This window comes from Salmo trutta, chromosome 9 (assembly GCF_901001165.1).
Source record: "Salmo trutta chromosome 9, fSalTru1.1, whole genome shotgun sequence".
In the NCBI taxonomy this organism is placed as follows: domain Eukaryota; kingdom Metazoa; phylum Chordata; class Actinopteri; order Salmoniformes; family Salmonidae; genus Salmo; species Salmo trutta.
The window spans coordinates 333,592-405,680 of record NC_042965.1 but is presented as its reverse complement, the minus strand read 5'-3'; the positions used below and the strand labels follow the sequence as shown (position 1 = coordinate 405,680).

The 72,089-nt window shown below is 43.5% G+C and overlaps 2 protein-coding genes and 1 long non-coding RNA gene across 8 annotated transcripts in view; 1 reads left to right on the top strand and 2 right to left on the bottom strand.

Annotated features, from left to right (window-relative positions):
- Positions 1-3,662, bottom strand: part of LOC115199698 (bromodomain-containing protein 3) — a 19,155-nt gene extending 15,493 nt beyond the window's left edge. Inside the window, exons 1-6 of one of the 5 annotated variants that reach the window (XM_029762013.1) lie at positions 3,472-3,662; positions 2,222-2,551; positions 1,439-1,576; positions 955-1,102; positions 673-863; positions 80-451 (exon numbers count right to left, since the gene is read on the bottom strand). In XM_029762013.1, coding sequence (XP_029617873.1) covers positions 80-451; positions 673-863; positions 955-1,102; positions 1,439-1,576; positions 2,222-2,413 — 1,041 coding nt within the window. In that variant the 5' untranslated portion in view covers positions 2,414-2,551; positions 3,472-3,662. Of the gene's footprint in view, positions 1-79; positions 452-672; positions 864-954; positions 1,103-1,438; positions 1,577-2,221; positions 2,552-3,463 lie in introns of all 5 variants that reach the window. The other 4 variants (XM_029762009.1, XM_029762011.1, XM_029762008.1 and 1 more) reach the window with 4 other exon arrangements.
- A 34,578-nt stretch (positions 3,663-38,240) lies between these two features.
- LOC115199708 (uncharacterized) lies at positions 38,241-47,164 on the top strand. 2 transcript variants are annotated; one of them, XR_003879402.1, is made up of 3 exons: positions 38,241-38,546; positions 45,731-45,910; positions 46,083-47,164. It is a non-coding gene; the product is annotated as an uncharacterized LOC115199708 (long non-coding RNA). The 2 variants fall into 2 exon arrangements; XR_003879401.1 differs by lacking the exon at positions 38,241-38,546 and adding an exon at positions 45,347-45,531.
- serpind1 (serpin peptidase inhibitor, clade D (heparin cofactor), member 1) lies at positions 39,975-46,031 on the bottom strand. The gene is made up of 8 exons (XM_029762018.1): positions 45,970-46,031; positions 45,243-45,296; positions 44,520-44,807; positions 42,204-42,847; positions 41,840-41,988; positions 41,489-41,613; positions 40,984-41,128; positions 39,975-40,791 (listed from the first exon to the last, which is right to left on the bottom strand). Exons 1-8 carry the CDS (start codon positions 46,017-46,019, stop codon positions 40,600-40,602), a joined length of 1,647 nt encoding a protein of 548 aa, XP_029617878.1. The 5' UTR covers positions 46,020-46,031; the 3' UTR covers positions 39,975-40,599.
- Positions 47,165-72,089: the final 24,925 nt, after the last annotated feature.

The following is a 72,089-nucleotide window of genomic DNA, read 5'->3' as shown; positions in this document are numbered from 1 at the left end:
CCACCAAGTAAACAGCCAGGCTTTGGAGGTTAATTTATAAGAGTTAGTAGTGAGTCGAGGGAGTGAATAGGGAACCTACTTTGACAGTGCTCAGGTCCATGGGGTGTTTGATGATCTCATGGTAGTCATGTAGTTCTAGCGCTGCTGCGTCTACAGGCTTGTAGAAAGGCCAAGCGTGGGCCGTGTACTTCTTGGACAGCATCTCCTTCAGGATGACTTCGCAGTGCTTCAGCTGCTCGCCGAGCTTGCCTTTCTTGCCACTGAGCAGTGGCGCCTCTCCATCCTCTGTGTCCTTTTTGGGGGGCTTGACGGACCGCACTGTGCTCTCCCGCCTGGACAAGACATTCTCCTGTTTGGATTCTAGGAGCTGGGTAGGGGAGTCACTTCTACTGGCCGAGATTGCTGAGGTGGTGGGAGTTGTTGTGTCTGCTTTCCGCTTGACCCCCTTTTTCTGTGGAAATGACAATGGCCAAACGCAAATATATAAGTAGCCTGATTCTCTTCATCAAGATATGGCATATTAGAAATTCTCTCAGATTTCTAATAACTTATATCCTAAGACAACATTTTGACGAGTAAAACTGTAAAATGCGCTCCCCACAAGAATCCACCATTAGACTGTAGAGCTAAATGAAAAGACCCCCTAGAGCGGCCTGTCTCTCTGGGACTTACTTTGATGACTGGCTGTGCCGTTGGAACCACAGCCATCATGGAGGCAGCGGTAGGCACAGCTCGGACAGGGGTAACAGATGTAATGGTTGGCACTGGGGTGGCTGCTATGACAGGAGTCTGAGACAGAAGTGGAGGGGAGCTGGGGTAAGAAGATGGGGGTGAATCCGTCGACTCACCCTGTGCTTGGCTCTCTGCAAGAAAGATGATGGAAGCAAAAATGTGTAAATGACAGACATTTCCTCAGCGCATGAGTCCCTATCAACTGTGAAAGGCTGGACTTGCCTGCACTAACGGGCCCTCCTGGTTTGCGGGCTGCTTTGACTTTGGGCGCCGGTGGTAGCAGCTCCACCTCCTCCTGAGGCATTTGGGCCACTTTCTGTAAGAATATCTTCTCTAGAGCTTGGGCCATCAGCACAATGTCATCTGTAGGCTGTGGGAACACAAGAAAGGATGAGTTATGGGTCAAGATTAAGGTGAACAAGGTCAGATGGTTTGCTTGATCAAAATCATCACAGCTATCAAAAATGCCTACGGGGCACCTCTAGACTGACTAGAGGAAGTGTAAATACATCCTCCTCGTAATGAGTCAAAATACAGTTCAAAAGCCTTCATCAATGTCACTGAAAAACCATCTGTGTGTGTAAACATCTGTATATGATCCAGTGAAAAAACTGCTAAAGGAAATAAGCTCTTTGAACTACCTGTTGAGTGTGGACCTTGTTGTTTTTCACATCTATATTTTTATGAATGGCAAAGGAGAATTTACCTTGTTGTAGATATAACAGTTGGTAAACATTGTATTGAAGTCCTGCATACACTCGCTGGCACTCCAGTAGTAGTTATTCTCTAGCCTCTTCTTTATTGTTCCCATGTCCATTGGGCTCTTGATAACTTTATGATAGTCCTGTATGACAGCATCAAGAGGGAAGTAGAATTCACTATGAATGAGCAATAACATAACAGCCAGGAAATAAAGAAAACATTTAAAGATTATGATTGTTCAACAATGAGGGGTTAGGGTTAGTTAGGAACCACACCAAAATGTACACACATCCACACAGTGTATATATTAAAGTGCAACAGCTTACTTTTACCCAGAGCAAAATATTGTTCAAGCTAGAATCCTTTGTTACTACATACATTTTAGACTTAGACATTAATGACATATACCCACTGATTCTTGGAGAATATAACTTAGGAATGTCTCATGAGCATTGTTCAACTGTCATACCCCATCAGAACCCAATATATAAGCCTGTTTCACGACAATGTTTGTTAAACGTAAACAAACATTGTAGCCTCAAAACATGGTTAAAACTATGCATTTGATATTATGGATGGTCAGTCCTTGAATCCATAGCTCCATCTATGAATTTGAGAGTGGTTACATTTCTCCAGGTCCATCCCTCAGCTTTTTACCAAAACAGAGGCGGGGTCCACACTTTGTTATTGTTTCAATTAAGGATTCTAGCATTAAGGCTCTGCTTTTAGTACCCCATACTGACTACCAATAACAGAGAGAAAACTACTGAGTGTGGAATTGACTTACGGCGAGACATAATTTGATGGCATCCACAGGTGTGTAAAAGGGCCACGCAAACTGATGCTTCCATAGAGTCTTCACCACAACGTTCTGCATGTACTGTAGTTGGTTTGTTTTCCGGCCAGGCTTGTTGGGGTTGGTGAACTCTGGTGGCGAGGGATTGACAAGTGCCGGGGCGGACGCAGGAACAGCCGACATACTGGCAACAGGAGAGCACTTCTTCCCTGTTCTACAAAACGTCTGAGTCTAGTGTTTTCAATGGATACTTTGCTCCTCTTTCAGCTCATTATTCCTCCAGCAGTACACACATCCCATCACCACCTGAGTGTATGTGCCCTGCCAAACAAAATAGTCAAATATTGGAGTTAGAAAATTAAAGTGCTGTTCAGAAAATATGAGACCTTCAGATGCCATCCTCACAGACAGTGGTCAAATCTCGAGTCAATTGGGCTAATATTTTATGAGAATGACTGAGCTATGGAGTGGTGGCTAAATTCTAATAAACTAAAAGTCAAATGAATCTAAAATGTGAGTACACATACATGTAGCCAAAGTAATATAGCCTACACAGACCACTTAGAATTGCTAACAGGGGCAAAGAAGTGAGCATTTCGCTGGGCAACAGCAATGATGCAGAGATCAACAGTCACAAAAGTACACATTGTAGGATAATGAACTACGCCAAAATCTGGCACGTTTAGCAATCACAAATCCATATGGCTAAATGTAGACAGATTAGCTAGTTACTCGACTGGGCGTACACCCTTTATTTCACAAAATAGTAGCCATTTACAATTTAGCGACCGGGTGCATATGATTGTGCATCACATCTATTCCTTTAAAAAGATGGCGGGCAGGGGGATGCTATAGCTGTTTGCTACAGTAACTAGCCTTTCAATAGGCAAAATGCTAAATGTGCACGCAATGCAAATAGCTAACTTACACACTAGTTCATGTGAAGTACAACTAAAATGCTGACCAGTGCGTTGTAGAAGCGCTGAAAATAATATGAAACGATAACTAGGTTACCCTTTCAACTTTGCATACGACAAATGTAGCGTTAGCTAAGGTTAACTACTAGCCTAACAAATCCTCGCTAACTAAGCTTTGTATGCATTGTTTCAATCAAGGCGCCGAGCGGGCAGGCTGACTCAGAAAGCAACCTATGGATTGAGTGTATTTGATAAACACTTCGATATGCATCCCATCCCTTAAATTACACAAATCAGGAAAAAGTACATATTTTACTTTATTACTTTCTCAAGTGGCTCCAATGGATGTTCGCTCGCAGTTTTCTGGTACCTTTTTATTTCAGCGAAGTAGCATAATAGACGAGTTATCGGCTGTCTGATATCCCATGCGCAATTTCGAGCAGCATCATGGTCCTTGTTGTGTTTTGATGGGTAAAGCGTTTGGAATTGGAGTTATGTCGCTAAATGACTGACTACATATCCCGGGATGCAGCTCCTTTAAGCGCAAGCCATGTTTGGCACAGGGAGCGTTTGAGGGGTAAAGGCCAGAGATATCACAGAAAAGAAGAGATAGAAATCCCATTGGACATTGAACAAAGACTGTCGACCAATCGCGTTTACGTTGCCATGTTGCGTCACGTGGTTGTTACGGTATCGTCACGTGGTTGTTACGGTATCGTCACGCAACACTCCGAGTCTATATTTGTATTTAGGCTATTCGGAGTCGATAATCACGTAATAATAAGTAATTCCCTCCACCGCGCCCACATATTGGGGAAAGCAAACATTCTTTCCAATGGACCACCATTGTAAAAGTCTATTTTGTTATACAGGATAACAAAACATGCCAAAGCTGCTGTGTAACCAGGTCAAAAATCTTCAGGCTATTTGGCATGGGAGTAGAAATGTGGGGACACGGTGGCCAAGTAGGCTACAAGTAGTTATTTGTGTGGAAAACATTTTATCACCAATAATCCATTTAACTTGTTAGTATACTCCACTCACTACTTGTATCTGTGTAGTCTATTTGTTTTGTTGTTGGTCTTGGCTAGCTTAATGTTCCTGTCGGTAGCTAGCACTCACCCAAGTTTCTGCTTGCCCTGTCATGAAAAGGGGCATGAGGGAAGCCCTACAATATTACGTTTTTCTAAGGAGTGAGAACGCTTTGGAGCAGTAATCTTTAGACATGTGCTTTTCTTAAATGTAGTTTTGTAATTGATTAAAACAAGCAGACAACAAGAAAACTGCATTTGAATGGGGTCATGTTTTTGCTCTGAGCCAATGGGGTTACTTAGGGAACCACCGGTTGTTTTCCCCACTAGTAGGCATTCTATCTAATACCAACAAGGACTATAAAATGAGTCCCAAGACAATTGTGGGGGTCGTAGAGCAAAATGGAGAACACCATTGTGTTCATGGGAGCCTCATCTTTCCACAGGTGGGTCATAATAGTTTGGATGCTACAGATGATTTTGTGAGAAGACCGATTTTCAGGATGTCTCATGGTCTGACAAACAGCGCTCTAGCTCTATCACATTTTCACTGCAGATGTGCGACATCACCAGATGCGGTGGATTGAGATGCATCCAATGCAAAAAAAAAAAAACATAGACTAGGGGTATTATTAAAAAGGCCAGCCCTTTGTTAGCAGTTTCAGCAGCCCTGAACTATTAGTTAGTTGTATTTGCCCAACACCCCTTATTTTCTTATTAGCGGTACCTGCACGTCAACCCACTTGATTTGTACATAATGTTGCTGCTGCCGTCTCTTATGACCGAAAAGAGTTTCTGGATATCAGAACCGTGAATACTCACCTCGAACTGGACAAAGATTTTTTCTTTAATGAAGCAAAGGATATACTGTTTCTCCGAAACCAGGGCCAAATCCCAGTTATTCGCATGAAGAAAAGACGGAGGTACAGGAGTCGGAGATCGGGGTGCCTTGTGAGAATTAATCGGTGAGTGGGTAACCCGTCTCTACCATCCGTTCTATTGGCCAATGTGCAATCACAGGAGAATAAACTGAATGAGCTCCGTTCGAGACTATCCTACCAATGGGACATTAAAACTGTAATAGCTTAAGTTTCACTGAGCCGTTGCTGAACGACGACACAGAAAATATACAGTTGACTGGGTTTTCCATGCATCTGCAGGAAAGAACAACTACGTCCGGTAAGACGAGGAGTGGTGGTGTGTGTCTATTTGTCAATAACAGCTGGTGCACAATGTCTAATATTAAGGAAGTCTCGAGGTATTACTCGTCTGAGGTAGAGTACCGCATGATAAGCTGTGGACCACACTATCTACCATTACCACAAACCGATGCTGGCACTAAGACCACACTCAAAGAGGCAATAAGTTAACCTGTTAGGGCTAGGGGGCAGTATTTACACCGCCGGATAAAAAACGTACCCGATTTAATCTGGTTACCACTCCTACCCAGTAACTAGAATATGCATATACTTATTAGATATGGATAGCAAACACCCTAAAGTTTCTAAAACTGTTTGAATGGTGTCTGTGAGTATAACAGAACTCATATGGCAGGCAGAAAACTGAGAGATTCCTTTACAGGAAGTGGCCTGTCTGACCATTTATTGGCTTTCTTTGACATCTCTTTCCAAAATAAAGGATCTTTGCTGTAACGTGACACTTCCCACGGCTCCCATAGGCTCTCAGAGCCCGGGAAAATGCTGAATGTCGTCATTGCAGCCCCAGGCTGAAGCACATTATCGCCTTTGTCAAGTGGCCGATCAGTAGACAAAGGGCTTAGGCTCGTGCACTGGCCGCCCCCGTCTTTCTTTTTTCCCCTCTATTTACCGAAACGCAGATTCCCGGTCGGAATATTATCGCTTTTTTACGAGATAAATTGCATAAAAATTGATTTTAAACAGCGGTTGACATGCTTCGAAGTACGGTAATGGAATATTTAGAATTTCTTTGTCACGAAATGCGCCATGCTCGTAACCCTGATTTACCATTTCGGATAGTGTCTAGAACGCACGAACAAAACGCCGCTGTTTGGATATAACAATGGATTATTTGGGACCAAACCAACATTTGTAATTGAAGTAGAAGTCCTGGGAGTGCATTCTGACGAAGAACAGGAAAGGTAATAACATTTTTGTTATAGTAGATCTGATTTTGGTGAAGGCTAAACTTGCTGGGTGTTTAAATAGCTAGTCCGTGATGGCTGGGCTATGTACTTAGAATATTGCAAAATGTGCTTTCACCAAAAAGCTATTTTAAAATCGGACATATCGAGTGCATAGAGGAGTTCTGTATCTATAATTCTTAAAATAATTGTTATGCTTTTTGTGAACGTTTATCGTGAGTAATTTAGTAAATTGTTAGTAAATTCCCCGGAAGTTTGGGGGGGGGGTATGCTAGTTCTGAACGTCACATGCTAATGTAAAAAGCTATTTTTTGATATAAATATAAACTTGATTGAACAAAACATGCATGTATTGTATAACATAATGTCCTAGGTGTGTCATCTGATGAAGATCATCAAAGGTTAGTGCTGCATTTAGCTGTCTTCTGGGTTTTTGTGACATTATATGCTAGCTTGAAAAATGGGTGTCTGATTATTTCTGGCTGGGTACTCTGCTGACATAATCTAATGTTTTGCTTTCGTTGTAAAGCCTTTTTGAAATCGGACAGTGTGGTTAGATTAACAAGAGTCTTGTCTTTAAATAGCTGTAAAATAGTCATATGTTTGAGAAATTGTAGTAATAGCATTTCTAAGGTATTTGAATAACGCGCCACGGGATTCCACTGGCTGTTGAGTAGGCAAGCGTCCCACTGGCCCAGAGAGGTTAAGTTTGCAGACGACACAACAGTGGTAGGCCTGATCACCGACAACGATGAGACGGCCTATAGGGAGGAGGTCAGAGACCTGGCCGTGTGGTGCCAGGACAACAACCTCTCTCTCAACGTGAGCGAGACAAAGGAGCTGATCGTAGACTACAGAAAAAGGAGGCCTGAGCATGCCCCCATTCTCATCGCAGTGGAGCGTGTTGAAAACTTCAAGTTCCTTGCTGTCCACATCACCAACAAACTATCAATGCACTACAGAGGGTAGTATGTACGGCCCAGTACATCACTGGGGCCAAGCTGCCTGCCATCCAGGACCTTTACACCAGGCGGTGTCAGAGGAAGGCCTTAAAAATTGTCAGACACCTTCCACCATAGTCATAGACTGTTCTCTCTACTATCACACGGCAAGCGGTACCGGAGTACCAAGTCTAGGTCCAAAATGCTTCTGAACAGCTTCTACGCCCAAGACTCCTGAAAAGCTTATCAAATGGCTACCCAGACCCCTCTTTTGCGCTGCTGCAACTCTCTGTTTATTATCTACTCTCTGTTTATTATCTTTGCATGGTCACTTTAACTCTACCTACATGTACATATTACCTCAATTACCTCGACTTACCGATGCCCCTGCATATTGACTCTGTACCGGTACCCCCTGTGTATAGCCTCGCTATTGTTATTTTACTGTTGCTGTTTAATAGTTTGTTACTTTTATTTAAAACATTTTACCTATGTATTTTTTACTGAACACGTTTTTCTTTTTAACTTCTTAAAGCATTGTTGGTTAAGGGGTTGTAAGTAAGCATTTCACTGTAATGTCTACACCTGTTGTATTCATTGCGTGCGACAAATAAAATTAGATTTGATTACTGACCACAACTACTAATTAAAATTACTCACCACACAATTACTGACCATGATTACTGGACCACACAACTAATTACAGACACTACTGACCACTACTGACCACAACAACACAACTACTGTTGAAAACTACTGACCACACAACTACTGACCACACAACTACTGAACCACACAACTACTGAACCACAACAACACAACTCCTGACCACTACTGACCACAACCAAACAACATCTAACCATAACTACTGACCACACATTTACTGAACCACACAAACAATGAGCATAAGGACACAACTATTTACCACAAACACAATACTTCTATGACCACAACTGCTGACCACAACTACTGATGAAAACTACTGACCACATAACTACTCAACCACAACACAACTACTAACCACAAGTACTGAACCACAACTACTAACAACAAATGAACTACATAATTACTGAACCACTCAACTAATGACAACAACCACATAACTACTGACAATAACTATTGACCACAACCACAAAACTACTGAACACAAGTACTGACCACAACCACACAACTACTGACCAAAATCACACAACTACAGACTGATACCACTCACCATTACTGACCATAACTACGGACCACAACCACATAACTACTGACCCTGACTACTGGACCATACACCTACTTACAGACACTACTGACCACTACTGACAACAACTACTCACCACAACTACTGACCAAAACTACTGCCCACAGCATTCCGTGGCACGTCATTTAATTCTCAGCCATACCAGAGAATTTAAAACATTTTTTGTAATAACATAGTATATGGGATTGATTTTAAGAAATTTGGCTTAATTAATTTCATTAATATTATGGTGTTTCCATTCAGAGAAAAATTGTCAGTTTGTAAATTCAGTCCGTTTCGCTTTCGGAGCGCACACTGGACGTTCGGGCTGATTTGAGCGTTATGGCCTTACAACGGCAGTAAAGCACCCAAGCTAACGTTGGAAAGCTTGCTAGCTACTTCCAGACACAAATGAGACCACTCTGACCATTTTACTCGCCCTAGCAGAGCTGGTAAGGCAGTTTTCGTGTTAACCAGAACATTGGTGACTGTAAACGTACTGCTGTAAACAACTGAATTACGCTTTTTTCTGACGTTTACTGACACCGGCCATATTCAACGGGTGTTGAGCGCTCATTAAGTAATTATTCTGCGCTCTGGTACACTCAGTTGAGAGTGCTCTGAAATCCGTGTAGATAGTAGGCTGGACACATTACATTTTTAACAACGTTCTTTTCTGATAAAAACTAGTTCATTGCATCCGCTGTGGAACCCAGTTTTATAATATGACCATATTTCCCAGCTTCTTGCCATCGTTTTGAAGTAATCGAGAAAAAACAGACCTTATTTTAGTGCATTTTTCACCCTGCCAGCTCCTATTAGTTCTATCGAGCACCGTGGCACCAACTTGCCTTCCGAAGGTTCTATTCCCAGCTTATTGTTCAACGTCACAATGCCTGCTTCGCTATTGTTGGCAATGAGACCTCCTCACAAATGTTTTAATGTTAAAATGTAAACAACAAAAATAATATTGGAACTCTGTGGTCTTCAAATTGTTTCCTATGGGGAAATATAGGCATGTCTGTCTATTTCGCCAAATATCTCGCAATGTGTATATTTTTATTTTTTTCAAGTCGGGTGTAACCGGTGTGAAATGGCTAGCTAGTTAGCGGGGTGTGCGCTAATAGCATTTCAATCAGTGACGTCACTCGCTCTGAGGGTTGTTCCCCTTGCTCTGCAAGGGCCGCGACATTTGTGGAGCGATGGGTAAGGAGGCTTCGAGGGTTTCTGTTGTCTATGTGTGCAGAGGGTCCCTGGTTTGAGCCCAAGTATGGGCGAGAAGGGGGACGCAAGCAAAACTGTTACACGGGCACCATTTTAATCATGAGAATCTCCTCTTTGTAATTATGTAAGTCTAGGCTGTGAGCTTGTTTGTCATCGATCGCTAGTATTTTTTCCCCCCCTACTTTTTCATTACAGTTGACACCATTGATGTGCAGATGATTACTTTCTACACAAGTAGTTTTTTTCCAGTTTCGTCCAATGAACAGATTTTAGTGGTAAAATAAAAAGGGATACATTTTTAAATAGAATTCAAAGCATCACTCCAGTCAAAATAGACTCTGCGAATGTTAGATTCCATAAATGTTCTGTGGGCTCGTGCTAGTGTTCCAGTTTAGCCAATGTTCTTAAGCCATTTTTCAGCCTTGGGTGAATTGACTCATTCTATTGTCCAGCCAATAGATAGCCAGAGCGAATTTACGAAAGCACCTGAATGTCCATTGAGAAAGCATAACGACTATACCATTTAGCTAAGCTAAGATTGACAAGAATAATCAAGTCAATAAATGTTGGGTAGTTAGCCTATAGTTAATATACTGGCAAGTTTGATGTATAACTACTAACCGTTTGGTAGCTAGCTAACATACCAGTACATACTGCTGTAATGATTTGCTATGTGGGCCTTAAGGACAGCGTAGCTAATAAATTGTGAGCCAACATAACGTGTAAGGTAACTTATTTGAAAAGTCATTACTTTATTACATTGAGTAGCAAGCTACCCCTTGGTCGTTAGGGCAAATCTGGTCTGTTATAGGAGGGGGGGGGGGGGGGGGGGGGGTTCACACCTAGCTTGGCTATTAGACTATTCTTTAGTAAAGGTTAAATAGTCTATTGTTCAGCTATTAGCCCTCCTCCCCAACTTGCAACAAATTGCTGTTCCCATCTCATTCCTTTCCCTCTTCCACGCGTCATCATTCTGCTGCTGAGTGGCTCGCTTGTTGGCGTGATGGCAGGATATGCTGGCAGCATCTTCGGTTGTGCGTTTGTGTATTTTTGTCGAGAGCAAAACCTTTTTTTATTTTCAATCAAAAATAATTGTTCTGAAAGCAACTTTTTCCGACACAAAGGAAGTCAAAGCGGACACCTACAAAGATCTCAGGTAAGCAGCACTGGGCTGTATTGACATATCCTAAAAATGACATATGCTGCTTTAGATTGAACGGTCATATCTCAGCTATTGTTTTCATATCTATAAAAAACAAGCTGTTTTCTTTACTTTCAAAGAACGAGCTGATCGAGGGGTCAAAAATGTAGATATTGCCAGGTGTTCACTGTCTGAGGAAAAGGCTGTGGAAGCTTTATTGCTGGCAAAAGTGCCCATAACCAAAGGTAATTAAACTGTTCTGTGTTCTTTTTCTCCATCTCTGCCTGTCTTGTTGTACATGGAACCTGTCTCACATGCATTAATTTAAAAAACCCAGTTGCTATGTCAAAATGTCAGCTGCTAATTTTCAGATTTACATCACATAAACACAGCCATTTTCACTGGACTATCTGTTGCTGCCAAGTCATGATTTCCCTGGGAGTTAGCCTTGCAATAACCAAGTGGTGAGACACATAGCCCTCTATATTTAAATGTTTCAGGTACACTCCGATAGGTGTCAGCGTCACATACTACTATTGACATTATCTTCTATTGTTTGTCCTCATGTGTCTGTTTTTCAGCATTAAGCATAAAGTACTCTGTAGCCACTTAGTATGGACACCAGGTGAGACCACACACAATAAAACAGTCTCTCTTCTTCACTTCATCCCTCTCCCCCTTCTCCCTAAATCCTCTAGGTTATATCAGCTGTTTTGGTGAACCCCTTCTGCATCTGAACTGGCTGACACAGAGGGCACAGCATGATCATAGGTGAGATGTCACTTGGTCGGGTCAACAGGAAGTATTATTAAAGAGATGCTTTACATTGAAATACAGACAGAGATGTAGTAGTCCCAGAGTTAATGATCCAAGGTCAGTTTTGCATTTCACCTCCTGATTTAAGATGACTGACCGTGTTAGAATAAAAAAAAAACAAGGCTTAATCATGCTCTCTCTCTCTCTATCCATCTATCACTCGTCTGCAGGTATGTTTTGATGTGAGAGAGGAAGCTAGTCCCGTCATCGCCACCTCACCCGCTCTTAAGATAACCTTCCGGCCAACTGGGGCCCAAGGCTGGTTAGGAGCCACCGCAATTGTGATGAACTGAGAGAATATTAGGGTAGCACTGTAATTCATGAATCATATGCTGTCTGCCGCTGTTATTACCTCTTTCAATCAAATTCAATCAATCAAATTTATTTTAAAAAGCCCTTCTTACATCAGCTGATGTCAAAGTGCTGTACAGAAACCCAACCTAAAACCCCACGGTGGCTAGGAAAAACTCCCTAGAAAGGCCAGAACCTAGGAAGAAACCTAGAGGTACCAGGCTATGAGGGGTGGCCAGTCCTCTTCTGGCTGTGCCGGGTGGAGATTATAACAGATCATGCCAAGATGTTCAAATGTTCATAAATGACCAGCAGGGTCAAATAATAATAATCACAGTGGTTGTCGAGGGTCCAACAGGTCAGCACCTCAGGAGTTAATGTCAGTTGGCTTTTCATGCTGTGCTTTTCAGAGTATCTCTACCGCTCCTTCTGTCTCTAGAGAGTTGAAAACAGCAGGTCTGGGACAGGTAGCACGTCCGGTGAACAGGTCAGGGTTCCATAGCCGCAGGCAGAACAGTTGAAACTAGAGCAGCAGCACGGCCAGGTGGACTGGGGACAGCAAGGAGTCATCAGGCCAGGTAGTCCTGAGGCATGGTCCTAGGGCTCAGGTCCCCTGAGAGAGAGAAAGAAAGAAAGAATGAAAGAAAGAGAGAGAATTAGAGAGCGCATACCTAAATTCACACAGTACACCGGATAAGACAGGAGAAATACTCCAGATATAACAGACTGACCCAACCCCCCCGACACAAACGACTGCAACATAAATACTGGAGGCTGAGACAGGCGGGGTCGGGAGACACTGTGGCCCCATCCGACAATACCCCCGGACAGGGCCAAACAGGCAGGATATAACCCCACCCACTTTGCCAAAGAACAGCCCCCACACCACTAGAGGGAAAACTTCAACCACCAACTTACCATCCTGAGACAAGGCCGATTATAGCCCACAAAGATCTCCGCCACGGCACAACCCAAAATCACATCAGTGACTCCACCCACTCAAGTGACGCACCCCTCCTAGGGACGGCATGGAAGAGCACCAGTAAGCCAGTGACTCAGCCCCTGTAATAGGGTTAGAGGCAGAGAATCCCAGTGGAGAGGGGGAACGGGCCAGGCAGAGACAGCAAGGGCAGTTCGTTGCTCCAGTGCCTTTCCATTCACCTTCCCACTCCTGGGCCAGACTACACTCAATCATAGGACCTACTGAAGAGATGAGTCTTCAATAAAGACTTAAAGGTTGAGACAGAGTCTGCGTCTCTCACATGGGCAGGCAGACCATTCCATAAAAAGGGAGCTCTATAGGAGAAAGCCTCCAGCTGTTTGCTTAGAAATTCTAGGGACAGAAAGGAGGCCTGCGTCTTGTGACCGTAGCGTACGTGTAGGTATGTACGGAAGGACCAAATCGGAAAGATGGGTAGGAGCAAGCCCATGTAATGCTTTGTTGGTTAGCAGTAAAACCTTGAAATCAGCCCTTGCCTTAACAGGAAGCCAGTGTAGAGAGACTAGCACTGGAATAATATGATACATTTTTTTGGTTCTAGTCAAGATTCTAGCAGCCGTGTTCAGCACTAACTGAAGTTTATTTAGTGCTTTGTCCGGGTAGCCGGAAAGTAGAGCATTGCAATAGTCTAACCTAGAAGTGACAAAAGCATGGATGAATTTTTCTGCATCATTTTTGGACAGAAAGTTTCTGATTTTTTGCAATGTTACGTAGATGGAAAAAAGCTGTCCTTGAAACAGTCTTGATATGTTCGTCAAAAGAGAGATCAGGGTTCAGAGTAACGCCGAGGTCCATATGCCTATGTATGTTTCCCTTTCTGTCTTCTACACCTCTCTCCCCACCTCGTCTTTCTTCCTCATTTTATAATGCACACCATATGTGTATTTGCGTATTTATAACACCTGGATAATGAACTTCTTTCAATAAAGCGTTTCACATTCTCCACTGGTTGAAATTAAGTTTCTCATTGAAATACTATCCTCTGTCCTCAGATTAATGCAGATGAAGGGAGTTAGATATGCATAGTTTTTTTCTGTATATATGAATTACAAATCAATCATGTTTCTAGTCTATTGCATAGTTACAATGTGTAATCATTGATGTCCCAGGAGCAGGAGTGGTAAACACTGTTGAAGTGTATAATTGTAATACATACATGCAGAAACAGCATCATTCAAGTAATGGAGTTTGATATGACTGAAAAAGAATGTCTCAGAGATTCATACCTGAACCGCACCTTTATTTACCAAGGAAGAGTATATGATCAGTGAATACGGGCTACAATGTGGGAATCTCATGCGCGGTAATAACTACAGTACATGTGGATATAGGACTTGCATCCTTGGCACAATAAAGTTATTATATTCTACTCTATCCATAGGCTTCATTAATGCCATTCAGACTTGAAGTTGATACATCTATGATAGCTGAGGTTCATAGATTGGTGTGAATATTAGTTCAGAACCTAACGTTTTAGGGTCCATGCACAGATAACTAGCTACACATCCATAGGCATACAGTTATTTTTATCCTCCACTACACAATAAGCAAGTAAATAGTTAGCTAGTTATGTTATTTCAGCTGCATTGCAAGGCAAGCTTACACAATTGTACATTCAATTTGCAGTAAATGCTTTAGCTAGCTAGATTCTTTACATCCACTGTTTCACAAGACGACAGTCTGGTTTGCTGGTTTTCTCAGGAGTCCCTAAAACATTAAACAACACGAATTACAAATGAATTCTCCTAACACTAGCTAGCTGACTAATGTTAGCTAGTCAGATAACTTGCTAAATAGCGATTTTCATAAATTAACTTTATGACAAAAAAATATGCACAAATGTTTGTCTCTACATTAACTGTCTCAATTGTAAAAAAATTTCTTGACTCGTTATGACGTTATAACAACTTACATTTGGTTCCGCCGTAATGTTTTGTCAGCCATCTTTGTTGAAGAACGCAACAAGACAAGGGTGGCTCATGTCAAAATGTGTCATTGGAACCACTTGATATGATTGGTCAAATAAAAACCTTGGGACCCAAATGCATAATGAGTGCTCTAACTCCCCCTTGTGGTGGTCTGGAGCAATGAAGCCGTGACGCTGGGTACCTCTAAGTCCCACGGTGCAAGCTCTCAACTTTTAAAGGAGGAACCACTGTACTGCACCACAACTACCGGCCAGAACCACAGAATTACTTACCACTACTACTGACAACAACTACTGACCAGAGAACTACAGAACCACAAAACTAATGACCACAACCACACAACTACTATCCAAAACTACTGAACTACATAATTACTCAACTACACAACTACTGAAAGAAATACAAAACATTTGACCACAAATACTGACCGCTACTGAACAACCACACAACTACTAAATCACAATTACTGACCAAAAGCACAGAACTGCTACTGACCAAAAGTATTGACCACAACCAAACAACTACTGACCATAACTACTGACCACAACTACTGACCACACAACTACTGAACCAGACAAATAATGAGCACAAACACAAAACTATTGACCACAAACACAACACTTCTGACCACACAGCTACTGACCACAACTCCTGAACACAACTACCAACAAAACTACTGACAACAACCACAGAACTACTCACCACAACTACACAACTACTGACCACAATCACACAACTTATGACCAATACTACTCACCATTAATGACCACAACTACAGAAGAAAACTACTCACCACAACTGACCGAAACTACGGACCACAACCACACATTTACTGACCATGACTACTAGACCACATCTACTTACATACACTACTGACTACAACTACTTACCACAACTACTGATCACAACGACTCACCACAACTTTTGACCACACAACTACTGAACCACAAAAACACAACTACTCACCACAAGTACTGAACAACAACTTTTGACCACAACTACACAACTACTAAAAACAAATTCTGAACTACACAATTACTGAACCACACAACTAATGACAACAACTACTGACCACAACTACTAAACCACAACTACTGACCACAACCACATAATTACTTACCAGAACTACTGACAACTACTGAAAAAAATACGAAACTACAGATCACAACTACTGACCATAACCACACAACTACTAAACCACAATTACTGACCAAAAGCACAGAAATACTTTATTAAGAACAAAGTCTTATTTACAATGACAGCCGACTGGGGAACAGTGGGGTAACTGCCTTGTTCAGGGGCAGAACAACATATTTTTACCTTGTCAGCTCAGGGACTCAATCCAGCAACCTTTTGGTGACTGGCCCAACACTCTAACCACTAGGCCACCTGCTGCCCCACTAGGTTACCTGCCGCCCACAACTACTTACCGCAACTACTGACCACAAGTATTGACCACAACCAAACAACTATTGACCATAACTACTGACCACAACTACTGACAACACAACTACTGAACCAGACAAATAATGAGCACAAACGCAACACGTCTGACCACACAACTGCTGACCACAACTCCTGAACACAACTACCAACAAAACTACTGACCACAACCACACAACTACTCACCACAAGTACACAACATCTGACCACAACCACAAAACTACTGACCTATACTACTCACCTGTACTGACCACTACTACCGAAGAAAATTAATCACCACAACTGACCACAACTATGGACCACAAGCACACAAATACTTAGAGACACTACTGACTACAACTATTCACCACAACTACACAACTACTGACCACAACTACTGACCATGACAAATCACAACAACTATTGACCAAATAACTAGTGACCATACAACTACTGGACCACTACAACACAACTACTCACCACAAGTACTGAACCACAACTACTGACCACAACCACACAACTACTAAGCACAACTTCTGAACTACACAATTACTGAACCTCACAACTAATAACAACTACTGACCACAACCACAAAAGTACTGACCACAACTACTGACCACTACCGACCACAACTACTGATCACAGCTAATGACCACAACCACAAACCTACTGACCACAACTGCTAAACCACAACTACTAACCACAACGACAGAACTACTGGACCACACCCTCACTTACAGACACAACTGACAAATACTAACCACAACTACTTGCCACAACTACTGGCCACGACAAATCACAACAACTATTGACCAAATAACTAGTGACCATACAACTACTGACCACAACCACACAACTACTAAGCACAACTTCTGAACTACACAATTACTGAACCTCACAACTAATAACAACTACTGACCACAACCACAAAAGTACTGACCACAACTACTGACCACTACCGACCACAACTACTGATCACAGCTAATGACCACAACCACAAACCTACTGACCACAACTGCTAAACCACAACTACTAACCACAACGACAGAACTACTGGACCACACCCTCACTTACAGACACAACTGACAAATACTAACCACAACTACTTGCCACAACTACTGGCCACAACCACACAACTACTGATCACACCTACTGACCACAACCACACAAATACTGACCACAACTACTTACAACAACTACTGACACTACTGACCACAACCACACAGCTACTGGCCACACAACTACTGAACCACACAACTACTGACCACAACCACACAACTACTAACCACACAACTACTGACAGCTACTAACCACACAACTACTGAACCACACAAATAATGAGCACGAAGACACAAATATTGACCCAAAACACAAGACTTCTAACCACACAAATATTAACCACAACTACTGCCGCCCCAGGTAGCCTATATAACAGTATTCTTTCAAACACACAGTCACGCTATACAACGTGACTGTGTGTTTGAAAGAATACTGTCCAGTAAGCAACAATTTGTTCACCTTCATTAGACAACTTTGGTCAAATATTTCTGTAATTCAGTGATATTTATTCCCATAGTAATTCGTTATGGATCCATAACTAAATATATATATATATATTTTCAGAACATTAACCGTGTGTAGGTAGATGTGTGTATGTAGATGTGGAAAGGTAGATACAAATGATTTGTCACAAGTTGGGGGGGAGGGGGGGTTCACACCTACAGTTGAAGTTGGAAGTTTACATACACTTAGGTTGGAGTCATTAAAACTTGTTTTTCAACCACTCCACAAATGTCTTGTAAACAAACTATTGTTTTGGCAAGTCAGTTAGGACATCTACTTTGTGCATGACACAAGTAATTTTTCCAACAATTGTTTACAGACAGATTATTTCACTTTTATTTCACTGTATCACAATTCCAGTGGGTCAGAAGTTTACATACACTAAGTTGACTGTGCCTTTAAACAGCTTGGAAAATTCCAGAAAATGATGTCATGGCTTTAGAAGGTTCTGATGGGCTAATTGACATAATTTGAGTCAATTGGAGGTGTACCTGCGGATGTATTTCAAGGCCTACCTTCAAATTCAGTGCCTCTTTGCTTGACATCATGGGAAAAAAAAAAAAAATCAGCCAATACCTCAGAATTTTTTTTTGTAGACTGCCACAAGTCTGGTTCATCCTTGGGAGCTATTTCCAAATTCCTGAAGGTACCACATTTATCTGTAAAAACAATAGTACGCAAGTATAAACACCATGGGATCACGCAGCCGTCATACCGTGTCACGCCCTAACCATAGAGAGCCCTCTGGGTTCTCTATGGTGTATAGATCAGAGCGTGACTAGGGGGGGTTTCTAGCATCTGTATTTCTATGTTGGTGGTTTGTATGGTTCCCAATTAGAGGCAGCTGGTAATCGTTGCCTCTAATTGGGGATCATATTTAGGTAGCCCTTTTTCCCACCTGTGTTTGTGGGATATTGTTTTGTGTGAGTGCATTCAGCACCACGTAGTTCACGGTCGTTGTATGTTTTTGTTTAAGTTTTCACTGTAAATAAAGATGTGGAACTCAACACATGCTGCGCCTTGGTCCGTCCATAATCACGACCGTGACATACCGCTCAGGAAGGAGACACGTTCTGTCTCTTAGAGATGAATGTACTTTGGTGCGAAAAGTGCAAATCAATCCCGGAACAACAGCAAAGGACCTTGTGAAGATGCTGGAGGAAGCAGGTACAACAAAAGTATGTATATCCACAGTAAAATGAGTCCTATATCAACATAACCTGATATGTCGCTCAGCAAGGAAGAAGCAACTGCTCCAAAACCGCGATAAAAAAGCCAGACCAGGGTTTCCAACTGCACATGGGGACAAAGATTGTACTTTTTGGAGAATTGTCCTCTGGGCTGATGAATCAAAAACAGAACTGTTTGGCCATAATGACCATCGTTATGTTTGGAGGAAAAAGGAAGATGCTTGCAAGCCGAAGAACACCATCCCAACTGTGAAGCACGGGGGTGGCAGCATCATGTTGTGGGGGTGCTTTGCTGCAGGAGGGACTAGTGCACTTCACAAAATTGATGGCATCATGAGGCAGGAAAAGTATGTGGATATATTGATGCAACATGTCAAGACATCAGTCAGGAAGTGAAAGCTTGGTCGCAAATGGGACTTCCAAATGGACAATGACCCCAAGCATACTTCCAAAGTTGTGGCAAAATGGCTTAAGGACAACAAAGTTAAGGTATTGGAGTGGCCATCAAAGCCCTGAACTCAATCCCATAGTAAATCTGTGGGCAGAACTGAAAAAGCATTTGCGAGCAAGGAGGCCTACAAACTTGACTCAGTTACACCAGCTCTGTCAGGAGGAATGGCCCAAAATTCACCCAACTTGTGGGAAGCTTGTGGAAGGCTACTCAAAACGTTTGACCCAAGTTAACAATTTAAAGGCAATGCTACCAAATATTAATTGAGTGTATGTAAACTTCTGACCCACTGGGAATGTGATGAAAGAAATAAAAGCTGAAAAATCATTCTATTATTCTGACATTTCACATTCTTAAAATAAATGTGGTGATCCTAACTGCCTTAAGACAGGGAATTTTTACTAGGATTAAATGTCAGGAATTGTGAAAAACTGAATTTAAATGTATTTGGCTGAGGTGTATGTTAACTTCAACTGGAAAATATATATAGTAGCAGCCTCAAGGGGGTGGGGTTTCTACGTCACCAAGTTCAATAACCAAACACGCACTGGAAGCACAACTAGAATGCAAATGGGGGATTTATTAGGGAGATTTGCACACTGTGGGAAAGGGGGGGAATTCAGCAACCAGTTCACAGTCCACAATCCGTTCTCTTTGTCTATTCCATTCTCCAGGGGTAATCCTAAAACTTGGGTCCTCAGCCAAACCGGTTCGGTACATAGTGGGGGTAATCAGACAGTCCAGGTCACAACAGGTAATCACGCACAATTCACTCATCTCACACTTGCCATAACACACGTTTCCCTCTAAGTCCTCTTCCTGTTTGTGCAGCCCTCTTCTGTTATGTCTGCTCCTGCCACACCCTCTACTGCTCATCCTGTGTCTCCTTGACCTGCTGCCACTTCCCCAGTGCTCTCTCCCTCTGTCTGTGTGTGTGTGATTGTGTGGGCGGAGACAGGTGTGCTGGAGTCAGTGCAGAGCTCCACCAGCTGCAATCTGTTCCATAATCAAGACCTCTACAAATACTCAGTCCTGCCCCTTCAACACTCTGACTAAACAGATTAGTCTACTTTTCTAGCCATTTGTTACAATTTAGATTCTGTTATCCTGTTGTGCCTGTTTTCCTTGCCTGACACGGTTTTCCTCTCCGCTACAGTTCTGCCCACTCTGACTCTGGTCCCTGTCTCCAGTCCCACGTCTCCTCATCCTGCTACTCTGCCCTGGATTCCCCACTCCACTGCTCCCTTGGATTCCCCTCCGGACCTACTTACACTGTCCCAACCCTTCTCGCTCCAGCCTCAGCACCTGGTTTCCTGGAACCTGCCCGAGCTTCCCCTGGCCTGCACTCCATCTTCCCCCTGTGTTTCAATAAATACCTTGGTTACTTAAAACCTGTTGGGGCTAGGGGGAAGTATTTTCACGGCCGGATAAAAAACATACCCGATTTAAACTGGTTACTACTCTTGCCCAGAAATGGGAATATGCATATAATTAGTAGATTTGGATAGAAAACACTCTAAAGTTTCTAAAACTGTTTGAATGGTGTCTGTGAGTATAAGAGAACTCATATGGCAGGCCAAAACATGAGAAGATTCCATACAGGAAGTGCCCTGTCTGACAATTTGTTGTCCTTCTGTTGCATCTCTATCAAAAATACAGCATCTGTGCTGTAACGTGACATTTTCTAAGGCTTCCATTGGCTCTCTAAAACCGCCAGAAAGTGGAATGGGGTGTCTGCTGTCTCTGGGCAAAGAACAGCAGCAGAGTTTGTGAGTGGTCAGCCTGGGGACAGTGAGACTGAGATGCGCGTTCATGAGACTTCTCCATTTTTTTCTTTCAGCCTTTGAATGAATACAACGTTGCCCGGTTGAAATATTATCGCTATTTTCCGAGAAAAATAGCATAAAAAAATGATTTTAAACAGCGTTTGACATGCTTCTAAGTACGGTAATGGAATATTTTGATTTTTTTTGTCACGAAATGTGACCTGAATGCACGAACAAAACGGAGCTATTTGAATATAACTATGGATTATTTGGAACCAAAACAACATTTGTTGTTGAAGTAGAAGTCCTGGGAGTGCATTCTGACGAAGAACAGCAAAGGTAATCCTATTTTTCTAATAGTAATTCTGAGTTTAGTGAGCCCCAAACTTGGTGGGTGTCAAAATAGCTAGCCGTGATGGCTGAGCTATGTACTCAGAATATTGCAAAATATGCTTTCGCCGAAAAGCTATTTTAAAATCTGACACCGCGATTGCATAAAGGAGTTCTGTATCTATAATTCTTAAAATAATTGTTATGTATGTTGTGAACGTTTATCATGAGTAATTTAGTAAATTCACCGGAAGTTTGCGGTGGGTATGCTAGTTCTGAACATCACATGCTAATGTAAAAAGCTGGATTTTGATATAAATATGAACTTGATTGAACAAAACATGCATGTATTGTATAACATAATGTCCTAGGAGTGTCATCTGATGAAGATCATCAAAGGTTAGTGCTGCATTTAGCTGTGGTTTTGGTTTTTGTGACATATATGCTTGCTTTGAAAATGGCTGTGATATTATTTTTGGCAGGGTACTCTCCTGACATAATCTAATGTTTTGCTTTCGCTGTAAAGCCTTTTTGAAATCGAACAATGTGGTTAGATTAATGATAGTCTTGTCTTTAAAATGGTGTAAAATAGTAATATGTTTGAGAAATTGAAGTTATAGCATTATAGCATTGAAGTTACGCGATTCCACTGGCTGTTGACTAGGGTGGGACGCAAACGTCCCACCTAGCCCATAGAAGTTAATCCCAGACTCCTCGTCTGAGTCTGCTCTTGGGTTTCCCTGTTCCACTCTGCGTAACAGCTTTCTCTTTTATCCCCTAGCACTTCATGGCTTAATGAGCGACAGGCTTGCCTTGCTGGGGCAGGAAGTCCATATAAGGCTTGGGGGTGGAGCCAGCGGGCTGCAAGATATCTCCCTTCAATCACCACTCCCCTCTCCTCTCCCTGCCATCTGCCACAATATATAACATTCTATTGCTTGCAAGAATTTTGTAAAATAATTTAAATAAAATTATAAGTTTTGAATCCGGCGTCGTTTTGCGTATCTGTTCATAAACCATGTGCCATGGATTTGGTACATCGAAAATCTCTTCCCAACTATTTTGCAACCTATTTGGCACAGCTGTCAATTTTTTGGTCCTTATATTAAACTGGTGTATTTTTTCATTTATCTCAATTTTCTTTAACCAATTTTGATATTTAATTCATGGCCAACAGACTCTCTCTCTCTCTTTTCCCCTTTCCGTTTGCTTCTTCCATTTTTGTGGTAATGCTGCAATTAGTTGGTTGTAATTTTGGGTCCAGCACACAGTTCCATATATGTTTCTTAGCTGCATGTGTGACAACTCCACCAGTCCTATTTATGATATCATTTATAAAGATTATACCTTTTATTTTTTTTAAAATCATTAATCATTAATTTCCAGGTTGGATGGTATTTTCAGGTTTCTGCTGCGCTTCTTTTGATGGTCATTGGTTTGCTAGAACATTTGCTGTATAGTCCTTGTGAATAAGAATATTTGATAGTAGGAATCCTTCCAGGTAAGTTTGTCCAAAATCAGGTTGTAGGTTAAGAGTTTTGATTTGGAGTGAAAGTTATGTTGTGGAGGGTAGTATCCTGTATATGTCCTTGTAGAAATACCCAAGTTTATCTAACTCTTATTCTTTTTGTAAAAACATTTAGGAGCTCATCTGCTCACTTCTCTCTATCACTGTCCTTCTCTATCACTCTCTTTCTCTCTCTATGTATCACTCTCTCTCTCTCGCTCTCTCGAAGCGGTGGCAGAGATCAGGATCAATGTGACCAATGAGCATTCACAGTCCACCTTCAACATCCTATCTCACAGGAAGGACCAGAGCTGTATGAACAGTTCCTGGACATCTCCAGTAACATCTGCAGGTACACACACACGCGTTGCACTCAAACATCTTACCCACTGTGTGAATTTAGCTTCAAATATACTTTTTCATGTTACCATACTAGAACTTAATGATTTAAAGGATTGCATAAGGATTGCATATGTTGGGGTCAATGGAGGGTGGATAATAACTAGGTGTATGGAAAGTTACTGAGTGAGGAAGGAAGAGTGCAGAAAGTTTACATTCTGTCAAAACATGCTATTGTTAAATTATGTCCCCTAAGGAGGGAGGCAAAGGGCTGGCTTCAGTTATTGATAAGGTAGGGCAGCTGTGGATCTAAAATGGCGCCGGAAGAAATGGCAGCAGTTTTACGGGCGACCAACCAATTGTGCTTTTATGGGTTTTTTTTGCGTTATTTGTACATAATGTTTCTGCAAACATATCTTACGGCAAAAAAAGAGCTTCTGGATATCAGGACAGCGATCACTCACCTCGGATTAGAATATTTTTTCTACAACAAGGAGGACGCACAGGACATTCTCCAAACACCCCACAGGGCTGACATCCCCGTTATTTGCAAGAGGCAGTGACGCAGGTACAGAGGACATGCCGTCTCCGGGTCCTGACCAGGCGAGTGGGAAAGCTGCCGTTACAGTCAATACTACTCGCCAATGTGCAATCATTGGACAATACATTAGACGAGGTACGATCATGAATATCCTATCAACGGGACATCAAAAACTGTAATATCCTATGTTTCATGAAATCGTGGCTGAATGACGACATGGATATTCAGCTAACGGGATATACGCTGCACCGGCAAGACAGAACAGCAGGGGGTCGGTCTGTGCATATTTGTAAACAACAGTTGGTGCACAAAATCTAAGGAAACCTCTAGATTTTGCTCGCCTGAAGTAGAGTATATTGTGATAAATTGCAGGCCACACTACTTGCCTAGAGAGTTTTCAGCTATACTTTTCATGGCTGTTTATTTACCACCACAGACAGATGCTGGCACTAAGACCGCACTCAGTCAGCTGTATAAGGAAATAAGCAAACAGGAAACCACTCACCCATAGGCGGCGCTCCTAGTGGCCGGAAACTTTAATTAATGCAGGGATACTGAATTTCAATCAACATGTTAAATGTGCACCCAGAGGGAAAACAATTCTAGATGACCTGTACTCCACACACAGAGACGCAAACAAAGCTCTCCCTCACCCTCCATTTGGTAAATCCTGATTGCTGCTAACAAGCAAAAATTTAAGCAGGAAGCACCAGTCCTGTAGTATAAAAAACTACAGGACTGTTTTGCTATCACAGACTGGAACATGTTCCGGGATTCTTCCGATGGCATTGAGGAGTACACCACATCAGTCACTGGCTTTATCAATAAGTGCATCGGGGACGTCGTCCCCACATTGACTGTACGTACAGTTGAAGTCGTAAGTTTACATACACCTTAGCCAAATACATTTAAACTCAGTTTTTCACAATTCCTGACATTCAATCCAAGTATATATTCCCTGTCTTAGATCATTTAGGATCACCACTTAATTTTAAGAATGTGAAATGTCAGAATAATATTAGAGAGAATGGTTTCTTTCAGCTTTTATTTGTTTCATCACATTCCCAGTGGGTCAGAAGTTTACATACACTCAATTAGTATTTGGTAGCATTGCCTTTATACTGTTTAACTTGGGTCAAACATTTCGGGTAGCCTTCCACAAGCTTCTGGACAGAGCTGGTGTAACTGAGTCAGGTTTGTAAGGCCTCCTTGCTCGCACACGCTTTTTCAGTTCTGCCCACAAATTTTCTTTAGGATTAAGGTCAGGGCTTTGTGATGGCCACTCCAATACCTTGACTTTGTTGATCTTAAGCCATTTTGCCACAACTTTGGAATTATGCTTGGACTCTAACATTGTGTTTACTTGATAGCTACTTACACAAGTAGCAAGCTAGAACAAAGTGTTAATAAGATACAAATTAATTAAATGATTTAAAAGCAATACAAATAAGTTTTCCAGTAGGCATCTACAGAGGGAGCTACTGGAAATTGGAAGCCCAATTTGCGTGCAAGCTCTAAATGCCTGACTGATGTCTTGAGATGTTGCTTCAGTATATCCACATACTTTTCCTCCCTCATGATCCCATCTATTTTGTGAAGTGCACCAGTCCTTCCTGCAACAAAGCACCCCCACAACATGATGCTGCCACCCCGTGCTTCACGGTTGGGATGGTGTTCTTCGGCTTGCAAGCCTCCCCCTTTTTCCTCCAAACATAGCAATGGTCATTATGGCCAAACAGTTCTAATTTTGTTTTGTCAGACCAGAGGACATTTCTCCAAAAAGTACAAACTTTGTCCCCATGTGCAGTTGCAAACACTAGTCTGGCTTTTTTTATGGCGGTTTTTGAGCAGTGGCTTCTTCCTTGCTGAGCGGCCTTTCAGGTTATGTTGATATAGGACTAGTTTTACTGTGGATATAGATACTTTTGTACCTGTTTCCTCCAGCATCTTCACAGGGTCATTTGCTGTTGTTCTGGGATTGATTTGCACTTCTCGCCCTAAAGTACGTTCATCTCTAGGAGACAGAATGTGTCTCCTTCCTGAGCGGTATGACGGCTGCACGGTATGACGGCTGTGTTTATACTTGCGTACTATTGTTTGTACAGATGAAAGTGGTACCTTCTGGCGTTTGGAAATTGCTCCCAAGGATGAACCAGACTTGTTGAGGTCTACAATTCTGGCTGATTTCTTTTGATTTTCCCATGATGTCAAGCAAAGAGGCACTGAATTTGAAGATAGGCCTTGAAATACATCCACAGGTACACCTTCAATTGACTCAAATGATGTCAATTAGCCTATCAGAATTTTCTAAAGCCTTGACATAATTTTATGGAATTTTCCAAGCTGTTTAAAGGCACAGTCAACTTAGTGTATGTAAACTTCTGACCCACTGGAATTGTGATACAGTGAATTATAGGTGAAATAATCTGTCCGTAAACATTTGTTGGAAAAATTACTTGTGTCTTGCTCAAAGTAGATGTCCTAACCGACTTGCCAAAACTATAGTTTGTTAACAAGAAATTTGTGGAGTGGTTGAAAAACGAGTTTTAATGACTCCAACCTAAGTGTATGTAAACTTCCGACTTCACTTGTACACACCCCAAAAAGAAGTCATGGATTACAGGCAACATTCGCACTGAGCTGAAGGGTAGAGCTGCCGCTTTCAAGGTGTGGGACTCTAACCCGGAAGCTTACAAGAAATCTTGCTATGCCCTGCGACGAACCATCAAACAGGGAAAGCGTCAATACAGGGCCAAGATTGAATCATACTACACCGGCTCCGACACTCGTCTTATGTGGCAAGGCTTGCAAACTATTACAGACTACGAAGGGAAGCACAGCCACGAGCTACCCAGTGACACGAGCCTACCAGATGAGCTAAATCACTTCTATACTCGCTTCCAGGCAAGCAACACTGAGGCAGGCATAAGAGCATCAGCTGTTCCAGACGACTGTGTAATCACGCTCTCCGTAGCTGACGTGTGTAAGATCTTCAAACAGGTCAACATACACAAGGCTGCGGGGCCAGACAGATTACCAGTACGTGTGCTCCGGGCATGTGCTGACCAACTGGAAGGTGTCTTCACTGACATTTTCAACATGTCCCTGATTGAGTCTGTAATACCAACATGTTTCAAGCAGACCACCATAGTCCCTGTGCTCAAGAACACAAAGGCAACCTGTCTAAATGACTACAGACCCGTAGCACTCATGTCCGTAGCCATGAAGTGCATTGAAAGGTTGGTCATGGCTCACATCAACACCATTATCACAGAAACCCGAGACCCACTCCAATTTGCATACCGCCCAAACAGATCCACAGATGATGCAATCTCTATTGCACTCCACACTGCCCTTTCCCTCCTGGACAAAAGAAACACTTATTTGAGAATGCTATTCATTGACTACAGCTCAGCGTCCAACACCATAGTACCCTCAAAGCTCATCAGTAAGCTAAGGATCCTGGGACTAAACACCTCACTCTGCAACTGGATCCTGCACTTCCTGACGGGCCGCCCCCAGGTGGAAAGGTAGCTAGCGAGATATCTGCCACGCTGATCCTCAACACTGGAGCTCCCCAGGGGTGCGTGATCAGTCCCCTCCAGTACTCCCTGTTCACCCACGACTGCATGGCCAGGCACGACTCCAACACCATCATTATGTTTGCAGACGACACAACAGTGGTAGGCCTGATCACCGACAACGACGAGACAGCCTATAGGGAGGAGGTCAGAGACCTGGCAGTGTGGTGCCAGAATAACAACCTATCCCTCAACGTAACCAAGACTAAGGAGATGATTGTGGACTACAGGAAAAGGAGGACCGAGCACACACCCATTCTCACCGACGGGGCTGTTGAGAGCTTCAAGTTCCTTGGTGTCCACGTCAACAACAAACTAGATTTGTCCAAACATACCAAGACAGTCGTGAAGAGGGCACGACAAAGCCTATTCCCCCTCAGTAAAATAAAAATATTTGGTATGGGTCATGAGATCCTCAAAAGGTTCTACAGCTGCAACATCAAGAGCATTCTGATTGGTTACATCACTGCCTGGTTCGGCAATTGCTCGGCTTCTGACCGCAAGGCACTACAGAGGGTAGTGCGTACGGCCCAGTACAACACTGGTGCTAAGCTGCCTGCCATCCAGTACCTCTACACCACGTGGTGTCAGAGGAAGGCCCTAAAAATGGTCAAAGACCCCAGCCACCCCAGTCATAGACTGTTCTCTCTGCTACCGCATGGCAAGTGATACCGGAGTGCCACGTCTAGGACAAAAAGGCTTCTCAACAGTTTTTACCCCCAAGCCATAAAACTCGCTTGGCTACCGGGGCGATTTGCATTGTGTGCCCCCCCTTTCCCGCTTTTTAGGCTGCTGCTACTCTCGGTTTATCATATATGCATAGTCACTTTAACTATACATTTATGTACATACTCCCTCAATTGGGCCGACCGACCCGCACATTGGCTAACCGGGCTATCTGCATTGTGTCCTGCCATCCACCACCCGGCAACCCCTCTTTTACACTACTGCTACTCTCTGTTCATCATATATGCATAGTCACTTTAACCATATCTACATGCACATACTACCTCAATCAGACTGACTAAACGGTATCTGTATGTAGTGTGGCAGAGCAGGGGGTTGGGTCAAGACGTTTACACAGATCAGACACGGACAGAGTATGATTAGCTCGGTTTCAAGGGTGTTTATTAAATAATAAATCAAAAGAAAAGGATAGGTCACCCCTATGAGACCCTTTCTGGGATACCGTCTTCTGGGCTCCAGGTCTTGCTGTATCCTGTCGGGCACACAAACTCGCTTGCCTTAGCTCGGGCACCGTCTCCAACTACACGGAAGTCACCTTACTTCCCCCAGTCCTCCCCTGTGTGTTGCCCTTCTGGCAGCTTTATGGGGCTTGTACAGCTGGTGAGCAATCAGCCCTTGATTACTCACCAACTCCCCAATCAGCCCCAATTAGTCCTGGGCGGAGAGACGTTGAGACCTGGCACCTCCAGCAGATGGAGCCATCACCTCGTGATGTATACTCCGTCTGTCACCAGGCCTCGACGAGTCTCCCCCTGGTGGCTGACCTGCTGTACGCCTCACCCCCCCTTTTTAGAACCACCTGCTAACCCGATCGTTTGTGTCTTTTCCCCTGGCCATCCAGACCAGGGGAGCATAGTCTGTGACCAGGGTGAAATGGGCACCCAACAGGTAATACTTGAGAGTGTTTAGTGCCCACTTCACCGCTAGACACTCTTTCTCCACAATGGAGTGCTTTTTCTCTCCAGGAACCAGCTTTCTGCTGATGTACATGATGGGGTGCTCCTCCCCATCGTGTACCTGGGACAGAACGGCGCCTAATCCCGTATCACACGCATCCGTCTGGACCACCATCGGCACCTGGAAATCGGGTGTTACGAGAATCAGATGGGAGCACAGCGCTTCCTTCAGACGGCTGATCGCCGCTTCGGTCTCGTTCGTCCATTTCACTGTTTTCGGGAGGCGGGCCCTGGTTGGATCGGTGAGGGGGGAAGCTATAGCCGCAAAGTTGGGGATAAATCGGCTATAGTATCCTGCCAGTCCCAGGAAGGACTTGACCTGTGTCTTGGTGTGTGGAACGGGCTAGTCACGCACCGCGTGAACCTTCCTCTCCTGGGGCTTGATGTTCCCCCGTCTGATCAAATACCCCAGGTACTCCACCTCCTCGAAACCTAGTTTGCACTTCTTGGGGTTCGCGGTCAACCCGGCTTGTCTGAGCGCGTCTAGCACTGCCTGGAGGCAAGTCAAGTGCTCTTCCCAACCTTGGCTGTGGAGGATGATGTCATCCAAATAGGCCGCTGCGTACTGCTGGTTTGTTCATCAGCCGTTGGAATGTGGGTGGGGCTCCGTGGAGACCGAACGGGAGCACCCGGTTCTGATACAACCCGTCTGGTGTCGAAAACGCCATCTTCTCCCGGGAGGAGGCTGCCAATGGTACCTGCCAATAACCTTTGGTCAGGTCAAGGGTGCTGATGTACCGGGCCTTTCCCAATTGGTCGATGAGCTCGTCCACCTTCGGCATGGGATATGCGTCAAACAAGATGATGTCGTTCACCCCCCAGAAATAGTTACAGAAGCGGAGGCTACCGTCTGGTTTGGGCACCAACACAATGGGGCTGCACCATGCACTGTGGGACTCTTCAACGACCCCCATCCTCAGCATAGCCTCCACTTCCTGCTTCACAGCCTTCCATCGGGCCTCCAGAATCCGATATGGACTCTTTCTTACCGTTTCGCCGTGCCGGGTAAGGCTGTGGTGTTCAATGAGGGTCGTGCAGCCCGGCTTCTCGGAGAACACCGCCATGTTCCGATTGACAAGCTCCCTGAGCTCTTGCTTCTGGGCCAGGTCGAGGTCCTCATAGCTCGGGACCACCACTGGTCCCGTTGATGTCCTGGGTCCCGACCATACCACGGCCAAGGCTGTCCTCTCGTGCCACTTCTTCAACAGGTTCACGTGGTAAATCTTTTGAGGTTTCCGCCTCCCCGGTTGCCGTACGCGGTAATTGACAGGTCCCATCTTCTCGACCACCTCGTATGGTCCGTGCCATGTTGCCAAGAATTTACTTTAGGCCGTGGGGATTAAGACCAGCACCCTGTCTCCCACCTGGAATTCTCGGGGCTGGGCTCCCCAATTGTAGACCTGGGCTTGGGCGCGTTGGGCCTTCTCCATATCTTCCCTCACGACAGGCCATATGGCTATCATTTGCTCCCTCATCGTCTCCACATGCTCTACCACGCTGAGTAATGGGGTTGGTTGGGCATCCCACACCTCCTTTGCGAGGTCCAGTAGGCCGCGTGGCCTCCTCCCGTAGAGGAGTTGGAACGGGGAAAACCCAGTGGAGGATTGGGGTACTTCTCGGATTGAGAACATTAGGTGGGGTAGTAGCTGGTCCCAGTTCTTCCCGTCCTGCTCGATGATCTTCTGTTTGAGCGTTTTATTAAAGCGCTCGACGAGCCCATCCAACTGCGGATGAAAAACGGAGGTCCGGATCTGCTTGATCTGCAGGAGGGCACACAACTCTTTCATGAGGCGGGACATAAACTCCGTACCTTGGGGGGGGCGCACCCGGGTCTTCTCCATTCCCAGGTGCGCCCCCAACAGGTGGGTGTGGGCCAGCTGAAGAACGGTTCCCACGTACCGTCGGGGAAGCAACAATACCTCTCGAAGTTCCCCCTGCTGGCATGACACCTGATACAAAAGGTTATTCTTGATTTGGAAATGGGGGTATCGCCAGTCACTCACCCCCGGAAGTAGCTGTCCATCCACCACTATCACTTGTGCTGCAGCGGCTTTCAAGTTCAGATCCTCCCACTGGGCCTCGAATTGTCCCCTCAGTTGGCCCCCAGTGGGGGTCTTGACTGGCCCCTCGAAGTCGAAGAGGGGGAGGATGGGTTCCTCCTCCAGGGGTTCCCTAGGGGGTTCGGGTTCCGGCACCCCCTCCGACTCCAGAGCCGTAGACCCATGCTGGTTAACCGGTTGCTTCTGGGCCGCACAGGCTATTGGTTGTCCTCGCTCTCTTCTTGGGCCGGCTCGTACCTTCTTCCTCAACTCGTGCCCCCATAGGGCCGTGAACAGCGGACAATCCCGTCCCCACTAGGAGAGGTACCGGCAGTTCTGGCACGGCACCCACCATCATCTGGCAGCTCCCTTGTGGCGTCATGATGGTGGTCAATACGGTTGGATACCGCTTTGTGTCACCCCTTTCGGTCTCCTGGTTCAGCAGGTTCATGGTTATGAGCGTAACCATACTTCCGGAGTCCAATAGTGCTTCCGTGTCGTGTCCGTCAACCTTCACCGGGACCATGGGTGCAGTTGATTCGGGGTGCACCCAACAGGAGGTGACATAGTTCACGGCGTGACCCACCTCACCGCCGGGGCTAGCTGATGGCATCGACTCCTCTCGAGCCGGGCAATTCCAGGCAATGTGCCCCCGGGCGCCACACTGAAAACATTTCCTTTGGTCTCCATCTACCTGGGGTCGTCAGGGACGGGTCGGCCCTACCCCAGCCGTTTCTCCACGGGTTTGCGGTCCTTTGGCCCTGCCGACTGTCAGTTCGGGGTACACCGCGGTGGGGCTGTCCTTCCGTCCCCTCAGATGGGTTGCCGACTCGTCCCGGCTCCCACTCAGCAGGGCCTGCGTGTTATGATGTGTCTCCACTGCTTCCAGGAGGCCCTCTAAGGTCTGGGGCGCACATAGACCTACTGCCTTCTTCATGTCGTAGGGTAGCACCCGTAAGAAGTGATCCAGGACCACTTTGTCGAGGATGGAAAGGGTGGATACGTCGGTTAGGAGCCATGTCCTGGTGACGCGCAGTAGGTTTCTCATCTGTGCTCGGGGGGATGCATCGGCTACGAACCTCCAGTCGTGGAACCATTGAGCCTGATGGGCCAGGCTGTACCCATAGCGGCTGAGTATCTCCCGTTTGAGTCCGTCAAATTAGCCGCCTGTTCGTCGTTCAGGTCCCAATACGCCTTTTGGGCATTCCCCGAGAGGAACGGGGCTAGCAGACTGCCCCACTTCGGCCTTGGCCATCCTTCCCGTAGAGCTGTCCTTTCAAACGTACAGAGGTAGGTTTCGACGTAATCAGCTTCCGTTAGTTTGAGTAAAAACTGGTTGGGATGTGATTCAGGAGACGCTCCTCGTTGCAGCTTTCTGATTTCCTCAACGAGGCGGACGTTTTGTAATCGCTGATTCTCCAGCGTTCGTTCCTGAACCGCCTGTTGTGCTTGTTGGGCCCGGACGAACTGAGCTATCAACTCGTCCATGCTGATGCTGCGTAAACATCAACCCTGATCTGATTGCCCACATTTTCCACCACTTGTGGCAGACCAGGGGATTGGGTCAAGACGTTTACACAGATCAGACATGGACAGAGTATGATTAGCTTGGTTTCAAGGGTGTTTATTAAAGGGACAGACGTTCCACTAGCGGAACGCCTCACCAATATCCAATGGTATAGCGTGGCGAGAAATACAAATACCTCAAAAATGCTATCTCGTGCACGCGCACTCCATTGACATTGTTCCCTGCCTGACCACTCACAAAAACTCCTGCATTTTTTTACCCATAGACTGCAGAGACGTCATTCCGCTTTCTGGCGCTTTCTCAGAGCCAATGGAAGCCTTAGAAAACGTCACGTTACAGCAGAGATGCTGTATTTTTGATAGAGATGTCCTAGAAGGACTACAAATTGTCAGACAGGGCACTTCCTGTATGGAATCTTCTCAGGTTTTTGCCTGCCATATGAGTTCTGTTATACTCACAGACACCATTCAAACAGTTTTAGAAACTTTAGAGTGTTTTCTATCCAAATCTACTAATAATATCCTTATTCTAGTTTCTGGGCAAGAGTAGTAACCAGTTTAAATCAGGTACGTTTTTTATCCGGCCGTGAAAATACTGCCCCCTATCCCAGACAGGTTAATAAACAAATTAGGCACATTTGGGCAGTCTTGATATAACATTTTGACCATAAATGCAATGGTTCATTGGATCAGTCTAAAACCTTGCACATACGCTGCTGCCATCTAGTGGCCAAAATCTAAATTCCAGCTGGGCTGGAATAATACATTATGGCCTTTCTCTTGCATTTCAAAGATGGAACAAAAAAATTACAAAAGAATGTTTGGTTTTTTGTTTGTATTATCTTTTACCAGATGTATTGTGTTATATTCTCATTCATTCCTTTCACATTTCCACAAACTACAAAGTGTTTCCTTTCAAATGGTGCCAAGAATATGCATGTCCTTGCTTCAGGGCCTGAGTTACAGGCAGTTCGATTTGGGTATGTCATTTTAGGCAAAAATTGAAAAAAGGGGTGGAACCTTATAGGCAGAATCGGGGCCGTCTGTCGCCATTTCAATAGTTATTATTCCGAAACCTCTCCCGACGGTGTCCAGGGTGTTTAGAACACATCAGATGGATCTGATGGCATCACACACCAACCAAAACTAATCTGAGCTCCATCTAATTAGTTTAAAACCTGTTGAGGTGTAGGGGGCAGTATTTTCACGGCCGGATGAAAAACGTACCCAAATTAAACTGGTTACTACTCTGGCCCAGAAACTAGAATATGCATATTATTAGTAGATTTGGATATATAACACTCTGAAGTTTCTAAAACTGTTTGAATGGTGTCTATGAGTTTAACAGAACTCATATGGCAGGCAAAAACCTGAGAAAAATCCAAGCAGGAAGTGGAAAGTCTGAGAATTGTAGTTCTTCTTTTGATTCTCTATCGAAACTACAGTGTCTGTTTGGTGACGTTGCACTTCCTAAAGCTTCCATTGGCTGTCAACAGCCTTCAGAAAGTTATTTCAGCATTCTCCTGTCACTGGGCAGACTATAGGAGCTCAGTCACTGAGTGGACTGCCTGGAGACAAAGGTATTGGATATGCGCGATCCTTCAAGCACGCCGTTCCTTCTTTTTCTTCTTGAATGAATACGCTATTGTCAATTGTAAATATTATCGCAATTTTACGTAAAAAATACAATAAAGATTGATTTTAAACAGCGTTTGACATGCTTCTAAGTACCGTAATGGAACATTTTGAATTTTCGTCTCTGGTACCGGGCTCGCGCATTATGCCTTTGCTTTGGATAGTGCTCTGAACGCACAAACAAAACGGAGGTATTTGGACATAAATATGGATTATTTCGAACAAAAACAACATTCTTTGTGGAAGTAGCAGTCCTGGGAGTGCATTCTGATGAAGATCAGCAAAGGTAAGAGAATATTTATAATACTAATTCTGAGTTTAGGTGACCACGAACTTGGCGGGTGTCTGTATAGCTTGCTGTGATGGCAAGCTATGTACTCAGAATATTGAAAAATGTGCTTTCTCCGTAAAGCTATTTTAAAATCTGACACAGCGGTTGCATCCAGGAGTAGTCTATCTATAATTCTTTAAATAATTGTTATATATTTTGTCAACGTTTATGATGAGTATTTTTGTAAATTGATATGCACATTCACCGGAGGTTTTGGTGGGAATACATTTTTTGAACATCACACGCCAATGTAAAATGATGTTTTTGGATATGAATATGAACTTTATCGAACAAAACATACATGTATTGTGTAACATAATGTCCTAGGAGTGTCATCTGATGAAGATCATCAAAGGTTAGTGCTTCATTTAGCTGTGTTTTGGGTTTTATTGACACATGTCCTTGCTTGGAAAATGGCTGTGTGATTCTTTTTGTCTATGTACTCTCCTAACATAATCTAATGTTTTGCTTTCGCTGTAAAGCCTTTTTGAAATCGGACAATGTGGTTACATCAAGGAGAAGTGTATCTTTAAAATGGTGTAAAATAGTTGTATGTTTGAGAAATTTTAATTATGACATTTTGAATTTGCCGCCCTGATATTTCACTGGCTGTGTCCCGCACGTAGCCCATAGAAGTTAACTCTGCCAACAAATATTTACTCTTCTTGCAAAAGATGTCACTAGGTTTTAATCTTGGAGCTTTTGTTTTCTAGCCTGGCAGAGGTGTGACCAAAGTGACTACATAGTTAAGGATTTAGACAGGCTGGTGTTAACAAGACTCTTTGTTTTCACCCTTTATCAAATAAAACAGTTTTATTAGTCACGTACACGTATTTAGCAGATGTTATCACAGGTGTAGTGAAATGCTTATGGTCAGTGCAGTAATACATAACAATACACGCAAATCAAAAACATTTAAATAAAGGAATTAAGACATTTTAGAACAAACAATGTCAGAAAGTATTCACACCCCTTGACTTTTCCACATTTTGTTGTTACAGCCTGAATTGAAAACGTGACTTAATGCATCGATTTGGTCTTATGTAGCAAAATTTGAAATTGTGTTTTTTTTTACATTGGATAAAAGTAGAGACTCATAGCTAGAAAATGGTATATCATAAACTGTAGTTGAGGAACAATGGACAAGTAATTCTGCTTTGAAAGTTGATGAACTTGTAACACCTACTGGAGAGCTCCTCATTGTCTACACACATTCAGCATCGTTCACATCCTCTTAATAAGCCTTAGCCCCACCCATCTCTTTAAGGAGTCACATGTGAGGCCATGTGCTAAACAGAGTGAGTAGTGTAGTTAACAAATACTTATTTCCCTCATTAAAATGCAAATCATTTTATAACATTTTTGACATGTGTTTTTCTGGATTTTTTTGTTGTTATTCTGTCTCTCACTGTTCAAATAAACCTACCATTAAAATGATTGACTGATCATTTCTTTGTCAGTGGGCAAACGTACAAAATCAGCAGGGGAACAAATACTTTTTCCCTCACTGTATCCTAATCTGACTTGGTGCAGGTCATGTTGTTCTTCACATTACCATCTCTGGTAAACACACAATAAAACATTAGAGGATATAGGTGTAAACAGTACAGTGAAATGGTTATTTGCATATTTGCATAGAAGCAATATCAAAAATAGAAAGTGTCAATATAAAAATGTATTCAAAAAAAGTGTCAGTGCCAGTAGAGAAATATCAAAATAATATGCAATATCAATTACTATATCAGTGATAGACAAGATAGTTATATGCATACAATAAGGGGTAAAGTGACTGAGCAGCAGGATATATTTTTCTATAGGAGCATATGTGTAGTTGTGTCCAGTCCAGGTGGTGCTTGCACAGGCAGACCATCTATGGGAGGAAGGGCGTCAGCATTGCGCAGTAGCTGAAACCTGGTCCCGACTGAGTCCGAACGCTCCTTGGCGACAACAACACCAGGCTCCAGAGCATCGGAGCTGTAAAACAGGAAAACAGACAAACATTTTTAGAAGACATTACAACCTTGCATAACATCAATTGACCTCCCAAGTTTAGATAATAAGAAAAGCCTCATACAATGCAAGGACAATTATATTCACCTGATATACTGGTACTGCTTTGTCTGTGGCATCGGCCTCTAATAATAATAATGAATGCATTAACAGAAATTACTGTGGCCAAACAAACATTGTTGATTAGAAATGACGGTAATTACCTGTCACATGGGATGACGCTGGAGAGGTGAAGCAGGTGGGGGGGGGGGGGGGGGGGGGGGGGGAGTCAAACATTTAATATGGAACGGACATGGAACAGCGTCAGAAAACAAGTAATACAGACAAATAACAATTAATGCAGCAGCAGGGAACAGTGCAAGGGAACGAGTCCAGGTGATGCGCATGACGAGCGAAGGCTGGTGTGAGTAATGGATGATAGGAGTGCGTGATTCAGGGCAGCCTGGCGACCTCAAGCGCCGGGGGGGGGGGAGCAGACGTGACAGTACCTCCCCTCTAGGAGTGCCACCCGGCGTCCCACCTGGGCGAACCGGCCGAGACATGGGCGCTGGGCAAGCCGGTTGGGGCGTGGAAGCCCAACGAACCGGCAGGAGCGTGAGAACCTGGCGAGCCGGCTGAGGTATGGAAGTCCAACAATCCAGCTGAGGCAAGACGCCTGTCGATCCCGCTGCAGAGAGGGAGCCCGAAAATCCGGTGGAGTGTGATGTGGGATGGGAAGCCGCCAAGCCAACAGAGGCAAGGAAACCTCTCGAGCCAGCCAGGGCGTGAAATCCCGACGGGCTGGCTTAGGTACCCCCGGTTCCATCGGTGGCGGAATCCACCCCGACGTCACCAACAAAACAAAAAAAAACTCCCGGACCGTCTGGGCGAACAAGAACTGACGATCCGGTTGAGGCACGATGTGGGATGGGCGCCATTCGAGCCAACCGGGGCAAGGAAACCTCTCGAGCCAGCTAGGGCGAGGAAGCCCAACAAACTGACTAGGCTCCCCCGGTTCCATCGGTGGCGACCCAGAGCCGATGCCACCATACCAACCGGAACGCCAGTACTCCCCGATGCTTCGTGTGATGGCTGCTGCATTCTGTCACATGGGATGACGCTGGAGAGGCGAAGCAGGTACGGGGAGTCAAACATTTAATATGGAACGGATATGGAACAAGACAGGAACAGCGTCAGAAAACAAGTAAAACAGACAAATAATTAATGCAGCAGCAGGGAACAGAGCAAGGCAACTGACAAATATAGGGGAGGAAATAAACAGGTGATGAATGAGTCCAGGTGAGTCCAATATCACTGATGCACGTGACGAGGGAAGGCAGGTGTGTGTAATGGATGATAGGAGTATGTGATGCAGGGCAGCCTGGCGCCCTCAAGCACCAGGGGGGGAAGAGCGGGAGCAGACGTGACATTACTGATACATGTACTACTGGTGTGCCATCCCTGCGGCCTTCGCAATGGATTAGTCCACTCAGACAGGCGTGAATCAGACAGGTGTCTCGTGTGCCATTCTTTTTTATGTATATATATTTGCAAATGCTTGACAAAAAAAAAGCTTGGTCGACCAACAGTAATCAACCAGTTGACTAAATGGGGTCAGCCCTAATGTAAAATTAGTTTTGATTTAGAATGCCTCGTTATCAAATGGGTAGGAACAAGGGCAGGGGTAAAAAGACATGTCCGTATGCACTCAAATAGTGAATGGAGGCCACGCACTTTCCCGAAGGTCCGTTTTTCAATGATGCCAGGTAGGCTACTTCGATTTTATAGTGGAGCTGTGCTTAATATGAGAAGCTGAGAAATAAATAAACAAGTATTTCACTCCACGCATCAACAACTGTTTGAGGAGCATGCTCTCGCTGCGCGACAGGTGATATTCTGCCCAAACTCTGTATGCCATGGGCTCTCCAACCCTGTTCCTTCATCTACCCAGTACTTAATTTGGGAAACCAAGTGAAATCTGTTCGGAACATTGATAGTAGCATGTTTTCGCAACAAAACATATTTCACTAAACTGTTGACAGCAACTCTACGCACTCTAGAAAGGAATAGAGAGAGCGGAGGAGATGGAAATGCACAGTGGTGAAATATTCTGTATAGCTAAAAGGAATGTCACACCCAATTAATTATGAAAATTAAAAAAATACAAATTCACTGTAATTGTAGGCTAACTCTGTAAGCCGCCATGCACAATCAGTGAACCAACAGCATCGCCATCGGGCTATACGTTCTCTCCCAGACTCATGGTAGACATTTTGGAGTGTAGCTTAAGGTAACCAGTCCATCCAGTATGAATAATAATACAGTCCAAACTCAAAGGCAATTACTCTTGTTTTATTTTGGAGTATAGGCTACACTAATTATTTACCAAAGTCATCTTAAGTCTGTTTAGTTTTTTTCCCCGTAAGTAATATGCAGTATTGTATAAGGGCACAATCATAATTTTTATTCATTTTGTCATAAGCCTATGCAAAAGCTCTATGTGTATAGGTGTTTTGAATTAATCAATCACCTTAGAAAGCGCTGTCCATTTCGTTGTTGGGCTTTGAAACAACATCCACATTGACCATGTTTTACACTCAGTTTCAACCTGCTGTTGAACTTCTTTCTTCAAATTGATCATCCCAGTGAGGTGAGTTTTAAAAGCACTATACTGTTTTCACAAGTGTTTGATGTGATTTTTTTATTTAATTTGCATTTATGTCAGAGTGGTTAGAGGGACAGTAGAGCCCTGAGTACCAGGCTATTAGGACCTGATGGTCTAAGCAAGTTGGATACTAGCAAAGCATGTCCAGAGTGCTTGAGAGGAGATTACCATGACTCAACAGTCACGTGGAATTTTACTGTGGTCATGACTCATGACTGCTGTTGTGGTGGAAATACTGTTACCGCAACAGCCCAATAGTTGAGGTCCTTGATGATCTTCTTGGCCTTATTGTGACACCGGGTGCAGTAGATGTCCTGGAGGGCAGGGCAGGCAGTGTGCCCCCCCCCCCCCCCATTTTTGGGGGGAAAGCTGATAAATTATATAATTTTATATATATATATATATATATATATATGTATATATATATATATATATATGTATATATATATATGTATATGTGAAAACAATTTTTTGAGTAGTCCACGAACAGACACATCGTGACACACAGAAAACATGTTTTGCGCTGGCATTTTAACTTGTAAAGCCCTTTTAATGTATGTCATACAACACAAAAGTAATTTCAAACGTCTCTTATGCTTTTGCATATATTTTAGCTAAACTTCTTGACAGAAATTCACATACTCTTCAGAACATCTAAACCTCCTAAATACATTAAAAAAATACAAAATATCCAACCTTTTTAAGTCATGGTCAAATTGACACATTTATTTTCTCTAAAATGTTTCTTGAAGAGCCAAAGCAGTCACAACATAGCATTAATGTGGTCACGGCGATACATTATCAAGGTTTCTAGTTGAACAGCCTCCACTGTAAATGTGGGGAGAGATGGAACATTAACAGACAGCAAATAACAAACACTCCTAACTGACCTCTCCCTCAGACACCGGTTAGTAGTCCGATTGTAGGATCAGCAGGATTGGTTAAAAGGCAAATATTCTTGAAATGGCTTCCTACTTTGGGTAGATGCTAGCTGGAAAAGGACATTAAAGTGATAGTTCACCCTAATTAGTGGTCAGGTAAACAAAACCAAAGCATGGATTTCTGTCCATAGATTGCTTACAGGGTAAAGAAACCAATATGTAAATGTGTAATTTGGGTGAACTATACCTATAAGATACAGCGTTACCAAGCTTTTAGCTCTGTGAGGGGTCGACCACACGGCCCATGAACACAAGGCAGTCTGTGCGGTGCTCATAGATGAGGAAGAGGAAGGGATGGTCGATGATAAAGCGGATCTGGGAGGAGAGGGGCATGAAGCCCACTTGGGTTAGAGCCGCAGCCTCTGTCCCCTCCTCATTCACGGTGATCGTCCCCTGGTGCTTCAACTGGTGGTGAGGGGAGAAACAGAAAGGTAACATAGTTCAGAACCTAGTCTTGACCTAGATATATTTAAACATTATTAGATAGCCTGAACTTATTTGGCTTTGACAGTGTATTGACGTTATTAGAATAGAGTAAATTAAAGTGAAAATTGGGGTGTTTTTCAGGTGGGACTCAAATCTAGAAGGTAGGTTTACCCAGTTAATAGTGATCTTCTCGGAAGTCATCCCAGTGAAGTCACCCTTCTCCTCAAACAGGTCTGTGAGGCCCATCTCCTTCAGGTTATCTATCAGGTCATAACTCTGCTCCAGCTTAAACTTGGGAAACACCACCTCACGCGTCCTGGGGGAGAAACCAATACAGAAAATAATCTTTTAGACCCATATATCTTATCCATAACTCCCATCATTTGTTATACTCTAACCTAGTGGTCATCTTACCGGGTCTGGTGTTCTTTCCTGTTCACCGTGTGTAGTCAGTTTTTCTTACCTGGGGCCCAGGTCTGCTCACTTGCCGGTCAAGTATCGCCAGGAGTGGTCACGTATTGTCTTGTGTGGTCATGTCTTTTATCAAGTCTGCCTGTCAGTCAATCATGTTTTCTTACCTCTTGGACAGGTAGTCATAATGTTCAGACCAGGTGTGGTCATTATGTTATGACCTGTTGTTCAGCTGTGACCAGGTGTGGCAGTAATATGGTCTTACCTGTTGGTCATGTTACTGAGCCACTTGTTGACCACGGTGGGGGAGATCTCTTTCTCCAGGTTCCTCATGCCAGAGATCTTCCTGGGCAGGGCGATGAGCATGCTGATGTTCCCCGCGTAGGGTAGCTAGAATAGCAATAATCATGGTTTGATTCATTTTTTTTTAACCTTTTTCACCTCATGTAGACTACAATTGTGCTTTTCCAGTTCTCAAATGTCTTTGCATTGGAAAATGCTAGAACATTGTTTCAAAGCAACTTTTGAACCCTTTAGGGCCATCATCTGACCTGGAAGCATACTTAATCTTCTTTCTTTTTGAACCCATTCCCCCAACTAAATGTCTACCACCCACCTGTAAGATGTCACACTGCAGTTCATGGTCTGCAGCCACCAGGTAGTTCCCTTTGTTCTGCATCATTGGCACTCGAACATTCGTCTTTTCATTCACACGGAAGTTCCGGTAGTGAGTCCTCTCTTTTGGGAATTTCTGCTGCCATGTACCTGTTTGTGTTGGTGAGATCGACTGGCTTGTGTCAATAAGATATTTCACAACTAACTTACAAAGAGAGGATTTTAATCTAGCTGTTCAAATGTAATGGAAATGTAATACAGCCCATAATATCAACTTTAAAATCTAAGGCTAGATAGAAAGATACTTGAACCTTGGTCAATAGAAATGGCATAGTTGAGGCTTATTTCTCTGATGTTGTCCATACCTTTAAAATAGAGGTAGTTGAGTAGCATCAGCACCATACTGGGGTCCACACTCTTCAGAGGTTCTCTAATCAGTCCTTTGGTCAGCTTCGAGATGCGCCAGTTGGCCTTGTCCACAAACGCCTTGTCTTCAAAGTCCACTGACTGGGGCTCTGCAAAATAATATGCCTTGGTATTTGCCCGGAAACTCGGTTCCACCGCCACCTCTTTTTTCACGTACAGGTCGTTAACGGATCGCAATGTGTATCCGAAGTTCCGTCGGAAGAGTCTGTGCGTAAGCTTCCGGAACAGCTTGTGTACAGTAGCGTTGTCATAGTGATGGCTTGCATTGACGAAATCGGCAAATCCCAGCGTCTGGTAAAGCTGCGCATGTGTTCCGGGCCCCGCTCCAAGTGACATCATTCCCATGGCAATGGAGATTCCGATGGGCGCCAGCAGAATGTTGTCTGTCTGGTTGACATCGTTCCGAAGGCTACGGTAGAGTTTAAAGCCAAAGTGGGCGTTGACCAAATTGATTCGTTGGAGGCGTGAGTGCCCATGGAATAGGCGTAGAAGTCTGGCCCGCCGCATCTTTGGGTCCGAGGGTTCAGCGAAGATGTCGATATCTGGAGCGGGAGTTGCGATCTCATCAATCTCATCCCCTTCACTGTAATAATATAAATATTATGAAAATAGCTAACCCACAAGCGTGCACCATGCTCCAGCCAACTGTGCCACTTCAATCAAAAATATGTCTACAGAGCTTCCCAGTGCTCAAATCACTTGACATTGTACAGTCGTGGCCAAAAGTTTTGAGAATGACACAAATATAAATTTTCACAGTTTGCTGCTTCAGTGTCTTTAGATATTTTGGGCAGATGTTACTATGGAATACTGAAGTATAATTACAAGCATTTCATAAGTGTCAAAGGCTTTTATTGACAATTACATGAAGTTGATGCAAAGAGTCAATATTTGCAGTGTTGACCCTTCTTTTTCAAGACCTCTGCAATCCACCCTGGCATGCTGTCAATTAACTTCCGGGCCACATCCTGACTGATGGCAGCCCATTTTTGCATAATCAATGCTTGGAGTTTGTCAGAATTTGTGGGTTTTTGTCTGTCCACTTGCCTCTTGAGGATTGACCACAAGCTCTCAATGGGATTAAGGTCTGGGGAGTTTCCTGGCCATGGACCCAAAATATTGATGTTTTGTTCCTCGAGCCACTTAGTTATCACTTTTGCCTTATGGCAAGGTGCTCCATCATGCTGGAAAAGGCATTGTTCATCACCAAACTGTTCCTGGATGGCTGGGAGAAGTTGCTCTCGGAGGATGTGTTTGTACCATTCTTTATTCATGGCTGTGTTCTTAGGCAAAATTGTGAGTCAGCCCACTCCCTTGGCTGAGAAGCAACCCCACACATGAATGGTCACCCTGTCTTCTCTGGACAAGTTTTTTTTCCGGATGCCCCAAACAATCGGAAAGGGGTTTCATCAGAGAAAATGACTTTACCCCAGTCCTCAGCAGTCCAATCCCTGTACCTTTTGCAGAATATCAGTCTGTCCTTGATGTTTTTCCTGGAGAGAAGTGGCTTCTTTGCTGCCCTTCTTGACACCAGGCCATCCTCCAAAAGTCTTTGCCTCACTGTGCGTGCAGATGCACTCACACCTGCCTGCTGCCATTTCTGAGCAAGCTCTGTACTGGTGGTGCCCCGATCCGCAGCTGAATCAACTTTAGGAGATGGTCCTGGCGCTTGCTGGACTTTCTTTTGCGCCCGGAAGCCTTCTTCACAACAATTGAACCGCTCTCTTTGAAGTTCTTGATGATCTGATAAAAGGTTGATTTAGGTGCAATCTTACTGGCAGCAATATCCTTGCCTGTGAAGCCCTTTTTGTGCAAAGCAATGAGGACGGCACGCGTTTCCTTGCAGGTAACCATGCTTGACTGAGGAAGAACAATGATTCCAAGCACCACCCTCCTTTTGAAGCGTCTAGTCTGTTATTCGAACTCAATCAGCATGACAGAGTGATCTCCAGTCTTTTCCTCGTTAACACTCACACGTGTTAACGAGAGAATCACTTACATGATGTTAGCTGGTCCTTTTGTGGCAGGGCTGAAATGCAGTGGAAATGTTTTTTGGGGATTCAGTTCATTTGCATGGCAAAGAGGGACTTTGCAATTAATTGCAATTCATCTGATCACTCTTCATAACATTCTGGAGTATATGCAAATTACCATCATACAAACTGAGGCAGCAGACTTTGAAAGTTAATATTTGTGTCATGCTCAAAACTTTTGGCCACGACTGTACTCATCCTCTAACAATGTATATCACCTACCTGTAGTCATCCCCCCCCTCGACCAGGATCTTGTCAAAGTCAATGTAGTCTTCATCCTCGAAGCCTTCCAGGGGCAGATCGTTGGTCACAGTGTTCTCTTTGTGGAACTCCAGAGGAATGTTCTCCATGTCCAGAGCTCCACCCTGGCTAAGGCCTCGTGGGTCTGGCTCAGTGTTTGGGGTCGGACTCTGGTCATAGAATCTGAAGTGAGAGCCCAGGTCCTTGACCCCGGCCAGAGACGTTCCGACAAAGAGACAGGACACAGCGATGATCGTGACAACCCACATCCTTACACAGACATGACATAGAAAGCATTTATTAATCTAGAACAAACCACCTGACTTGAAGCCACCAGTGTTTCTAGTCAGGACTGCGTCTTAAGCCACGACACAGCAGGAATCAGGAACCCACCATTTGGGAAACACTGACCTAAGGCATTTATCAAGCACAAATAACCATGGTCAATATCAACATGTTTAGCCTTCTTTTGGTTGGATACCTAAGACAGTTTCCCCATACATCAAAGAACATCCAAATGTGTTATTAGACTTGAATTAACACTTTATTAAAACCCTTTCCTATAGAATTTTTTTCAGCAGTTCAAATCTTAAACTTTTCTGCTCAATTTCAGAATAAGTTTTCAGTTAATAAATAGTTTGTTAATAAGCATGAACACAACAACAATAGTCAATATATTGGCAGTAGGGGACTAAAATGGCTTACCTGTGCTTTCTGTGGTGGCGGGAACGTGTGTGTGTGTGTGGCCTGTTTGCAACACTGTGAAGAAAGAGCAGAAAGACCAAACTGAACTTTGATGTCCTCTTCCCTTGAACAAATAACCCAGATCAAACAACAATGGGGACAAAGTCCCCACTGTATCTGTGTTTTTTTACTTGTTTTCCCATGTAACAAATTGATATCAATAACAAGGAAGCCAACATCAAAGGGTGTTTCACTGCCATGTTTAGAAAATTGGAGGTTACACATTTTTACATCATACATCATCAATTTTGTAAGCATGGGCTATTTTGTTGAATAGTTTTTTTGACAAGGTTATGACATGCCCATACGTTGTTATTTTAGATTTTATAATTCCATTGCAATCCAGATTGACTAGCCTTGATGGTTTTAACACATTTCTGCCATGGCACTGTGGACCACTGAGTTCCCCTCAGTGACTTTCAATCTCTGTCTCTCTCTGTCGTCTATAGATTTTCAGGGACTTCTGGCTGTACTATGTGGTCATGGGCTCTGCTGTGGAGGGCTCGGGTCTATGGACAGAGAAGTGTGTGAGATCGCCACCAAGTCTCCTCTCCTGACTTTTCCCAGCGGTGAACCACTCCGCTCTGAACTACAGTACAACTCTGCCCTGAAGAACGATAGTCACACCGGTACACACAAAACACACACACACAAAGAACAACACCGTCAGGTGGTCAATTTAACTAACCTAAATAATGCCACCTGTATCTTTATTGGAACTCTACCTGCCCCCATCATGTACCTAGTTGTCCCTCTTCCTGTAAGAATTGCTGTCTGTCTGTCTGTCTGTCTGTCGTGCAGGCTGAGTTGAGTGATCTGCGATCCACCATCATCAACCTGTTGGGCCCCTCCCCTGAAGGATCTGCTCTCATCAACAAACTAGACTTTGCCATCTCGACATACCTACTGTCTGTCTACAGGCTGGAGTACATGAGGTGTGCTACCCCTTATAGATCTATATCTGCTGCTGCTGCTGCTCTATTACCCATGGCCACCTACATACTGTCTGTATACAGACCAGGGCCAATATGTATCAAGCGTCTCGGAATAGGAGTGCTGATTTGGGATCAGTTTGGGCTTTTGGATCATTATACACATTGATTGTATGGAAAAGCAAGGACCTGAGCCTAGATCAGCACTCTCACCGTGATACACTTTGTACATTCAGCCTCAGATCACATGAGGTTGGAGCAGAACCTATTTATCCTCTCCTGGTTTATATTCCCCAACATTAGGGGACTCATATTATTCTTTTTCTCTCTGGTTCTGTCTCAGGATGTTGCGTTCTAACGACGCAGACATTTTCCATGTGATGTTCCGGTACTTTGAGGACAATCATCCAGAAGGACAAATCTGGTGGGCGTAATGTTGTATCTGCATTATAATATTGTTTGTATTTATGTATTTTTTTGTTTCTGATTCAACGTTTCATCAGGTATGATGCAGTGTGTGATCTGTGTCAGTGATAAAATCTTCGATATCTTCCTCCAAATGATGGCTGAGAAGGTAGGTGTGCTCTTAATCACACATGTTGCTTTGGTTATGCTTTATTTTACCTCCATGTTTAAAGTGGTATTTACATGGTATTTACTAAGAAATTATGTGCTAACAATTGAATCCTACAGACGAAGAACCGTATATGTGACATTTTTCAAAAAAAAGAGATATACATGAAAAATCATTATTGGACACCCTTTTTCTATAGTGAACCGGTTTCACAAGCTTTCCACGTGCTAATTAACAATATTTTTTAATTTAAAGATAGGCTCTCGTGGAATAACCGTTTATGTGCACCACTCAGAATGGACGGATAAGCGCACACCTTTTCTGTTGCTGATGAAAATCGCCGAAATGTGGGAAAGAAACGTAAAACAAAACTAAAAGAATGGGAAGACAGGCAAAGGAAGATCTTACGGAATGCGGGAAAACCCTATACAAATCGTAAGGGTCAAGAAAAAAATGTGAAAAGCTGTCCAAAAGAGGTATGTGGAAGAACCGTATATCAAACAATCAAGCTAGCTAGCTATAGAGTACAGTAACTAACATGTATGTTCTGGGTTGTCTAATTTGTAACTATAGAGAAAATATATTAGCTAAAGTTCGTTGGCTACTAATTTATACACTATCGTTACAAATGTTATTGCTAGATTATAGAAGAAACATAGCTAGCTACTTTTTGTCCATCCACCGGATGATTCGACATGGCTACAGTAGCTAGCTAGTTATATGTAACGATCCACTGTATCCTGCAGGGAAGAGCGTGTTCCACGACGTGCAGAAAGGATTGTGGAAAGTTGACTGATGAGCGCAAGCTGCATCTGTTCAACAGTTTCTACACTGTCCCATACAAGAAACAACAAGCGTTGATTCTCTCCGGCTTAGAACAGGTTAGAAATAGGACAAAACTTCTATTATAATAGCTATATTGAACACTTGCATAGTTTAACTTTGACAGTAATGATACGTACATTAACGTTAACTCTAAAAGTGCAGTGTTACACAATGGTGCAATACAAACTCATTCTGTGTATAGGTTGGGAGTGTGTGTGAAAGATGGGGGTCCTGATCAAGCAATAGCCTGAATGTGCTACAGTATATGTTTTACTATCAATAAATGTATATGTTCTACAAAGAGAAGAATACCACATCAACTGCAAAATTCTGGGTTTATAGGGACATTTTCAAACAGCAGTCTCAATTTCGGCCAACCCAGGAGTGACACCTGTGGCAAATGTGACACATTCTTCACTAAGATGTCAGCAGCAACATCTGAAGAGGAGAAGAGGAAGATTGCAGTTGAAAGTGAGTTGCACCATCGAAAAGCCGAAAAGGCCTACACACAGCTTCAAAGTGACACTGAGTGGGCTAAAGCCAATGCTGACTGCCATGTCATTTCTGTGGATCTATAGGGGGTGATGTACACCCCTAATCTGACCCACTCCAATGTCTACTATCAGCGGCAGCTGTCAAATTTTAACCTTTGCATCCAGGAACTTGGAAAAGAAGATCCTGCATACATGTGTGTTTGGCATGAGGGGATTGCACACCGAGGGTCCATTGAGGTAGCAAGCTGCATATTGAAGTGGGTGAAGACAAAATTCACGCCACTCACCAAACCAGAGGTGCGCAAGTTGATCATCTTCAGTGACAGATGCTGTGGGCAGAATAACAACTGGCGGATGCTCAATCTGATGTCGATGCTCGTCTCTGTGGGTTACTTTACCCAAGTTGAGCAGAAGTTCATGGTCTCTGGTCATTCTTTTCTTCCTTGTGATCGATCTTTTGCCACCATCGAGAAGAGGTGCAAGGAGTCAGTCCTTCATACACCTGATGTTTCAAAGATGATACTTGAAGCACAACCAGCGAAACCATTCAAGGTGATGAGGATGCAATGTGAAGACTTCAGGCACCTTCCAGATTCTGTCCTCAAGCGACCAGCTGGACTACAGATCACCTCAGTGAGGTGGTTAAAAGTCACAGGTATTGCACAGAAAATAGTTTACTAACATCCCATCAACATGCAACATGTTGTTCTAACAATAAAATATCCTAATGATTCCCTTTTTTTATTCATTACAATATACAGTACATCTCTCTGTCACCACATTTAGCATTAACTCTAAGCAGTTAACTTATTTACTGCTGTCACCTCAGTACAGAAGGACATTTCTTGCCTTTAGCATGGGTTTAACGCAATTCAAAACTTAATTGCTGATCATGGTGTTAAACGCAAAGAGAATGGTTTTCTGAACGTTTTGTAATATTGACCTTAGGGACCTGCATAATGGACATGCATATTGGCACATCACATTGATCCATATTTGATATGTACAAGTTGTACTTCTTTTGATTGAATTAATTTAATTGTATTCTATTTTTGTAGTTATTCTATGGTATGTTCACATTGAGGGCTTCATTTTAAATGAGACTAAGATTTCATGACTCAACTTTTAAGAAAAGTCAGTGCTAAAGTTGATAGACCACCTTTAAATGAACCTCCATACAAATTAATTAACTATATATTGCATTTAAGTTATTTACATGAAGGGCATCTGTACTTGAAAGTACTTAAAACATCATATCAGGTGTTAAAAAAGGACATCTTACAAAATGTCACATATACTGTTCTTCCACAAACTGAAATCATCGCTGGAGATATACTGTTCTTCCACATTCTAAAAATTAAAACAGCAATAAAAGAAGTATTTTTTGAAATAACAAAAAAATATCAATTGTTGTTGGAAGATATGAGTATGGTGAATTATTTGTCAACCATAAAACACCTAATGTGGTACACACAATTAATAATATAAAAATAACTGATTATCTTAAAATGGAAAAATTGTCACATATATGGTTCTTCGTCTGTAGGATTCAATTGATACTTTCTGGTACTTACCTCAAATAATTCAACACCATTGGTAACACGTACCAAATGGTACAAACCTACGCTTGTGCCAATGAATCTCAAAGAAACATCATTTTAGGGGCACTGGTCTCCCGTCCAGATGTCAGCCTGGCCCAACCCTCCTTAGTTTCAGATGTGAGCCAGTAGAGAGGAATAGGGTAGGATGGCTGCTAAACTACAACTCCCACTCTCATGAAATGCATTCAATTGACATTCTCTCAGATTCTTATTTTTTTAAGATGTCGCCAGAGAAGAAGGCTGACGTTTTACATGTTCCTATACAATTGTGTTTTTTTGTTCGTTTCTTTGCGTGGTTTGTAACTTATTTATTAACTTGTTTTGTAGATATGTTGCTGCTACAATCTCATGACAGAAAATAACCTCTGAACATCAGAACTGCGATTACTCACCACGAACTGGCAGAATCCTTTTTTTTCCTTTAACGAGTCCGACGGGAAGGACATGCTGTTTTCCCGGGAACAGGCCCAGATGCCCGTCATTTGCGTGAGGAGAAGGTGGAGAAAAAGGGTCCGGAGGGCGGGCTGCCTTCCGAGAATTCATAGGCGATCGAATAAACCCCCACTGCCTTCCATTCTGCTAGCAAACGTGCAATTTTTGGAATATAAAATTGATAAGCTATGAGGAACATTAAACTACCAACAGAACATTAACTTCTTATGGGCAGGTGGGACTGTAGCGTCCCACCTGGCCAACATCTGGTGACATTGCAGAGCGCGAAATTCAAACTACAGTATTATAAATATTTAACTTTCATAAAATCACAAGTGTAATTGATCAAAATAAAGCTTAACTTCTTGTTAATCAAGCTGCTGTGTCAGGTTTCAAAAAGGCTTTACGGCGAAAGCATATCATGCGATTATCTGAGGACAGCGCCCCGCATGCAAACACATGAAAAACATATTTCAACAAGGCAGGTGCGACACGAAAGTCAGAAATAGCGATATAAAAAATGCCTTTGATGATCTTCTTCTGTTGGCACTCCAAAAGGTCCCAGTAACATCACAAATGGTCCTTTTGTTCGATAATGTCCTTCTTTATATCCATAACTCAGTTTAGCTGGCGCGCTTCAGTCAATAATCCAACCAGTTTCCCTCCATCAAAATGCATACAAACAAGTCAAACAACGTTTATAATCAAACCTTAGGTACCCTAATACGTAAATAAATGATAAAATGTAAGACGGAGAATCGTTAGTCTTTACCGGAGAAAAATACCAAAGAACGCGCTCTCTTCCACGCGCTTGGAAACACTGAAGCCAAATGGGAGTCACCTAGAAAAACTACCATTTCTGGCTCATTTTTCCAAAAACCAGCCTGAAACTCTTTCTAAAGACTGTTGACATCTAGTGGAAGCCATAGGAACTGCAATCTGGGAGGACTTGGCCATTGTGTGATAGCCATTGAAAATAGTGGTAGGCTGAAAATGTTTTTTTGGGGGATGGTTTGTCCTCGGAGTTTTGCCTGCCATATCAGTTCTGTTATACTCACAGACATAATTTTAACAGTTTTAGAAACTTTAGTGTTTTCTATCCAAATCTACCAACTATATGCATATCTTAGCTTCTGGGCCTGAGTAACAGGCAGGTTTACTTTGGGCACGCTTTTCATCCGGACGTCAAAATACTGCCCCCTACCCAAGAGAGGTTAAAAACTGTAATATATTATGCTTCATGGAGTCGTGGCTTAACGACAACATTATCAACATACAGCTGGCTGGTTATACGCTGTATCGGCAGGATAGAACAGGGGTGGCGGATTGTGTATTTTTGTAAATAACAGCTTGTGCACGATATCTAAGGTAGTCTCGAGGTTTTGCTCACCTGAGGTAGAGTATCTCATGATAAGCTGTAGACCACACTAATCTACTTGGAGTTTTCATCTGTATGTTTCATAGCTGTCTACCTACTACCACAGATTTAGGCAAAAAGACCGCACTCAATGAGCTGTATTCTGCCATAAGCAAACAGGAAAATGCTCACCCAGAGGCGGGGCGCTCCCAGTGGCAGGGGACTTTAATGTAGGGAAACTTAAATCACTCCTACCAAATTTCTATCAGCATGTTACATGTGCAACCAGAGTGGAAAAAAAACTCTGGACCACCTTTACTCCACACACAGAGCCGCATACAAAGCTCTCCCTCGCCCTCCATTTGGCAAATCTGACTATAATTCTATCCTCCTGATTCCGAGCAGGCAAAGCAGGCAAAGCGTCAATACAGGACTAAGATCGAATCGTACTACACCGGCTCTGATGCTCGTCGGATGTGGCAAGGCTTGCAAACCATTACAGACTACAAAGGGAAGAACAGCCGAGAGCTAACCAGTGACACTAGCCCACCAGACAATCTAGATTACTTCTATCCTCGCTTCGAGGCAAACAACACTGAAGCATGCATGAGAGCACCTGCTGTTCCGGAAGAATGTGTGGTCACGCTCTCCGCAGTCGTTGTGAGTAAAACCTTTAAGCAGGTCAACATTCACAAGGCCACAGGGCCAAAAGGATTACCAGGACGTGTACTGCGAGCTTGCGCTGACCAACTGGCAAGTGTTCTCACTGACATGTTCAACCTCTCCCTGTCTGAGTCTGTAATACCAACATGTTTCAAGCAGATCGCCATAGTCCCTGTGCCCAAGAACACTAAGGTAACCTGCCTAAATGACTACCGACACGTAGCACTCACGTCTGTAGCCATGAAGTGCTTTGAACGGCTGGTCATGGCTCAAATCAACACCATTATCCCAGAAACCCGAGACCCACTCCAATTTGCATACCGCCCCAACAGATCCACAGATGATGCAATCTCTATTACACTCCACTCTGCCCTTTCTTACCTGGACAAAAGGAACACCTATGTGAAAATGCTATTCATTGACTACAGCTCAGAGTTCAACACCATAGTGTGCCCTCAAAGGTCATCACTAAGCTAAGGACCCTGGGACTAAACACCTCCCTCTGTAACTGGATCCTGGACTTCCTGATGGGCCGCCCCCAGGTGGTAAGGGTAGGTAACAACACATCCGCCATGTTAATCCTCAACAGGGGCCCCTCAGGGGTGCATGCTCAGTCCCCTCCTGTACTCCCATTTCACTCATGACTGCACGGCCAGGCACAACTCCAACACCACCATTAAGTTTGCTGATGACACAACAGTGGTAGGCCTGTTCACTGGCAATGACGAGACAGCCTATAGGGAGGAAGTCAGAGACCTGGCCGTGTGGTGCCAGGACAACAACCTCTCCCTCAACGTGATCAAGACAAAGGAGATGATTGTGGACTACAGGAAAAAGAGGACCGAGCACGCCTCCATTCTCATCGACGGGGCAGGTTAAGAGCTTTAAGTTCCTTGGTGTCCACATCACCAACAAACTAACATGGTCCAAGCACACCAAGACAGGACACTGAAAAGATTTGGCATGGGTCCTCAGATCCTCTACAGGTTCTACAGCTGCACCATCGAGAGCATCCTGACTGGTTGTATCACTGCCTAGTATGGCAACTGCTCGGCCTCCGACCGCAAGGCACTACAGAGGGTAATGCGTACAGCCTAGTACATCACTGGGGCAAAGCTACCTGCCATCCGGGACCTCTATACCAGGCGGTGTCAGTGTACCAGTACCCCGCAAATATAGTCTCGCTATTGTTATTTTACTGCTGCTCTTTAATTACTTGTTACTTTTTTTTAACTGCATTGTTGGTTAGGGGCTTGTAAGTAGGCATTTCACTGTAAAGTCTACACTTGTTGTATTCGGTGCATGTGACTAATACAATTTGATTTGAGATTCCCCCACCTGCTGTGGAGTGGGTACGTGTTGAAGACCATGTTGGACATCCTTCAGACTCTCTCCCTGTCTCTCAGTGCTGTAAAGTTGTACCATGATCTGGTCAATGTCTTGGGGAAGGGGGCTAGCGATTAGTTTCTGTTGTTGTCCCAAATGGCACCCTATTCCCTATATAGGGAATTGGGTGCCATTTTGGACTCATCCTCTGACTGAAGCCCTGTGTTCTCTGTTTGTTCACGACATCCATAAGGATCAGCCGTACTATGACATCCCAGACACCCCTCACAGGATCACTGTCCCAGACACCTACGAGGCCAGAGAGGTAAGACAGCCTACCCTGCAATGGTGCACTGATATGAGACGAAGTTGCCCCTAGATGCTGATCTGGGGACAGTTTTGTATTTCCCCCCACTAATGGTTAAGTTTAGGATTGGGGGAGGGGAAGCTGATCCTAGATCTACACTTTGGGGAAAGTTCACCGCGGAGTACCTGCACTACTGTTACACTCCACCGCCACTAGGTGGATGCATTGACAATGTCTGAAGCAAGGGGTTGTCTGAAGCAAGGTATAGCTGACGCTGAACTGACAGACATGAACTGACTGACGAATGGCATTTATTCTCAAATTGTTGGAATTGCTGTTTGTCATTATTTAGTTAGTGTGATTGGAAAAAGCTCAAGTAAAGATTGAGTTAAGGTTTCCAATGTATTCATTTGATAATCTCTCTCTCTCAGAGCATAGTGAAATACTTTTTTATTTTTTGGGGTTGGACCTTGACTCACATCTTATCCGACTTGCCACAACTGAAATTCCCTCTGGGGAAAATAAAGCTCGCTGTGGGGAGATCCTCAAGGAGGCCATGAAGTGGGCTTCTTTTGTCACCAAGTCCCACCTACAGGTCAGTCCTTGGTTTTCTCACAAATTGGACCCTATTCCATATAAAGAGCACTACTGTTGACCAGGGCCAAAAGTAGTGCACTACATAAGGGATAGGGTGCCATTTGAGCTCCACATTCCTACAGCTCACACCCACCTTCTTTGGTAGAGCATGGTGCTTGTAATGCCAGGGTGTTGGGTTCAATTACCCAGACAACCCATATGTAATATGTATGCATGCACGAATGTAAGTTGCTTTGGATAAAAGTGTCTGCTAAATGGCATTTCTTATTGTTATATTACTCATTGGAATGATTCTATGGAATAATTTATGTCTACAACACAGTACTCTCCAACAGGCAAACAATGTCATATTCTATCATCTGGACTGTGCAAATTCCCTGTGCAATATGGGTGTATTTTATATCTGTTATATGTTTACTATATATCTTTACATCTCATCAGACTTGCTCCAGGTTAAATAAAATAAAAAAAAATAGTTAATGTTGAGCGAGTATTACTCCTTTTCCTTTTCAATGATGATCCCTTTTTTTTTTTTTTTTTGGTTGGACCTTGACTCACATCTTATCCGACTTGCCACAACTGAAATTCCCTCTGGGGAAAATAAAGCTATTCTATTCCATCTCCCGGAGTGCCTGAACAAGCATCAAAACTGGATGCCAGGTCTGTCCCAGCACACTGGCCTGGCTATGGCCACTGACAGCATACTGGACTTTGCTGGGTACAACAGAGAGCACTACACTAGGGGTGAGACACACGTACATACACCAACAGAGGCGTCATGCCCATAGGGGGCACGTGCCCCCCCAGATTTGTCCTGTCCTTTTTGTTTTTTCTCTACTACTACACTTAACAATTTTATGAAGTTAGCTTTAGCTAACCCAGACAGGTTCCCAATCTCCCAACCTCATAACTAGCTACCAAGAAGCATTGTCAGGTTATCAATCAAGTTAAAGTTGCTAGCTTTTCTAACTATCTTAGCTGGCATGCCTGCTGGCAAGGTTGGTAGACTTTAGAAAATCAAGCCATAACTAAATGTACTGAAAAAGACTCAGAGAAGCATACGTTGTTTCTTTAAAAAAGAAACACCAGTCAGGAATGTATAGAGAGACATCAAGATGTATGTTTAGTTTTTTCATATTTTTTTAACCTTTATTTAACTAGGCAAGTCAGTTAAGAACAAATTCTTATTTACAATGACAGCCTACCCCAGCCAAACCCTAACCTGGACGACGCTGGGCCAATTGTGCGCTGCCCTGTGGGACTTCCAATCACGGCCAGTTTTGCTACAGCCTGGAATCAAACTAGGGTCTGGAATGACACCATTAGCACTGAGATGCAGTGCCTTATTCCGCTATGTCACTCAGGAGATATGTTTTTTTGTTTGTTGATTTGACAGAATTAAGCAGGATGATTATGGCTCTCGATTGCAGGAAAAAAATGTTTTAGGTGTTTGAAAAACTCAATTCTCTAACTTAGAAACAGGGAGCTTAGCCCCTCTCCAAATCACCCACCAGCCCCCTCAGATTTTTGGGGCTGGGGGGTTACGTTCCCCAGCAAGAAACCAAACATTGTCACCAAACAGAAAGGGGAACTAACAGTCACTGGCAACAAGTAGAGACTCAGAGATACAAAATGGTATATCATACACTACAGAGAAAGTAATTCTGCTTTGAAAGTTGATAAACTTGTAAACGCACTTTTGAGAAAGTGGCCTTTGAATGTTTTGTAGCCTACTGAAGAGCTCTTTGTCTACACCCAGTCAACATCGTTCACACCTTCTTAAGCATTAGCCCCACCCAACTCTTTAAGGGTTGATCCGAGCATTTTGTACTAACAGCAGCAGTCAAGCACCCAAGCTAACTTGCTAGCTACTAGCTAGCTAACATTACACTAACTTGAAATGAAACCTCTTTGTCAAAATTAGCAACGTGTAATATCTGAATGTATCTAGCTATTCTTTTCCCATATACATCATTCATGGATCCTGTCAGAGGCCATGATTGCCCTTAGTTTGAAGATGTAATCCGGAGACAAGTGCTTTCTCCATCTCTTTAGCTATCATACTCTATCATACTTCCACTGATTTCAAAACTCGCTCCTCCAGAAAGTGGAGAGCAACACCTATGCAGTTTTACTACACAATTTTTTTTAAAGCAGCGTTAGACAGGATTACGTAGACATACTGACCAGCTCAAATAGACACACGCGTGCTATATGGCAGACCAATCCAAACGTATCATCTCAGCAATTCATGGCTAGCGGGAAGGTTGTTGACTTTTTCTTTGGCTAAACCAACTAGGTTTGTAATATAATAATTTTATTTGTATTTACAGATGGCATACAAGTTTGTTTTTAAGGCACATGAAAGTTCACAAGTTCGAGAAGGCATTTCTGCCAAAAAAAAAGCATTTTGATAAAAATATTTTTTACATTCAAACAGCTCTCCTGTGAAGCTGTGACTTGCGACATACGCCTAGTTTCCTTAATCGGATCACATATGTAGGCGCCGGGCAAGACATAGCAGCTCTGCTTCTAGCTCCAAAGCAACTTTGCAGTATTTTGTTTTTTTTGTGTGTTATTTCTTACATTATTAGCTCAGGAGTGGTGGTAACTCACCAGTATTATGACTGGGAATACGACTTTCCCACATTGGATCCTTTGTTCGTACCCCCCAGGGCAATTGAACTTATTCCAGAGGCTGGAAGGCGGGAGGCATGCACACCATCCACCGCTTCTGAGCATATTCCTCACTAATGTTCAGTCTCTGGATAATAAAGTAGACGAGCTCAGGGCGAGAATCTCCTTCCAGAGAGACATCAGGGATTGTAACATACACTGTTTCACGGAAATATGTCTCTCTCGTGATATACTGTCTGTTACGCACGCCTCTAGAAAGAGGGAACGCAACACCCTGCTACAACTTAACTCCCCGTGGTGTGAAAAAGGTAGGTGTGAGCAAGGTTGACAAATAGGCAGAGAATACCGTTAACAGGGAATTTATTCCTTCACGTGGTAAGTTTGGGGAAAAGGGGCTGGATGGAACCAAAGCAAAGAAACTAAATATCAAAGCCCCCCTCTCCTACCTTACCTGCCTACCCACTACTTAACTAGCACCACCTGGTGCACTAACCAAAATACAGGGGATGGTCCGCCCAGGTCTTTCCTAGTGTGCATAGACAATAAACTACTACGGGTAATGTATGCCCGCGGGCCTCTTGCCTAAGCACTCCCTAGGTGCCTTCCCCTTCCCCCCAGGGAACAAAGGAAACAGAATAACACAAATGTACAAACTACTTCACAACAAAACCTGAGAAAACACTAACCCAGGACATTAAAGAAAACGCTCTCTGAGCACTAAACAATAAGCTTACTCAGCAACAACTAACTAAGTACATACCCAATTCTCTTTCTGAGAAACAACCAACATATATATATATATATATATATATATATATAACCCTCTGCCATCAATCTCCTCTCTCAGCAAATATCTCCCTGCAATCATCTCTCTTTCAACAGAACACTGGCTTATATAGCTTTAGGTGGGGTTGTTAATTGGAGACAGCTGCGTCCTGACCAGGGGGCGGGGTCAGCTCTCCAATCAGCAATGGGGCCGACCAATCAGCTGCTTGGAGAATTTCAGGAAGCCATTACCTGAAACACACTCACAAATATACAAACCACAACACAGAAACTGGGGAACGTAACACTGTCTTTGCCTATACAGCCATCTGCATTCTCTTTACATCACGGAGACAGTAATAAAGTGCTATCCTGGGAAGAAGAAAGGCGGGGGTGTATGTTTCATGACTAACCACTCATGGTGTGATTGTGATAACATACAGAAACTCAAGTTCTTTTGTTCACCCAACCTAGAATACCTCCCAATCAATTGCCGACCATATTACCTCCCAAGAGAATTCTCTCCGGTTATAGTCAGAGCCGTGTATATTCCCCCTCAAGCCGATACCATGACGGCCCTCAAAGAACTTCACTGGACTTTATGCAAACTGGGAACCACATATCCTGAGACCGCATTTATTGTAGCTGGGGATTTTAACAAAGCAAATTTGAGGAAAACGCGACCGAAGTTCTACCAACACATTGACTGTAGCACTCGCTCTGAGAAAACATTAGACCACTGCTACTCAGCTTTTCGAAACGCCTACAACGCCCTCCCTTCGGCAAATCTGATCATGACTACATTTTGCTCCTCCCTTCCCATAGGCAGAAACTCAAACAGGAAGTACCCATGCTAAGAACTATTCAACGCTGGTCTGACCAGTATACGCTTCAAGATTGTTTTTAATCACGTGGACTGGGATATGTTCCGGGTAGCCTCTGAGAATAACGTTGAGGAATATACAGATACGTTGACTGAGTTTATCAGAAAGTGTATAGGATATGTTGTACCCACTGTGACTTTTTAAACCTACCCTAACCAGAAACTGTGGATAGATGGCAGCATTTGCGCGAAACTGAAAGCGCGAACCATCGCATTGAACCATGACAAGGAGACTGGGCATATTGCTGAATACAAACAGTGTAGTTATTCCCTCCATAAGGCAATCAAACAGGCAAAACGTCAGTATAGAGAAAAAGTGGTGTCGCAATTCAGTAGCTCAGACATGAGACATATGTGGCAGGGTCCACAGACAATCATGGACTACAAAGGGAAAACCAGCCACGTCACGGACACGACGTCTTGCTTCCGGAGAAGCTAAACACATTCTTTGCCCGCTTTGAGGATAGCCACCGACGAGGCCCGCTACTAAGGAATGTGGGCTCTCCTTCTCCGTGGCCGACGTGAGTAAGACATTTAAGCTTGTTAAACCTCGCAAGGCTGCCGGCCCTGACGGCATCCCTAGCCGCGTCCTCAGAGCATGCGCAGACAAGCTGGTTGGAGTGTTTATAGACATATTCAATCTCTCCCTATCCCAGTCTGCTGTCCCCACTTGCTTCAAGATGTCCATCATTGTTCCTGTACCCAAGAAAGCAAAGGTAACTGAACTAAATGACTTTCGCCCCATAGCACTCACGTCTGTCATCATGAAGTGCTTTGAGAGGTTAGTTAACCTGTTTAGGATAGGGGGCAGTATTTTCCCGGCCAGATAAAAAACGTACCCGATTTAATCTGGTTATTACTCCTGCCCAGAAACTAGAATATGCATATAATTATTGGCTTTGGATAGAAAACACCCTAAAGTTTCTAAAACTGTTTGAATGGTGTCTGTGAGTATAACAGAACTCATATGACAGGCCAAAACCTGAGAAGATTCTAAACAGGAAGTGCCCTCTCTGACCATTTCTTGGCCTTCTATAGCCCTTCAGATAGTGTCTTGAACGCAAGAACAAACGCAGCTAGATATTACTGCACTGTTGGAGCTAGAAGCACAAGCATTTCGCTACACCCGCAACAACATCTGCTAAATATGTGTTTGCGACAAACAACATTTGATATGATGTTGTTGCCTTACCTAGCTTAGTTGAATGTATTGACTGTAAGTCACTCTGGATAAATTACCTAAATGTAAATGTGGTAGCACTTGTTTAAGCTTAACTTCCCACCACTCTTTCATTTTGTACAAAGAAAGTACTGCCAACATGGTGCCTTTCTTTCACTCCCTCTCTCTCTTGGCCAGTGAGATTGAACGGTTGACTACATGGTACAACCCACTGTCCACGCCGGAGTTGGCCATCACTACAGAACAGTCCGTAGAGACCAGCATCGCCAACTGGAGGTCCAAGTACATCAGCCTGAGTCAGAAACAATGGAAAGACCATATCAACCTGGCCTGGAGTATAGCTTCTTATTGGGCCCTGAAGATGCCTGTAAGGCACACACACACACACACACACACACACACACACACACACACACACACACACACACACACACACACACACACACACACACACACACACGCACATACGTGTGCTCAAACACACACCTCCAATATGAAAACACACATACTGAAATATATTCTACTCTCTATGGCTTATTCTTTCTCATTTTTATCATCTTTTATCCTGGATGTGGGTATGCCGTGATATGGCTGTATGTATTTTTAGATGTTCAAATGTAATCTATGGATCCATCAGGTTTAAGAACACTGAGGCCATTGTAGCGGAGGTGACTTGTCTGGTGCATTTGGACCTAGCACCTGTGTGTGACATACCTGAGGACATCAAGGTGAGAGAGAGAGACCTCGTGCCTGAGACCATCCAATAGCCCGTCTCAGGCTGCACTTACTACACTTGGATCAGTTTATTTATTTGCACATAGAAACATTCAAAACTGAGGAGACTATGATGTGTACACTCGGACATGTGCTCATCTTTCTAGACTGGCACTTACACATAATCTTCTCCCTTCAGATCTGCAAACAGTGAAGAAGCAGAAGCCAAGGTCAGGAGTAAGGCTAGGGTGTAGGGCACAAAAAATCCTAAAATACCTGATTGAGCTACAGGCTCGATGATTAGTTCATTAGTTGAATCAAGTGTCTTAGCGCTAGGTCAAAAACTACAATGTGCACCCCTAAAGGTCCGTAGGACCACGATTGGGAAAACACTGGTCTATGGGTTGTTTTGTAGAGTCATTGTTGCTGTTGAAGTCAGTTCTCGTGTTCAGTCTGTTCTGGTGACTTAGTTCTGCATGGATAGGCCTTCCTAGTACACTGCCTAATGAGCTCCTAATGAGCTCCAGGGTGATACTCTGAAGGGGCAGGGCTCGTCTCTGGACTACCGTTCATAACAGCTCCACCATTCCCTTAGTTGGGCAGTCAGTTAGTGGAGAGGTGATGCTCTCTGACAGTCCATGGCTGTTTGTTCCTGTCCCCTTCTCCTCACTGGTCCTCTGGGGTGTGTGGTGAAGTTGTCCCTAGGTGCTGATCTAGGGTCAGTTTAACTTTTCCCCCACTAACAGTTAAGGTTAGAATTGCTGGAGGTGAAGCTGATCCGAGATCTGTACCTAGGGGAAACTTCATTTGTGAGTGATCCTCTGGAGGCGGAGGCTCATTAGCACCAACACGGCCAGGGGGATTGGGCAACTTTGTGCCTTCTGAAATTTAGTCGGGCAAAACAATGGTGCAATAATATCACTTTCAAGTTATGATAACCAAGATGTTGTAGGGGTGACACAGCAAGCATAGGATAACACATAGAGGTTAAATATGTGGATTTACAGTAGTAACCTACTTATTCACTTCTCCAGACCCAGATCACCTCTTCTGAGACCTGGACTAAAATGCTATTTTAATGGAAATTCTCAATTGTGCATGCTTTTTAGTACAGGATTAGTCTTAATCTGTGTCTGCAAAACCAGCCCCCAAAATGTGTATAATAATAATAACTATTTTCAACACAAGTAACAAAGTGCTTCACATCATAAAATAAAGGTACTAACAAAAAACAAAAACAACAGAAAGAAAGATAGCTATTCAAATCATACATTGAAATCATACATTAAAAACATCTTTATACAAATGTGTCTTCAGCAGGGATATAAAAAGAGGCACTGAATCTGCAAGCCTGATCTCCTCTAGCAGACCATTCCAAAGTCTAGGGGCCCTAATGGCAAATGCCCGGTCTTTCGTTTTCAAACTAGAATTTGGAATGGTCAACAGTGCCCCGCTAGATGATATCAGGCTGCATCCTGGCTCATAAGGAGGTTAAATATCTGAGATCTAGAATGGGGATAAACCAAGCCTATCCTTAAACGTGATCTATCTTGTGTAAATTCATCCAGTGTACATAGTGCCTTCAGAAAGTATTCACACCCCTTGACTTTTTTCCACATTTTGTGAATTTAAAATTGATTAAATTGATTTTCTATTGAATTATAGAATGTTTTTCTAAATGTTTACAAAGTAAAAAAAAGGAAAAGCTGAAATGTCTTGAGTCTAAGTATTCAACCCCTTTGTTATGGCAAGCCTAAATAAGTTCAGGAGTAAAATGTAGCTTTACAAGTCACATAATACGTTGCATGGACTCACTCATTGTTGAATGACTACCTCATCTCTTATATCGCACACATACAATTATTTCAGCTTCTGGGCCTGAGAAACAGGCAGTTTACTTTGGGCACGCTTTTCATCCGGACGTGAAAATACCGCCCCCTGTCCCGAATAAGTTTTAACCAGGTAGGCTAGTCGAGAACAAGTTCTCATTTACAACTGCGACTTGGCCAAGATAAAGCAAAGCAGTTCGACGCATACAACAACACAGAGTTGGAATACATGGAATAAACAAACATACAGTCAATAATACAGTAGAAAAAAAGAAGTGTGTATATATATATATATATATATATATGTGCAAATGAGGTAAGATAAGGGAGGTAAGGCAATAAAATAGGCCATAGTGGCGAGGTAATTACGATATAGAAATTAAACACTGGAGTGATATATGTGCAGAAGATGAATGTGCAAGTAGAGGTACTGGGGTGCAAAGGAGCTAAATAAATAAATCAATAAATACAGTATGGGGATGAGGTAGTTGGATGGGCTATTTACAGATGGGCTATGTACAGGTGCAATGATCTGTGAGCTGCTCTGACAGCTGGTGCTTGAAGCTAGTGAGGGAGATAAGAGCTTCCAGCTTCAGCGATTGTTGCAGTTTGTTCCAGTCATTGGCAGCAGAGAACTGGAAGGAAAGGTGGCCAAAGGAGGAATTGGCTTTGGAGGTGAGCAGTGAAATATACCTGCTAGAGCGCGTGCTGCGGGTGGGTGCTGCTATGGTGACCAGTGAACTGAGATAAGGTGGGGTTTTACATAGCAAATAATTATAGATGACCTGGAGCCATTGGGTTTGGCGATGAGTATGAAGCGAGGGCCAGCCAACGAGAGCATACAGGTCACAGTGGTGGGTAGTGTATGGGGCTTTGGTGACAAAACGGATGGCACTGTGATAGACTGCATCCAGTTTGTTGAGTAGAGTGTTGGAGGCTATTTTGTAAATGACTTCGCCGAAGTCGAGGATCGGTAGGATAGTCAGTTTTACGAGGGTGTGTTTGGCAGCATGAGTGAAGGATGCTTTTTTTTGCGAAATAGGAAGCCGATTCTAGATTTAATTTTGGATTGGAGATGCTTCATGTGGGTCTGGAAGAAGAGTTTACAGTCTAACCAGACACCTAGGTATTTGTAGCTGTCCACATATTCTAGGTCAGAACCGTCCAGAGTGGTGATGCTGGACGGGCGGGCAGGTGTGGGCAGCGATCGGTTGAAGAGCATGTATTTAGTTTTACTTGCATTTAAGAGCAGTTGGAGGCCATGGAAGGAGAGTTGTATGGCATTGAAGCTTGTCTGGAGATTAGTTAGCACAGTGTCCAAAGAAGGGCCAGAAGTATACAGAATGGTGTCGTCTGTGTAGAGGTGGATCAGAGAATCACCAGCAGCAAGAGCGACATCATTGATGTATACAGAAAAGAGAGTCAGCCCGAGAATTGAACCCTGTGGCACCCCCATAGAGACTGCCAAAGGTCCGGACAACAGGCCCTCCGATTTGACACACTGAACTCTATCAGAGAAGTACTTGGTGAACCAGGCGAGGTTCTGCCGATAAGAATGTGGTGATTGACAGAGTCGAAAGCCTTGGCCAGGTCGATGAATATGGCTGCACAGTATTGTCTCTTATCCTCCTACTTCTCCTCCATGTACCCCCCCACACCCCCTCACTGCTCAGTACGGGGTAAAAGTACTGCGCTCCTTACCCCGGTACACATGCACGAACATACACATACCAAGTAGGACTGATCTGTAACATCATGGGCCAAAAAGGTGACAGAAAAGGTTGTTGTACAGTGCAAGGAACCACTTTACAAAATAAACTCCCAATAATGAGAGCTTGAGAGGCGGTTTTACAACAGGACTTGGGGCGGCAGGTAGCCTAGTGGTTAGAGCGTTCGACTAGTAACCGGAAGGATGCAAGATCGAATCCCCGAGTTGACAAGGTAAAATTCTGTCGTTCTGTCCCTGATCAAGGCAGTTAACCCACTGTTCCTAGGCCGTCATTGAAAATAAGAATTTGTTCCTAAATTACTTGCCTAGTTAAATAAAGTTAAAATAAAAATGAATTTACCCATTCATCAACTGTGTGCCGTCCATTATGATTATTAACGAGTGCCAGTGTTTTTTAGGACATAACAATTACATTAAAACATGCAAATAGCTAAATAGTTAACTACAAGATACACTAAATGTACAAAAGGATGTGAACACCCTTTCAAATTAGTGGATTCAGCTATTTCAGCCACACCCATTGCTGACAGGTGTATAAAATCGATCACATAACCATGCAATCTCCATAGCTAAACATTGGCAGTGGAATGGCATTTCTGAAGAGCTTAGTGACTTTCAACATGATACTGTCATAGGATGGCACCTTTCCAACAAGTCACTTTGTCAAATTTCTGCCCTGTTACAGCTGCCCCAGTCAACTGTCTGTGCTGTTGTTGTGAAGTGGAAACGTCTCGGAGCAACAACGGCTCAGCCGCAAAGTGGTAGGCCACACAAGCTCACAGAATGGGACCACCTAGTGCTGAAGCACGTAGTGCGTAAAAAAAATCATCTGTCCTCGGTTGCAACACTACCGACGTGATAGTGCCAACTGAGGAGGAATAATGGTCTGGGGCTGTTTTTCATGATTCAGGCTAGGCCCCTTTGTTCCAATTGCTAGGTTCTAAATAAACATAATAAAAACTCACGGACGACTAGTAAAGCTCTCTACCAAGTTTATTCACCCACTGGGTCACGCAGCTGCATAGACAAAGACATATTTACAAAAGCATTCGTATTTAAACATTCCTCCTTTGCTGAGTCTCCTCCTTACACATCTGGACAGCCAATACATCTCTGTTGCTAGACAGGACTTTAATGATGCCTGTTCTTTCTCACTTCATCTGACCTGACGTTGGCCCACATTCCTCACTCCTCCCCAGCTCATGGCTGTCCTGTTGATTTCTACCAGACTGTGGCCCTTTTCCTTTCCATAGGATACCTAATGTCTAACAATAATATGTTCTGACAGAATGTAAACATTCTGCATTCCCCTCTCTCCTCAATAACAAGGATATTTCATATTTCAAGTTAGGACCCATCACAGTGATGGGAAATCTTAACGCTACACCACACGATTCTGTGCTTCCAACTTCGTGGCAAAAGATTGGGGAAGGCCCTTTCCTGTTTCTGCATGACAATGCCCCCGTGCAAAAAGAGAGGTCAATACAGAAATGGTTTGTTGAGATCGGTGTGGAAGAACTTGACTGGCCTGCACAGAGCCCTGACCTCAACTTCATCGAACACCTTTGGGATGAATTGGAACGCCAACTGCGAGCCAGGCCTAATCGCCCAACATCAGCGCCGACCTCACTAATGCTCCTGTGGCTGAATGGAAGAAGTACCCGCAGCAATGTTCCAACCTCTAGTGGAAAGCATTCCCAGAAGAGTGGAAGCTGTTATAGCAGCAAAGGGGAACCAACTCCATATTAATTCCCATGATTTTGGAATGAGATGTTCGACAAGCAGGTGTCCACATACTTCTGGTTAGGTAGTGTAGCTAGCATGATCATGATTGCACTATATGTTTTTAATTGGCTATCGGGTAAGTCTGTCATTATTTTAGGCTACCTGCTACAATTGCTCTCTCTCAGTGGTCCTCTTGCATTGATACACACGCAGGTGATGCACACATCATTACTTTTCCAGGATTTTCATGACCATATGAAAGACTCCGATGCGCTCTGCAGAACTTGGGAGAACACTGATCCAATTCTGATCGAGTAATTGTTTTTGTCTGATAATTTTTTACTTGTCCATTCGGACAACTTACATCTGTATTCTCCTTGCCCCCCCAAAACATTTTTTACTTGTCCCATACAAGCCTTGTCCCATACGAGCCTTGCCCTATAACCCACCATCTCACAGCTGAAACTCTCAAACTGCTGTCCTTTCTACTATTACACATACACACACATGACAGTTGATCTGTTCATTTTTGTCCTTTCATTTTCAGGATGCCATCTTGTTCTTCATTCCTCAAATAGTTCAAGCCCTCCTCTATGACAAGGTAAACACACCATTTGCGTGTGTGCATGTTTGTGCGGTGTGTGTGCTTGTGCGCACACGGGTGTGTGTGTGCTTGTGCTCGTATGTGTAGTTCCAGGTGCGTTACGTGTGTGTATGTGTGTGTTCTAGATGGGCTATGTGAGGGAGTACATCCTGTGGGCGGCTCAAAAGTCTCAGCGGCTGTGTCACCAGTTCATCTGGAACATAAAGACCAACATCTACCTAGACAAGGAGGGACTCCAGAAAGACCGTGAGACCCGCACATAAACACACAAACACACACACACAAAAGAGGGTATGACAAAGGAGAATACCTGGAGGATTGGGCTGAATGAAAAGGAAGACCCACTTTGTTGCAATGTAAATGAGCTGTCCTTTGTGTAGCTGACATAGATGGTCGAGAAGATGAGTGGTTCTCTGTGTGGTTCAGCCACAAAACACACAGACACTTTTACAACATCTCTCCTTTCTTTATCTCTCTCTTTGTAGCTGACATAGGGGAATTACTCGAACAGATGGTCGAGGAGATCACTGGTGCTCTATCCGGTCCGGCTAAAGATTTTTACCAGAGAGTTTGACTTCTTCAATAAGATCACCAACATATCTGCCATCATCAAGTAGGCCCCGACAAAAACACCTCCTACACACATATACCATCCTAAACCACAATGCTAATGAGTTCCTCTATTGGCCTAGATGTTCATTGTCAGGCCTGTTCCCATAGGTACGTTCCACTGCTGTTATGGTCTAGTGGCCCGTGAATACTGCTGTTCAACCATTATTATCCACTGTGTCTATGTGATTATTTAGCCATCTGGAATGACACTGGTGTCATGGAGCATTATGTCCCATTAGCTCCTTAGTTACCTGCCCATCTGTGTATTAATTGACTACCTGAGTATAGGCTAAGGCTGCATCCCAAATGGCCCACTATTGCCTAAATATAAGTGTACTACTTCTTACCAGGGCCCATAGGACTCCAGTCAAAAAAGCGCCCTGACAGCCCATAAGTGCTGGATTACGGATGGAGTGTTTACACCCAGTGAGAGGAACAGGTCGAATTAGAGAGGGAGCATTTAAACCCCCTACGAGGGGTTCAGTTCGCTCCCCTCTCTCCTCATTAAGGCTGATAATGAGAGCAAATTATAACAAACTGGGGGGAAAGATCTCTCCCTCCCTTCACTATTTCCCTTCCTGTTCTCCCCTCCTTTGCTCCCTTCACCTGAGGGACTACCCTAGTACATTGAGGGACCATCACATACAGGGGTTGCATCCCAAATGGCACCCTATTATATATAGGGCCCATAGGGCTCTGGTCAAAAGTAGTGCAATATGTGAGGAATAGGGTGCCAGTTGGGACACAGACATAGACGTAGAACAACCAGCAGAGCTACAGGTACAGAGTTCAGTCTGTGCTTGTTTATGATGTTGTGTTGTTCGTCAGGCCCATCCCTAAGGGAGATGAGAGGAAGGGAGCCACTCTGAGGGCTCTGTCAGACATCCAGGTCCAGCCAGGCTGTTACTTACTCAGTAACCCAGTAGTACTGGACATAGACTACACGTCTGGGACTCCAATGCAGAGGTAGGCCTAAGCCCCCATTCTTCAACCCTGGTAAGAGAGAGCTAGCCTGGATGCCAGTATGTTTTTGCTCTCATGCCAACTTCTTATGGAATTGTCATGCCAAACATGTGTAAGGGCAGAAACAGATCTGGGACCAGGCTACGAGAGAGCTGCAGGCCAAGACTTTTACCATCAATTAACATACATGAAGGGCACTTTTTGGCATTTGCTGTATGATTGATGAGAATCTCCATATTGCAAATGTACGGTCCCTTACTAGACGTCCGCGAATGTTTGTAAAATTTGCGGATGGCGGCGGGCCGTGCACCGGGGCCAGATCTTCTGGGAAGTCATCGAACGAAGTCTCTCGGACATTCGGTTTCCGTTTTATAACATTTTCAAATGTTGGTCATTTTTCCACTGTCCCAGAAAATACCACCAGAGGGCGAATGTAATCATATTGCAAATGTACAAAACATCACCAATCACAACGTGGCCTTTTCTCCTAAACGGAAAAGACTTCAAAGACGAAACTTGGTGAGCATAGGTTTGGCATAATGGGCAGTTGGCCCCGAACAAGATGGAGTTGAGTCCTCAATGCTTTTTGAGTTAACCTCTTACATCTAGACGTTCCGCTAGCGGAACACCTTCTCCAATATCCAATGATGGGCGTGGCGCGAAATACAAACTCCTCGAAAACCCGAAAACTTCCATTATTCAAACATATGACTATTTTACAGCATTTTAAAGACAAGACTCTCCTTTATCTAACCACACTGTCCGATTTCAAAAAGGCTTTAAAACAAAAGCAAAACATTAGATTATGTCAGCAGAGTACCCAGCCAGAAATAATCAGACACCCATTTTTCAAGCTAGCATATAATGTCACAAAAAACAGAACCCCAGCTAAATGCAGCACTAACCTTTGATGATCTTCATCAGATGACACTCCTAGGACATTATGTTATACAATACATGCATGTTTTGTTCAATCAAGTTCATATTTATATCAAAAACCAGCTTTTTACATTAGCATGTGACGTTCAGAACTAGCATTCCCACCGAACACTTCAGGTGAATTTACTAAATTACTCACGATAAACGTTCACAAAAAACATAACAATTATTTTAAGAATTATAGATACAGACTTCCTTTATGCAATCGCGGTGTCCGATTTTAAAATAGCGTTTCGGTGAAAGCACATTTTGCAATATTCTGAGTAGATAGCCCGGCCATCATGGCTAGCTATTTTGACACCCACCAAGTTTGGTACTCATCAAATTCAGATTTACTATAAGAAAAATGGCCGTCATACCGCTCTTAAGCTGGGATCTTGGGTTCCCTGTGCAAGTTCCCTGGACAAACTACGGCAACGGCTTTAGCACTGGGCAATGAGACTTGGGCATTGGCTCCTCCTGGCTTAGGGTTGGGCAGTGGTTGGAGGGATCCGGGAAGTGTGTGGAGGGTCTCTGATATTTGGGGGAGTTGTTCTTGCTGCCGCCCCAGCAGTGCTCCTTGTTGGGTTATAGCATTCTGAATCTGGGTGTTCTTTGCTGGGTCCATGTTGAGGCAGAAGCTTGCTGTGACGTGGTAAGGTTGGACCCAGGTGCAAAGAAGAGACCAGACGAGGTATCAGTGGTTAAGGATAAACACAATACTTTACTTAGAAACGGTAGCAGCAGGATCACAGTACACTTGAAAAAAACAACAAACACTAAGTTTCAAACTCAGGAAACAAACGCACATGGTAAACAATTCAAGCTTCTGCAAAGGACAACAGAAAACAAACCTCTTTTAACAGGGAAATCAAAGAGTAAATAGCACACACTTGAGTCTCATTAATGTTTTTAGGACAGTCTCTGACGCCCTCTGGTGACAGGTGGAACCATGACACTCTTTCTCTCTGTCTCTCTGTCTATTTAATAGCTGTTAATTGATTTGTGTAAAATTAAATATCTATCTTTATCTGTGTGGGACATGCTGGCTTTGCAGATCATCGAACATCTTTCAGCTGGTGGGACTGGACCTGTTTGTTTCCCTTACAGAGTGGTGGCTACCGCCCTCGGGGTATGTTACCTGCCCTCTTCATTTCTACGCCCTACCACATATCCTCTACCTGTTTTACGTCCCCCACTGTAGATGATCCTTCACATATGTCAGATTTACAATGAAAAAAAACAGATACATTTTAAAGACATATCTGCACAAACACCTTTGAACTTGGTTTTATAAGGTTCTATCTCCAATCACACATTGCTGGGTTTCCAATCAAATGATTTGCATGTAAGGTGATGTACTTATTGAGTAATGAAAGATGAAGACATCACAAAACATTTTTGAGAGCAGGGACTTGAATAATACTGCATACAGTGCCTTCAGAATGTAATCATACCCTTTTACTTATTCCACATTTTGTTGTGTTCAAAATGTTTTAAATATAAAAATTGTGTCACTCGTCTACACACGATACCCCATAATGACAAAGTTGAAAACATGTTTTTAGAGGTTTTTTTACAGAAATACAGAAATATTTAATTTACATAAGCATTCATTGCTCTGACTCAGTACTTTCTAGAAGCACATTTGGCAATGATTACAGCTGTGAATCTTTCTGGGTAAGTCTCTAAGAGCTTTCCACACCTGGATTGTGCAACATTTGCCCATTACTCATTTCAAAAGTCTTGAAGCTCAGTCAAATGGGTTGTTGATCATTGCTAGACAACCATTTTCAGGGCTTGCCATAGATTGGTATGCAGCTTTGGCCTGTTTTAGGTTATTGTCCTAATGAAAGGTGAATTCATCTCCCAGTGTCTGGTGGAAAGCAGACTGAACTAGGATTTCCTCTAGGTTTTTGCTTGTGCTTAGGTCCATTCTGTTTATTTTTTATTCTGAAAAAATCCCCAGTCCTTAACGTTTAAATGTGCAAACTGGTTCTAACCAGAATAGAAAGAGGAGTGGGAGGCCCCGGTGGACAACTGAGCAAGAGGACAAGTACATTTGAGTGAAGAGGCGACTCCGGGATGCTGGCCTGAAGTTGGAAGTTTTTATACACCTAAGCCAAATACATTTAAACTTAGTTTTCACAATTCTTGACATTTAACCCTAGTCAAAATTCCCTGTCTTAGGTCAGTTAGGATCACCACTTTATTTTGAGAATGTGAAATGTCAGAATAACAGTAGAGAGAATGATTTATTTCAGCTTTTATTTCTTTCATCACATTCCCAATGGGTCAGAAGTTTACATACACTAATTAGTAATTGGTAGCATTGCCTTTAAATTGTTTAACTTGGGTCAAACGTTTCGGGTAGCCTTCCACAAGCTTACCACAATAAGTCAGGAGGACTCAGTCCTCCTGACAGAACTGAGTCAGGTGTGTAGGCCTCCTTGTTCGCACACGCTTTTTCGGTTCTATCCACAAATTTTCTATAGGATTAAGGTCAAGGCTTTGTCATGGCTACTCCAAAACCTTGACTTTGTTGTCCTTAAGCCATTTTGCAAAACTTTGGAAGTATGCTTGGGGTCATTGTCCATTTGGAAGACCCATTTGCGACCAAGCTTTGACTTCTTGACTGATGTCTTGAGATGTTGCTTCAATATATCCACATAATTTTCCTTCCTCATGAAGCCATTTATTTTGTGAAGTGCACCATTCCCTCCTGCAGCAAAGCACACCCACAACATGATGCTGCCACCCCCGTTCTTCACGGTTGGGATGGTGTTCTTCGGCTTGCAAGCGTCCCCCTTTTTCCTCCAAACATAACGATGGTCATTATGGCCAAACAGTTCTATTTTTGTTTCATCAGACCAGAGGACATTTCTCCAAAAAGTACAATCTTTGTCCCCATGTGCAGTTGCAAACCGTAGTCTGGCTTTTTTATGGCAGTTTTGGAGCAGTGGCCTCTTCCTTGCTGAGTGGCCTTTCAGGTTATGTTGATATAGGACTCGTTTTACTGTGGATATAGATATTTTGTACCTGTTTCCTCCAGCATCTTCACAAGGTCCTTTGCTGTTGTCCTAGGATTGATTTGCACTTTTCGCACCAAAGTAAGTTCATTTCTAGGAGACGGAATGCGTC

Bases quoted from the DNA above. Each gene is read 5' to 3' on its own strand.
- serpind1 (XM_029762018.1), bottom strand. From the start codon at position 46,019: ATGATGGGGGCAGGTAGAGTTCCAATAAAGATACAGGTGGCATTATTT. The intron at 41,614-41,839 runs GTGGGTGGTAGA...TTGCTATTCTAG, and splicing joins TGCAGTGTGACATCTTACAG to CTACCCTACGCGGGGAACAT. The intron at 41,129-41,488 runs GTAAGACCATAT...TTTCTCCCCCAG, and splicing joins CTCAGTAACATGACCAACAG to GACGCGTGAGGTGGTGTTTC.